Source organism: Ambystoma mexicanum, chromosome 5q (assembly GCF_040938575.1).
Source record: "Ambystoma mexicanum isolate Mex_15411 chromosome 5q, UKY_AmexF1_1, whole genome shotgun sequence".
NCBI classification, from domain to species: domain Eukaryota; kingdom Metazoa; phylum Chordata; class Amphibia; order Caudata; family Ambystomatidae; genus Ambystoma; species Ambystoma mexicanum.
This window is the reverse complement of record NC_090933.1, coordinates 1,006,394,833-1,006,466,921: the sequence shown is the minus strand read 5'-3', so window position 1 is coordinate 1,006,466,921 and position 72,089 is coordinate 1,006,394,833.

Genomic DNA, 72,089 nt, shown 5'->3' with positions numbered 1-72,089 from the left:
TCGGTTCTACATGCTTATCCGTTCTGCGCACTCACATGGTCTATGTAACTCCTCCGCTCTAGGCATTTGTTCGCTTTATCCCCTCGTATGCACCATACCTTCATCTGCTCTATGCATTCATCCACCCGACGCAATCACGTTCTCCTCGCACTCGCTCGCTCCCGGAACTCACCAGCTCTCCACGCACATTTGCGCTCCACGCGCGTCCGCCCTCGACACTCATCCGCTCCCCGCACTCATCCGCTCCCCGCGGTCATCCGCTCCCCGCGGTCATCCGCTCCCTGCACTCATCCGCTCCCCGCACTCATCCGGTCTCCACGCATTCAATAGCAATATGCACCCATCTGCCTTATACAGTCATTCGCTAGTACGCAGTAATCCTGTTCTATCTATTCGTGTGCCCTCTACACTCATCTGCTCTATACTTCATCCGCTCTGTGCACTCATCCGCTCTGTACATTCATTAGCTCTGTACACTCATCCACTCTGCACACTCATCCGCTCTGTAACACTCATCCGCTATCCGCTCCCCGCACTCATCCACTCCCCGGCACTCATCCACTCCCCGGCACTCACCCCCCCCAGCACTCATCCGCTCCCCGTCGCTCATCTGCTCCCCGGCGCTCATCTGCTCCCCGGCGCTCATCCGCTCCCCGGCGCTCATCCGCTCCCCGCGCATTCAACAGCAACATGCACTCATCGGCCTTATAAAGTCATTCGCTAGTAGGCAGTAATCCTGTTCTATCTATTTGTCTGCCCTCTACACTCATCCGCTCTATACCTTCATTTGTTTTTTATACTCATCTGCTCTGTACAGCCATCCCCTCTGTACACTCATCCGCTCTGTACACCCATGCGCTCTGTACATCCATCCGCTCTGTACACCCATCCGCTCTGTACACTCAGGCGCTCTGTACACTCAGGCGCTCTATACAGATATGTACAGATACAGGAGCACCCCAATATCCATATTTAAACAAAATACTGGATGGATTTGTACCAAACTACCACGAGGTACAACTGCATTGCTTCCTGCCCAACCTGTTTTGTATTTTAAGCAAATCCATGGAGCTCTTTGGGTTCTGAGACTGTTTAATGCAAAAGAGGAAAAGCACCCCTTTCTTCAATGCTTTACATCTTTTAAACCGTTAGATGAATTTGTAAACAACTTTAGGGGGATGGTGGTAGGAAACATATTTGGAAAATTTCACACAGATACATCAAAAGAGACAAGCGTTATTAGCAATCTAAGCCGATGGATCTTAGGGTTCACCCTTATCTTAGGGTGACAAACATTGCTGTAAAAATTATATACAGTTATGGTGAACCCTAAGATCCATCCACTTTGCAAAAATAATATTGCTAATAACTTTTAACTCCTATAGTATTTGTGCACTTGTAGTTCCAGAGAGAGAGAGAATTTTTTAAAAAGCATTTAAATTAAATATACCATTACTCACATACTTTTGTATGACTTCTTTCTCGAAGATGTCCATAATTATTTATATACATATGTATAATGATGGGAGAATTGTGTGCATACCGTGATATTTCCTGCGTGTCCCGTGTCCACCCTGAAACACAAGAGAAGGTACTAATGCTGGAATAAGATCAAACATTGTTTGTTGGTAATATTCAGGGTTGTGAGTGACAGAAATAACCTCTTGTGGACTGTGCAACACACTGCCTCCTTGTTCCTTGTGCAGCTAGCATCACATGGGGTAAAATGTATTACAAAAGTATCTCCAAAGATGGTTTGTGACGGTACTGATTGGCATGCTGATTCAAATCTCTATATCTAGATATTAGAATCAATCAATGGGATTGGTTTCTCACATTTATCCACAGATATTGGCAGATACTTAAGTCCAAATTTAAAACATCTCTCACAACATAGAAATAGTAACTATTCTTGTGCCAGGTACTTATTTAACATATTCTGAAATATGATAATATCAGAGCATGGGAGGTTTGATCCAAAGAAAGTGATCACATTTTCTGTCCCTATGTTTCAATAATTTAATTTTGAAATAGCACCTCCAACCATGTTAATCCAGCATCTGAGTGCTGCCCAACAGATGATATTATTTTACCCCAATCCCATTGGGCTCAATTTATCAACAGCAGTAATATGAAAGGTTAAATCTGTCCTGGTGGGATTCAAGCCAGTGACTGCACATTTTAAACAGATTTCAAAGACGAGTGCTTAATTGACTGAGCTTTATTCCCAGCTTACATAATAAATCAAAGTTTGTGAATATAATATGGAGGCTTCTAAGAAGTGTTTTTAGCAGCAGAATGAGACTAGGATTTGGATATACATATCAATGACCTTTGTTCTTTGAATACAGTTGCTCACGTATATCTATTACCCCAATGTTCTTTGTGAAGTGGTTTTAGGAGGTTTCTCATAAACCCATTTTTTTCACATGTGTCCATTCCCAAATGGACCTTTCTGGAAAAAAAGATGTCCTTTGTAATAAACTGACAATTGTCTTATTTTGACCGCTTAATTTAGTACATTTAAATGCTTGCTTCCTAATTCAGTCCTTTTGGCTATTGCTTCAGACTTACCTGCTACTCTATTTATCATTAAGAGTCATTGAATATATGCATTATTGATGTTTATAAAGCACTAAGTACCAAATACCTCAGAAAGAATCAAAGAGGGGAAGATGAAAAGTAAATAATGAGAGCTCTTATCATAGTTAGAGGTCTACACTGAAAGAGGATGAATGTCATTTTGTGAGCTGAGTATATTGAGTTCCTTCCAAAAGATAGAAGAGTCTTGCTTATACGAAGTAGCTATCAATTTAGTAAGGCTGTAGGTGACATCGATGAGAGCTGTTTCTGTGCTTCGTCCTGGACGTAAACCTGTCTGGCAATCTCCAGGCTAGTTTAACTGCGCTAAATGCTTTCTTAACTGAAGGGAGGCAATCTTGTTCATCATTTCCACAAGAAATTAATAGTTGAAGATAGGTCTGTAGCTCGCACAGTCAGTAGGAACTAAACTGTTTTTTTAGAAGGTTATACCAAGTCAAGGGTACTTTTTTTTATTAGCCTTAGAAAAATGATAAACTGTCATTCTTTCCTTATCTGGACCTGTATGTATGTATGTAGGTCATTAATATAGTGTGTACCTATTTTAGGGAGTGGAGCATAGTGGAGTAGGATCATCTTGTCAGTCTATGGCACTCATTGGTTGGTTAAGTGTTCCTTGAAGAATAGGATTTTTAGATTTATCCAGGAATGCAGGAGAGAGGGAGCCAGACTTATGTTAGCAAGAAAGTTGTTCCAGACTGTGGTAGCATTGCACGAGAATTCTTCTTATCTGGTCTTCTCATTCCTACACCTCTTGTATTCCAGTCTGCTGATATCTTGGCTTCTGGTTTAACATTGACACCCTGAGAGGGGGATCTTTGTAGCGAAGTATAATGTTGTTTTGGAGGTTATAGCTTTGTAAGTGATGTAGGCTGTCTTGCAGATGATGCAGGCTTCAGGGTAGACCAGTGTAGTTCCTTTAGAGTGGGGTAAATGTGGCTGAATTTCTTCAGTCCTGCAATGAGTCAAGCAGCAGCATGCTGGACGGCTTTCTGGAGCCAGAATAGCGGTTGGGACATGGGTGGGGTGGGGCATGGCAACCATCCAGGTTGGTGAGCACTAGGGCCTGGAATTTGTAGCTGATGTCTGAAGCAGAGATGAAGGAGCTGATTTAATGTGAGCAATGCGGGATACATGACACACCCTTAATGTGACAGATTAGGTTCTTTGTAGATGTGTTTTTTACACTTGACTCCTTTCCTGAATATGACCTACCGTGGTCTGTGGGCCTTGATAGTTGGATTTTTCCATTGTGTTTGTGATTGCCAGCCATATTCTACAGGAAAACAGGCAGTGTAACATTCATTGTGGGATGTCCAACCTGCAAATGAACAATCATGTACTCATAAGCATGAACGTTGCTGCCAACCTACAGTAGTCAGATTCTTCACCCCGCATGTAAGCCGTATTAAGGATACTGCTGAACGTCTCCTCCCAGTAAGTCACTTTAGTGGTCTCCTTGTGGTGGAGTGCCAAGAGATCACAGACCATGGCCTTAAGATAAATTCACTGTTTCTTGATCTCCTCTGTGTTAGGGAGAATTCTCCAGAACGGCTAATTTCCTTTACCTGTTGAGTGCCTCAGCAGCTTTGCTGGATTTCTAGGATACATTTTTTCACCTGGTCAGAGTGTGAGCCTTTTTCCCACTCATACATTTGTTTTGCTGTGTGTTTTACATTTTTGTTTTTTGTGTTCATAGACTCTGGAGTCTCCCCTACTCCAAAGGCATCATCTTTTTACTGTGTGTCACACAGCACCTTTAGTGCAGTGACACAGGGTTGTCTTTTTCAGACTTCCCACTCTAAACTCCATTTTATGGGACTGACTACTGTCTCCCAGAACATGTAAAGTTGCCATTGACCTTATTAGTCTTTTTATATTCACAGACCGAGTACAAACTATCTTACATAGAGTACTGGAAAGGGTTAATAGTTATCCCTTTTTGTCTGTTTCTCAGGGAACGTTATTTCGTTCCCCTTTCTTTAAGATTTGGCTGGTGGCAGTGGAATCTACCCTATTTTTCTATGTAAATAGCCTTGGTACTGTTTTAGGCTAAGTTAGTAGCCTCAAACTTAAATCCGCTGGACCCCTTTTATTTTATTTTGGTTCCAGCTGGGTTTATTCACCAGTTCTTTTTGTAAAGGTCATTTACTCTGCGCGCCAAACCAGGTTTGGTTCCTTTGTTCGCAGTCCTTTGGTGGGCTTCAGCACAGAAGCCCTCCTTAGGCTTCTGAATGTCTGAGGGGGACAGGATGTGAGGGAGGGGTTTGCGACTCCCTGCACAGGGTCTCCTTGGAAACCCATGTCGCACTCTGTATGATTGGCTGTGGTGACTGTCCCACCAGGAAACCAACCGTGCTGTGTGATTAACAGCCAGGCTGTGTGAATGGGGGAAAACTGCATAAAAACCAGGTCTCTGGGACTGAAAGGCAGAGTCGCCACTGGATCGAGAGAACCGAAGAGAAGCTGAAGGAAGAGGACCACTACCATGACTGAACCTCCAGGTGAAGCCCTGCTGCGGTTCCGAATCGTCAAACTTCGACGACAGAGAAGATCTGCAATGAATCTTCTTCTCTTGTCTTCTTCCCTTGAGCTGGTGGGACCAACCAGTCCACCAAACTCCAAGCCAGGCCTCCTTCCTCAGGTCGAATTTTCTGTGCACAGCTACAGTGAACCGGATAGCCAGGAGGACCGGACCCTGCTTGGGTTTTAAAGAGCGCACCTTTTATTTGTTGCTTTGCCCTGCTGCTGGTTTCTTCCCTGGGCAGTGCAGGACCCTCCATTCTTCCTTCTTCGTGTCAGTCCGACAGTCGCTTCAGGAACCGTGAGCCTGCAGGATCTGCCAGGAACTTCTGCCACAGCTACAACGTTTCATCCGACCGCGGTGAAAGTGTCTAAAATCTTTTGCCAATTCGAGGGCTTGTCCTTCTCTACTCTTTCAAGTAACTTTTCTTCTGACCAACTTCGTTTCGAACTTTTGGCAAAGACTTAACCGCAAACTACTCTGAACTGTGTGATCCTCTGCAAAGACCCTGAACCACAGACATTGGCCCAGGCCTATTGATTTGAATCCTCATTGTAGTAAGCCTTTTCTAGATTGCCCTGCCTACTCACTTGTTGGTGCTGCTTAATTGTGAATAACCTTGTCTTTCCCTCCCTTTTTAAATTACTGGAGTGCCATTTTGCTCACACTTCGTTTTGAGCTTAACTTGTCCAGCATTCATTGAGTGTGGTGTAGTGTATTAAGATTGTGATTTTCTACTTCTTTACTTTAGTGAGCTGTTTTACAAATGAGGTGTACATAAATGTATATTCTTTTACTCAGAAACCTTGAGTCAGTATTTGCTTGAACCATAGTAACTGCTGTCCTTTGTGTAACTTCTGATACTGCTCACTTTCCTCTTGAGATAAGTCTGGCTGCTCAGCCATCGCTACCACTTTACTGTGTAGTACAGGCTTGTACCAAAGGTGAATTTGTACTGTCACTTGTAGTCTTAATTGTGTGTGGTGTTCCCAAAGGGTACTGCATATGATTCTGCCTAACACTCTGCACCCCTTGGCACCGTCCCAACTGCCACCACCTTTTCATGCAGCCATATTCAGATGGCAGACTTCCTCTGGTGTGTGCTTTTCCACCTTGTGCCACAAATACCTCTAGCACATGAGCCACATCTTCCTAAGTCACTACAGTGAGCTCTCATTCAGTAAACTTTGGCTTCCTCAGCCCAATTTCTGAGATTTTGGATTTGGTCTTGTCCCCTGACATGTTTGCTGTGGATTTCTCCCATAGATGGCATCAGAAAATGGGTGGTTATTCAATGGATTCTATTTTTAAAGATGTTTGCTGCTCAGCTTCCCGTTTCCAATGGAGGAATACCAAGGGTTAATGTTGAAAGTTCTTGGAGGAATTACCACTCAGTAATTCCTCCATGTACAGCTAGTGGTAACGGTAAATCTTCCAATTGATACTTATTCCTCAAGAAGTAATTAAAGTTACTGCCAGGCCGATTGTTGCATGCCCATGGGCCTGTAAAACAATGGTAATTCCATTGGACACTTAGGTGGGTGGTAACAATAATTACATTTGGAAGAATTAACACCATAATTACTGATAATATTGTAATTAAGTCCTATGTAACAATTTGCAGTCATTTGTACATTCCAAGTATCTAAGTAGATTGGGGGGAAGGGTACAAAATCCTGGGACCAAAGACAAGTAAAGTGTGGCAATAATAGCGAAAGTGCACAAGAGATTCTGGGAGAACAAAACAGGGAGAGGCAATTGGAGAATAGAAAAGATATTATGAAGCAATACGTTTGTCATGCATCTATAGATTTTATGTGTGAAATTACTAGTAAATAGGAGGACATAAGATGCCTGGCGATCAGGACACAAAAATCTTTATAAAAAGGTCTGTAGTTTTTACCTGATAAACAGGTAGTTTTCCACATCTCCAGGTGCCATGGGTAAATCTTTCACAGCGCTGGCAGCTCTACTGGCACCGTTAACCCCCTACCGCCTTCCTCGTAATGAGGCCTATAGGCTTGACCGTGCAGTGGCATAATGAGCCCCCACCAGGGGTATCCAGACCTTATTCTCCTGGAGGAATGGAAATTAGAGCGGGCAAGGAAAAGACGATGGGAACGTGTGAAGTAGATCTTTCACTTTGACAAAGTCGAATCAAGATACAAATCATGTTGTGTGCACTATTTAAATAGGTGTCTCTCCACATTATGCCCCTCCGTGGCCTCACTCGACCTCCATCCCCCACTGGCACCTACCAGCATTCGAGCGCTGCATCTACCATCCAGCAACCCGCTCCCACCACCGACCACAACACTAGGTTTTGATCAGGGTGGCCGCCACAGGACTGCATCGCCAAGCCTCCCCTGCTGGAATGTTCCAGAAAGCTGCTTCTGCCTCCCAGTATTGCCGTTGGCCGCATCATCGACGTAAAACCAGCTTCCCAGTGGCCACATTGTTGCTGTGACCCCACCAACTACCCCAGCCCCGACATGAGGCTCTCCCCTTTCTGCCCCTCAGTGGCCTCACTCGATCTCCATCCCCCACTGGCACCTGCCAGCACATGGGTACTGCATCTTCCATCCAATAGCCCGCAACCACCACCGACAGCAACCTTGTGAGCTTTGAGCAGGGCGGCCACCACAACAATCCATCTCCCTGCCTCCCCTGCTCTATCACACCAGACTGCTGCTCCTGACTCCCAGCACCGCCATTGGCCGCATCATAGCTGGAACCCCAGCACCACCATTGGCTACATTGTCACCGGCAAACCCAGCTCCCTGTTGGCTGCATTGTTGCTCTGACCCCCCCCCCCAACTACAACCAGCCCTGTGGTGAGGCTCTCCCCATTCTACCCCTCTGTGACCTCGCTCAACCTCCATCCCCCGCTGGCACTGCACATAGAGCAACCCACTCCCACCACTGACTGCAACACAATTAGTTTGAGCAGGGGAGCCGCCATAGGACTCCATAGGACCCCATCTCCCAGTCTCACCTGCACTGTCACTCCAGACTGATGCTTCTGCCTTCCAGCACCGCCAGGGTCGCATTATTGCTGGAAACCCAGATCCCCATTGGCGGCTCCCCATCACTCCTACCATTTTACCTCCTACCTTTGGGGCAACCCTAGCCCTGGGGTGTTCCAGCAAAGGTCCAACATCTAAGGGACATTATTCCAGTCTTCCTGCAGCCTCTTTGCTTACGAGCTATTGCTATACTGTACCCTCCAACTGTTCTATAGGTTATACCTGCACCTCTCCCCTAACCCTACCATCACCATGTTCTGCTCTTCCTACCCATTCCTCTGCTTCCTACATCTCTCCTCTGCCCATTACCAGTTTACCTCCCTCCGGATTCCCATCACCACATTTGCTCGACATCACCCCCTCCTCTCTCTCCTCTGCTCTCCCTATCCACCACTCATCTCCTCCCTAATCCCAAGTACCCTCCCCTTCCCCATCTACCGGCATCATCTCTTCACCTCCCAATCTCAACATCTCTATGCTTCTATGTCTCACTCTCTTTCTATTCCTCTCTGATATGCTCAATGTGTCTGCAACAAAACCTCCTTTAGCGCTGATTTCCTTCGTTCTCAATCCCACTCTCTTGACCTTATTACCCATCATTGAAACCTGGATCTCTCCCTCTGACTGCTACACTTTCTGCCCTTCATGACGCTGCATACACCGTCACCAATTCTCCTCGCCTTACTGGTAGGGTGGTGGCATAGGACTTTTCTCTTCCTACAAACTACCCATCTCCACCACTCCTCCATTGTCTGCTGTCTCTCCCTCTCTTGAATTCACATTATCCACTACCCCTATGGAATTCATGTTATCTCCCTTTTTTGGCCACCTGGCCCACCTGGTCTATTCTTTGATCACATCTCCTAGCTAATTGATTCCCTCTGCCTAACCACCACCTCAAACATTGGTGACTTCAACCTATCCTCTCTCTCCACTACTCTGTCCATGAAATTCAGCCTTGGCCTCTCCAGCCATGCACTAGTGTCTCCCCACAGCTTTCCTGCACTAGTGGCAACTCCCTCAACCTTATTCTCATCTCCTCCCAACTCTCTGCCTCCAATATCTCTGACCACTATCGTCTTTGCCTCTGTCTTCACTACCACCTTCTCCTCTCTCTCCCAACCCACTGTTATGATTACCAAGCACAGGTTTCCCTCCTCCAAACTCTCATCATACCTATCCGGCCTACAACACTCTCTCTCCTCTTTTAAGGACACCGACCACTGACAAAGCCTTCAATCATTTTAACGTGGCCCTCCATGCTCCCTTCTCCTCTCACTTCCCTCTATCAACAATTACTCCTAAAGCCTCCCTTCCTCGTCCTTGCATTACACCTTTCATTTGCATCTTGAAAACAACAATGAGAAAAACCCCTTACACTTGGCAAAAGACTAGCATGACATTTGATCTCCAACTCTATCTCATCTCTCTCCAAAGCTTCACCTCTACTCTCATCACGGTCAAACTTGATTTCATCCCAATCTGCTCAACCTAAGCTGCCCCAGAGATCGCTAACATCTATTCTCTCTCCTCCCAAGCCCTGCTTCATCCTATCTACTCTATTTGCTACTGATCTTGCGACCTACTTTGCCTAGACAATTTCCACCATTCAAACTACCTAACTACGTATCTGGCCTCCTCCCCCACATGTACTTATCTTCTACTCCCCTACCCTCCTCTCCCGCCATCATGTTGTTCTTCACCCCCACAAATGCAGAAGAAATTCCTACCCTCCTCTTCAGGTCTAATCCATCCTGCATCTCCATCTGGTCAAAATCATAGCACCAAATGTTACTCCACTATTTCCTTCCCTCTACAACACCTCTCTAAACCATGCCAGGTTTCCAGACTCGTACAAGTCTGCAACTGTCATCCACATCCTTAAGAAACCTGACCTTGATCCCAACTACTCTCAGATTGGAGAAGATTTCTCTGGTATTCAAATTCGCTTTTTTTGATTCTGTCATTAAAGGTCTCTTTTTTAGCCTGAATGATTTGTTTTTTGTAGCTGTTAGTGAGCCCAGTGAGAAGGTCTTTGTTATGGGGAGAGGGGTTTTTTCTCCAACAGGCTTCTGCATGTCGTTTCTCTTTGCGTAAGGCTTTTAGGGCTGGGGTGAACCAGGTGTTCAGATGGGCAATAGGTTTTGATTTAGTGGGTTTCAGCGGCGCAATGGCGTCGATCGCCGAGTTGATGGTGTTGTTGTACAGGTCGACTAGATCGTTAGGGTAAGAGGACTGGCTAGAGTGATTAGTGATGGGTTGGAACAGGGGGAGAAGATTAGTGAGTGTTATATTTTTTTTGCAGCGGGTGAGGGCCGGTGCAGTATGAGGGTGCGCGTACAGCCCTAAATGCGTAATCGTAGCTTCAGGAGGAAGGGTTCGGAACACGGTAGTGTACTCACAGATTTTTTGCCAGTGATATTGGTCGACGGGCCGGAGCATGGTTATGTGAGTCCATCATGGCAGCGGGCAGGGACCTTGCAGCAAACTTCAGGGAGCAGGATCAAGGGAGCAGGCCACGCTGCGCCTCCCATGCGCCGAACAGGGCGCTAAACAGGGCCTTTGTATGGCCTTCGGGCTGGCCACCGGCGACTGCACCTGCCGGCGGATGTTTTCGGATCAAAACGAGGTTCAGCCTCGTTGTGGTGCCGCTCAGCGCCCGGCATGAGCAAGTCAGGCACAGTATGGGGACAGCGTCAGGCAGGCCCTACTCGTCGAGGCAGCAACTTGCCTTGCAGCACGCTCGGTGCACGGATCCTCTTCTGGGCTGGGGGGGCTCCTGCCCTCAACCCTCTATGAGGATGGCTGAAGTGGGGGACCTGCGGCGCAAACAGGGCCTTTGTATGGCCTTCGGGCTGGCCGCCTGCGACTCCGCCTGCCGGCGGATGTTTTCGGATCAAAACGAGGTTCAGCCTCGTTGTGGTGCCGCTCAGCACCCGGCATGAGCCTTACCCTTGCACTATGGGCCTCATTATGACCCAGACGCTAAGTGTTTAACGGCGCCGTAAAAGGCTGCAGCGCCATTAAACACTTAGCGCCTAATTACGAGGTCCCTTTGCGGGACCCGACCTTAACGGCTGGTTTTACCAGCCGTTAAAGTAGGGTGCCGCAAAGGGACCTTGGTGCTAAGTATGGTGCCGCAATTTGCGGCACCGTACTTAGCGCCTTCCCCATTCCCATTGAGCCCTATGGGGCAAAAATGGGAATGGGGAAGGGCCCATGGTGAATGGGGAATTACCGCCCCGCCAACCTTGGAATGAGGCGGTAATTCCGCCATTCATCATGGCGGACCCCGGCATGGACCATGGTGCTAATAGCACCATGGTTTAGCGCCGGGGTCGTAATGAGGCCCTGGGCCTCATTACGACTCAGGCGGTAAGGGTTTTACGGCGGCGTAAACAGCGCCGACCCTTACCGCCTGAGTACGAGGTCCCTTAGCGCCATGGCGGACTTAACACCTGCTTTTAGCAGGTGTTAAAATCCATGGCGCTAAGGGACCATGGAGTTAATTACGCCACCGTAATTTACGGTGGCGTAATTAACGCCTTCCCCACTCCCATTATGCCCTATGGGGCAAAAATGGGAATGGGGAAGGGTAAATGGGGATTGGGGACTTACCGCCCCGCCAAGGTCGGAATGGGGTGGTAAGTCCGCCAACCACCATGGCGTAAACGTAGTTTACGCCATGGTGGTAAAGTCACGGCCCAGGGGGTAACTTACCGCCTGGGTCGTAATGAGGCCCCCTATGTGTCCAATGGTCACAAGGCAAAGTAACCAAAGCAGTCAACAAATGCACACACCAATGTAACAATGTAGCTCTGTTCTGACAGGCAGCACTCATGTATTCCATTGCTTGGACCACACACATCTCTTTCAATGCACCTCAACCTTGAAAAGCTTTGCCATCTAATTCTCTGAAAACATATCTTTTCTACTTGTCCTGTATGTTACCTACAGCATCTGTACATTTTGACACTGAGAGCACACACAAACACAGCTCTAACAACGCACGCTGCTCGTCATACAGTGTTCCCCTTCCTGATATCCCACGCATGCTGAAAGGAGTCTATGCCAGATACATTTGTATAATGTTTTCAAATAGACAAACAAAAATGACAACTAAAGAGTTGTGTGTGATTACTCCCTGCAACTTAAAGCGTGTCATTACGATTCAGCGCTTTTCCTTTGAAGCAGGTCAGATTTCAGAAATGCTCTTCTGAAACTTCGGAAAACCTAATGAAAACATCGGCCGTTTTCAAACAAAAGCAAGATGCATCACGTCTAGTAAAATCTGCAAGTACTGAAACTGGCAGGCCACTTCAGAGTGACCCTTCCTGCCCTTGATTGATCTGCTGGGTGTGCCTCCTTGGCAGCAGACAAACTCAAATTGTCATGGTTACCAGGCAGAGAGGTGCGAATGGTAGCTGGTCAAGTTCTACATGACAAAGGCTTTGAGCTTTGCGCGTATCACGGCCCCATCACCCACCCTCAGCTTCTCCTGATTCTGCAAGCCAGAAAGCGCCATGAATGAACTTCATGAAAAGGATGTAAAACGATTGCGATGTACGGCATGAGTTTAAAAACAATGATTTAATTAAAAGTCAAGTACAGTATTTAAAGTATTCAAAACAAAACCACATTTCACATAACATATATTATGGTACGCAAAAGAAATTGATCTTTTTGCTTCTTTTCAGAGATAATCATCTCCCAGCAGCAGCATTAAAGTTGTAATCCAATCCAGTGGTGAAATGATAAATAAATAACTAGGCATAAACATCATGAGTTGGGGGTAGCCCTTAAATGCTGCAGTAATGCTATTACCGCTGCATTTAAGGGTCCGCCCAAACATGAGTCTGGCAGCTTTTACCCCCAGCTATAAGCTGGGGGTAAATGCGCCCAAAAAATTCCTATTTCAGGCACATTTAGCGCTGCGCTATTTGCGCGGAAAATTGGGAATTACAGTTACCGCCCAACCCGTGATCCGGGAGTATTACAGACAGAGGGTTGGGCGGTAACACAAATACAGTTGGGCGGTATTCCATTTGGGATACCGCCCAGCTCGTGATGAGGCCCACACTCTGAATTTGCAATCCCACACTTCACATGTTCCTTAAGAAAGGCATGTTTTTTTTTAAACGAAAGCCATAGCTCTCAAGCTTTTTAGTATCCTTGGCAGGTGAAAACACTTATGATATGACATTTATAACGCTTACACACAAGTGTTTTTGGTGCCTGAGAGTCCATTGAAGTGGCTTGGCAGGTAAGTGAACTGATTGAATGGTGGGTGACACCCGTCAAAAGCATGTGAGTTGAAAGCTATGTTAAAACATACCTTGCAACAGCATGTTTGTTTAGTAAGTGGCAGTCTGAAATACACATACCCAGCCCATTTGCGTGTGTGACTTCCCGCGCACCCCAGTAATACACGTACCCAGCCCATTCACGTGTGAAACTTCCCGCACACCCCTGAAATACACGTACCCAGCCCATTCGCGTGTGAAACTTCCCGCGCACCCCAGTAATACACGTACCCAGGCCATTCACGTGTAAAACTTCCTGCGCACCCCTGAAATAACCATACCCAGCCCATTCGCGTGTGAAACTTCCCGCGCACCCCTGAAATACACGTACCCAGCCCATTCGCGTGTGAAACTTCACGCGCACCCCTGAAATACACCTACCCCACTCGCCCATGGCCTAACGCGTGTGAAACTTCACGCGAACCCCAGGAATACACGTACCCCACTCGCCCCGGCCCTTTCGCGAGTAAAACTTCACGCAAACCCCAGGAATACACGTACCCCATTCGCCCAGGCCCTTTTCACGTGTAAAACTTCCCGCGCACCCCTGAAATACACGTACCCAGCCCATTTGCGTGTGTGACTTCCCGCGCACCCCATTAATACACGTACCCAGCCCATTTGCGTGTGAAACTTCCCGCACACCCCTGAAATACACGTACCCAGCCCATTCGCGTGTGAAACTTCACGCGCACCCCTGAAATACACGTACCCCATTCGCCCATGGCCTATCGCGTGTGAAACTTCATGCGAACCCCAGGAATACACGTACCCCACTCGCCCAGGCCCTTTCGCGTGTGTAACTTCCTGCGCACCCCTGAAATACACGTACCCAGCCCATTCGCGTGTGAAACTTCCCGCGCACCCCTGAAATACACGTACCCAGGCCATTCGCGTGTGAAACTTCCCGCACACCCCTGAAATACACGTACCCATCCCATTCGCGTGTGAAACTTCCCGCCCACCCCTGTAATACACGTACCCAGGCCATTCGCGTGTGAACTTCCTGCGCACCCCTGAAATACATGTACCCAGCCCATTCGCGTGTGAAACTTCCCGCACACCCCTGAAATACACGTACCCAGCCCATTCGCATGTGAAACTTCCCGCGCACCCCAGTAATACACGTACCCAGGCCATTTGCGTGTGTAACTTCCCGCGCACCCCTGAAATACATGTACCCAGCCCATTCGCGTGTGAGACTTCCCGCGCACCCCTGAAATACACGTACCCAGCCCATTCGCCTGTGAGACTTCCCGCGCACCCCTGAAATACACGTACCCCACTCGCCCATGGCCTATCGCGTGTGAAACTTCACGCGAACCCCAGGAATACACGTACCCCACTCGCCCAGGCCCTTTCGCGTGTGTAACTTCCCGCGCACCCCTGAAATACACATACCCAGCCCATTCGCGTGTGAAACTTCCCGCGCACCCCTGAAATACACGTACCCAGGCCATTCGCGTGTGAAACTTCCCGCCCACCCCTGAAATACACGTACCCAGCCCATTCGCGTGTGAAACTTCCTGCGCACCCCTGTAATACACGTACCGAGGCCATTCGCGTGTAGAACTTCCCGGCGCACCCCTGAAATACACGTACCCAGCCCATTCACGTGTGAAACTTTACGCGCACCCCTGAAATACACGTACTCCACTCGCCCATGGCCAATCGCGTGTGAAACTTCACGCGAACCCCAGGAATACATGTACCCCACTCGCCCAGGCCCTTTCGAGTGTGTAACTTGCCGCGCACCCCTGAAATACACATATCCAGCCCATTCGCGTGTGAAACTTCCCGCGCACCCCTGAAAAACACGTACCCAGACCATTCGCGTGTGAAACTTCCCGCGCCCCCCTGAAATACATGTACCCAGCCCATTCGCGTGTGAAACTTCCCGCACACCCCTGTAATACACGTACCCAGGCCATTCGCGTGTAGAACTTCCCGCGCACCCATGAAATACACGTACCCAGCCCATTCGCGTGTGAAACTTCCCGCGCACCCCTGAAATACACGTACCCAGCCCATTCGCGTGTGAAACTTCCCGCACACCCCAGGAGACAGATGGGATGTGAAGTGGGACAGACATGCTGTGGGTATTGTTTGGATTTTTATCCACATAATGACCACCTATACCCATGCTAGTTCGTATCACCATTCTCACCTACTACATTACCCTCCCCATCTAAAACACTCTTCACACAGGATCTCATTCCAATAGCTTTGTGATTTTATGGCGAAGCCTATGTTATTATTTAGCCAACTTTTGTAAGGTAAAAGCATATTGGCAAATGAAAATCAGCTCATGATATCATTAAAAATGTCTTAAACTAGTGTGCCTTCATAATCAATATGTGTGTCCTTGCATCTGTTCCTTACACTGAAGTCCTGTTGATGGCCAGCATTGGTGAAGCCAAACGTTTTGGCTCTTGTATGGGCATTAAATAGACATTTACCAGGCACTGTCATAATAAGTTAAAGGATATTTATACCGCGCACTATCACCACCCGAGTGGTCCTCTGGCACTCTGGAGGATCTAAAAGATAAAAGGGGGTCAGTTGGGGTACGTTAGTAGGACAAAGTTAGGAGAAAGAGCAGGGAGCTTTGATGTGCTGTTGGCAGATTCAGTTCGGTTAACACTGTTCGCTGAGCTTTTTGGTGTGCCATCGCGTCGGTATCCGTTGTGTGCTGTTGTGTAGCTATGTGTGGTTTGTTTGTTGTTGTAGTGAAGTGCGTGTGGGATGCTGTTGTTTAAGAGGTATGGTTGTGTGTAGTTAGAGTTTGCGATGTGTATGCAGAGGGGTGAGGTTTTAGTAGGGTTGGTTATTAGCATTGTTGTCTGAAAAGAGGCACACTCGTTTTGTGTGTCTTCCAAGGTTTAGATAAATGTCTTCCTTACAGTGATCTTGTTTCGGGATGACACAAAGCTGTCCCAAGCCTCTCTGTCCATATGTCATGCTAGTCTGTCTCTACAATTCTATAGCCGTTGTTACTCAGGCCAGCCCCCCCATACCAAATTGCCAACACCACAGAAGCCACATGAAAATGTCTGTAAAATTGCCAACCCTCTCAGACAGAGTTTAAATAAAAGCACCAATATTCAAGGAATTCCGTATCATTCAAATAACCCCTGTGTGGACTTCAAAATCATCAGACATTGACATCATCAGTCATTAGTGTTTTGAAGACACCAATATCATCACCGCTCCCCAGCCCCTAGGTGACTTTGATATCTTCAAACCTCATCCTTATTTTAATAAATTTTGTTTATTTACCTACATGCTGTGGTGGTTATAAAAGCAAATTTCAGCAGCATAGATAAATTATAAAATGTTCAGTAAATTCTGCAGCACTCCATTAATATGCAATCCATTCTTCCATTAACCTACAAACTTTCAAACAGTGCCTTCTCATGCAGTTCCAAACCTATAAGTCCTATAAATTATACATTACACCTCAGGTAGTGCCTCACATTTTCTTTCTTCCACACTCCTTAGACGACAGTATGGTGAAACTGACTACACAACGTTTTCATTCCAATGTGGGCGTAATGTCTGGGGGGGGGGCATTTCCTGCGTTAGTGAATTTCATTATGCTAACACCTCACTGGCCTCTTTCAAAACGCTATACACTGCTCTTTGCAAAACTTCAGTCTCAGCTAACTTCCATCTCTGTAAGTCCCCCCACCATGCCTCAATATTAGGGCCATCGGTCAACTTCCAAGTCATCACAATCCTGCACTTAGCTAGCACACAGATTAGGTATTGCATTATTTTAAGATGTGCTGTTCCTCGCCTGCACAGAAATAAACCCAATAAACGGACCTCCGGGAGCCATGCATGCATGTCTATTCCACCTGTGGTCACCCTATCCGCAATCCCCAACCAATATTCCCTGATTACCGGGCAAGTCCAGAACATATGGAGTATGTCTGCATTTTCTTCTGCACATCAGGGGCAGTGCTGCCTGTCTGCTCCTTTAAACCGGGATATCTTGTGAGGGGTCATGTATGCTCTGTGTGTGACATATAGTTGCTTGAGTTTTAATCTGGCATTTCTTGAAATCTTTTTTATATAAAGCAATATCCCCACCCATTCAGCATCAGAGAATATCCTGTCCAAGTCTGGTTCCCACCTAGTCCGCACCCCAAGATCAGGTGCAAGGTTCTTGTTCAGGAATGGGTCATGAAGTCTAGAAACTATGGGCCGCTGTCTGACATGTCATACATCATCTCCAACACAGTGTCGCCCTTTATACCACTGTGAAATCTAGGCCATCTACTCTCTCAATCTTCTGAGTTAAACTCAAGTGTAAAAGGAATTGGCCCCTGTATATGCCGAACCTTTCAACAAGTACGGCAAACTCAGTCAGCTTTCCCATCTAAAGCAAGCCTTCAAGTGTAGCCACCCCATTGGTCTCCCAGTACTTCCTGATGTCCTGCATACGTTTTGTATACTAATTGACCTTTTCACAATGGACCTCTGGAGAATTGACCTCGGGAGAATTGACCTAATTTAGAAGGTCAATTAGGACATATATGCAGGTGGAATCCCCCCGCAACACCTACACCCAATCCAAAACCCCCTGCAACCCCCCACTCAATCCCCTTATATTATTTATAATCCAAAACCAACCCAATACATATATAAAATAACTAAAATGATATAAAGGTCAATTGTGCAGAAGGTCAATTAGGACCACTATAATTAGGTCAACTGTGCAAAAGGTCAATTGTAAAAGGTCAATTTGGGCAATACCCTGCATACTACTTGGTAGCACAGCAACCAGAGAGAAGTGCAGGGATTATGGGTCTGTCAACCCCCAAGAGTCCCCAGATCCTATGCCACAGCCATTTGGCCAGTGTCAGAATGTGGGGTGCTCGAGTGAGGTAGGTCTTGTGTATCCACAGCATCTCTATCAGATAATATTGCCAAACCGAGGGCTGCAAAAATATTGTCTCATGATGGAACGTCCACCAGCCCACCCGCCTCAAACAGCAGCTGCCCAGCAAGGAAGTACAGTTCAAAATAAGATATTCTGATCCTGCAAGCTACAAAGGGTCTCTGAAGCATGACCAATGCCATTCTGTTTCTACCCACTCTCCATATAAATCCCCTAATTATGGAAAATAATCTGTTAAAGAACCTCCTAGGTACATCATAGGGAACTTTTACAATATCTTCAAATATCATGCTTGTGGGGACTTCTACAACACCACCACACCAAGCCTAGCCAGACTTCAATATTTTCGTACAACTTCACTGTGAAGATAAACCATATTATCACAAACTATGCCTGTAAGGTACTTCAACATTATCAAACACCGGCAACTTAAATATCCTCACACACCATCACTGCATTGACCTTGGTATCGCCATGCACAATCCCTGTGGGAACTTCAATATCATGACACAGCAAACTTGCAGATAATTCATTCGATTTACACATCATTTTTGGGACAACACTCATTATAATCCCAATTCATGCAGTATGTAATTCAGTATCATAACACCCAATTCATGTGAAGCATATAAAGACATTCATATCCCCACAAACTCTGTGGGGACTTTAGAATCATCACACAACAGTACTGTAAAAACATCAACACACACCACTCCTGTGGGGACTTCAACCTTATTACACACCATCCATGTGGGGACTTAAATATCACAGCACACCATCTCTGTGGGGACTAGAATATCAATATACTGAATACTGTAGCATAATTGCATACATTTTACCATACAGTAGCCAGGCTTACTTGGAAAGTTTCTGAGTTGAGGAACAAGTCTAGATGTCACTTTCCAAGTATGATAAAAAAAAAAACTCTTGGCACAGTGGTATGGGTCCTTACTTAATCACAGATAATTTAAGTAATCTGAACTATTGTGTCCGAAAAACAGACTTCCCAACTCTGTGATGTCAACTGGCTTAAAACCTGGTAGAACCCGCAAGTATACCCCCTGATGGTGGCATAAACATTGGTATTAGCGTACTTGATCGTGTCCCAATGGACCTTTTCTGAACTGACCAAATTTGTGTGTTCTAATTCTTTAGGAATTTCAGCCAATTTTAATTAAATATAGATGTGGGGTGGGGTAAGGGAATAGGTTAAGTTGGGGGTGTGTGGGGGGTGGTGGGCGAAGAGGGGTCTCCCACCTGCATTTCGTTCAAACAAAAAAACGAACAAAAACAATTTGGTTAAATTGGAAAAACGTATTTTTTTTTTTAGTCAAATAGACCTAAACCTGAACATTTAGACTTAGATTTCACCACTCGTCTTAGGTAGATTATTTCAAAGAAGCTGAAGTATTACCATGTAAATGACTTAACCACTTCAAAGATGTGTTTGTGGACAAGCTGGGAAGAGTCAGTAAATTCATACAAAATATTGAGACCCCACCCATAGGTCTTTGAATGTTTAACCCACCAGGTTGCTAGAATACAGGCACCCAGACTGAAGTGGAACAGATGCTTGAACACAAGTCATTGAGACTTTGCAGAGTCAGTGGCCATCACCCATTGTCTTAGTCTCTAACCCGGAGGGCCCTGGAGATTATGGATACAGATTTCTGAAAAATCAAAATAATCTCTAAACTCTAAACTAACTTGATGCATAATTGATGCCTTGTCTCAAGGAAATTATCACAAAGACCAGCCACATACATCCCTATACTGGATCTAATATAATGATACTAGCAGGTACCAATTGTGACTGAAAACCATGGGTAGCTGTCTTCGCCACTGTAGGTCAGCTTAGTTCTTTTCACAGCACTGTCCTTTGGGCCACACAGAACCCCAGCGACATTTCAGAGAGTGAAGGATCATATTTTACAGCCTGATCAGACATATTCTGATGCATATGCGTGATATTTCTGTATAGATCACAATCTGGGCTGCACGCAGGCAGAACGGATAAAGTGGGTTGAACGGATGAAGAGTGTAGAATGGACGATAAGTATAGAGCGGATGAAGTTTGTGGTGCTGATGAAGAGTGTGGAGCGGATGAAGAGTGTGGAGCGGATGAAGAGTGTGGAGCGGATGAAGAGTGTGGAGCGGATGAAGAGTGTGGAGCGGATGAAGAGTGCGGAGCGGAGGAAGAGTGCGGAGCGGATGAAGAGTGCGGAGCGGATGAAGAGTGCGGAGCGGATGAAGAGTGTGGAGCGGATGAAGAGTGTGCGGAGCGGATGAAGAGTGTGCGGAGCAGATGAAGTGCGTGGAAAGGATGACGTGTGCGGAAAGGATGACGTGTGCGGAAAGGATGACGTGTGCGGAAAGGATGACGTGTGCGGAAAGGATGACATGTGCGAAAAGGATGAAGTGTATGGAAAGGACAAAGACCGTGCGGAGTGAGTGGAGCGTGCGGAGCGGATGGAGCATGTGGAGTGGATGAAGCGCGTGGAGCGGATGACTTGTGAGGAAAGGACGAAGCGTGTGGAAGGGATGAAGTGTGTGAACGGATGACGCCAATAGAACAGTTGAAATGGGCGGAATGGATGAAGTGGGTGGAACCGATCTAGTGGGTGGAACGGATCTAGTGGGTGGAAAGGATGAGGTGGATGGAACAGATTAAGCTGATGGAACAGATGAAGCAGGTGGAACGGATGATGTGGGTGGAATGGATGAGGTGGATGGAACTGATGAAGTGGATGGAACGGATGAAGCAGGTGGAACGGATGATGTGGGTGGAACGGATGATGTTGATAGAACGGATGAAGTGGGTGGAATGGACGAAGCGGGTGGAACGGACGAAGCGGGTGGAATGGATGAGGTGGATGGAACTTATGAAGTGGATGGAACGGATGAAGCAGGTGGAAAGGAAGATGTGGGTGGAACGGATGATGTTGATAGAATGGATGATGTTGATAGAATGGATGATGTGGGTGGAACTGACGAAGCAGGTGGAACAGACAAAGCGGGTGGAACAGACAAAGCGGGTGGAACGGATGAAGCGGGTGGAACAGAAGAAATGGGTGAAACAGATGAAGTGGATGGGATGGGTGAAGCAGGTGGAACGGATGATGTGGGTGGTTGGGATGATGTTGATAGAACGGATGATGTTGATAGAATGGATGATGTGGGTGGAAAGGATGAAGTGTGTGAACGGATGAAGCGGGTGGAACAGACGAAGCGGGTGGAACGGATGAAGTGGGTGGAACAGATTAAGCTGATGGAACAGATGAAGCAGGTGGAACGGATGATGTGGGTGGAATGGATGAGGTGGATGGAACTGATGAAGTGGATGGAACGGATGAAGCAGGTGGAACGGATGATGTGGGTGGAACGGATGATGTTGATAGAACGGATGAAGTGGGTGGAATGGACGAAGCGGGTGGAACGGATGAAGCGGGTGGAATGGATGAGGTGGATGGAACTTATGAAGTGGATGGAACGGATGAAGCAGGTGGAAAGGAAGATGTGGGTGGAACGGATGATGTTGATAGAATGGATGATGTTGATAGAATGGATGATGTGGGTGGAACTGACGAAGCAGGTGGAACAGACAAAGCGGGTGGAACAGACAAAGCGGGTGGAACGGATGAAGCGGGTGGAACAGAAGAAATGGGTGAAACAGATGAAGTGGATGGGATGGGTGAAGCAGGTGGAACGGATGATGTGGGTGGTTGGGATGATGTTGATAGAACGGATGATGTTGATAGAATGGATGATGTGGGTGGAAAGGATGAAGTGTGTGAACGGATGAAGCGGGTGGAACAGACGAAGCGGGTGGAACGGATGAAGTGGGTGGAACAGATGAAATGGGTGAAACAGATGAAGTGGATGGAACGGGTGGACGGATCATATGGAGTATATGGATCAGATGGAGTATATGGAACAGATGGAGTGCATGAATCAGACCATGCATGCATCAGACAGAGTACATGAAACAGACTGAGTGCATGGAACAGATGGAGTATATGGAACAGACGGAGTACATGAATCAGACCGAGTACATGAAACAGATGGCGATCATGGAAGAGATGACTGCATTCGATAAAGTACATGGAAGAAATGAGTCCATGGAACGGATGGAGTCCATGGAACTGATCGAATGCATGGAGCAGATGGAGCGCATGGAACAAATGGAGTGGATAGAACGGATGGAGCGGATAGAACAGATGGAGTAGATGTTACGGATAGAACTGCTGGAGTGCATACAACGGAGGGAGATCATGGAACAGATGGAATGCATGAAGTGCGTTTAGCGGATGAAGTGTGCCCAATAGCGTCACTGTGTTAAAGTTGAATTCCGAAGTATGCACTAATAGTGTCACTGTAGTAGAAATGAATTTATTAGGTATTCCCAACTTTCACTGAGTGTACCTGGTCGCATACACTTTACTGATTACCACAATATCCCAGTACTATGCTTACTCTCTCCTATACACCAGCATTCAATTAGAACACAGCAGTACTATGACACATTCGGTAAAGCTGTTCTCATACTAACATTACCCATCAAACTACCCATCATCCTTATAAAACAGATAGCTAGCACCCACCGGCTAGCTTAGGCGTCTCCTCAGGCCTAACGCAGCCAGAACTCAGTCTGAATGTCCACACTCCAGACTGAACACATTCAATTGATCTCCTCTGCTCCACACCTACCGTTAAGAAGCAGCTATCATGCAACAACCACACCAGCTGCACACATACCTGGTGCGCCCATGCACTTTACGACTCTATCTCAACTGACTCGAACTGCGGTTCCCGAGGGCGTTCAACCTACCAGCGCCTTGAGATCATAACAATGGTACATAAGGCACTATACAAATGCAAAATAACATAACATAACATAACAATGTAGTCCAATGCACTCTATGATTGGGTCTAAATCTGCCAAACCACCACTCATACTTCGCAAATGTACCTCCATGGTAACAATATCTGAGTAATAGGCATATAATCCACATTTAGTTTCCGCCCCTCTATTTTTGCGCAAATGAATAAGTAAGGCCAGATAAACAAATGACCACATGGTCTTAGTCACTCTTCAAACTATTTGACTTTACGGTAACCATGTGAAGGTAAGTCCTTGACCGCTCACACCAGAGAGAATACTAGGGAAGGAGGGCCCAAATAGATTTTCTAAGGATAACAAGTTTTAATCTCACACCCAGATCCGAGCAACACATAGAACTCTGCTGCTAAGAACGTTCTGCCAAGAGAGGGTACAAGCAGAGTCTTAAGAAGAGACACATTGTCATAGTGATGAAATACATACAGTAAAATCCTGCGCGGCTGGTTGGTGTGCATCTATACAAGATCCGCCTGCCCCATAAGGGATGCCAGGTCATTGGTTTCAGCCCAGTCCGTCCGTCTTCCATCACGTGGCTGCCGTGGAGATCATGTTCTTCTCACTGATGAAGGTCAAAGAATGAATTAACTATGCTCCTAACACAATGCTAATTTATTATTGTACTGTGCACCTGGCAGGCCTTAAGACTGGCACACAGGAGGTTCTGGGGCACTCTAACCTTCACACACACATTTGCCTCACTCCCTTCTGCGCCATCCGGCTCCAAGGTCTCCACCCTCGTTTTGAACTATAAAGTATACCTCCCAGCACCTTGCGATACAAATCATATGATTATAGCTCAAAGACATGCAATATCTGTCCTCTTTGAACATTTCAGGACTTGTTACTTTGGGGTTGGTGGTGAAAGGGCACCTGGTGCTGTGGAATGGAATCTTGGGGGTTAGTTAGTTATATGGGCTATAACTTCAGTTGTAGGACTTTGGTTTCTTTTAGGGCTGCAAAGTTTTCAATCACTTTAAGGCAGATCTGATTCGAGCTGGGCAATGCTTATCTCATTCTGGTCCACCCGCTCTACTAGACTATCTAGGTCTCTCTTATGCTCTCCGATGGATTCCAGCATGTCTTTCCGCAGAACCACCATTTCGGGTTGAAATGTCTCTCTAATCTCCTGTTTCAAGGATTCTAAGGACAGCAGCAGAAAGTCAGAGCTAAGTGGGGTTCCAGCGGATGAGGTTTCCTCTATAGCGTCTTCATCCCCAGTGTGTCTTGGATGTGTGTCAGTGTGTTGGATTTGCATTTGTTTTGAGGCAATCATAAAGGCATGTATATAAAGGCCTGTATGTTTGGTGTCTTTTGTTTTGCGAGCTGGCTTGGACATTGTTGTAGCTTCTTTGTTTTCCAGTCTCCAATGGTGATGCAGCAACTCTGGGTGCAGCAGGTTAGAGTCATAAATCAGTGCAGAGTTGTTAAGCCCAGGTTCATGGGCAGTTGGGTAGAACACTGTTCGGATTTAGGCACTCATTATCCCCAGGGGTTCCTCAAACCCTGCGGGGCATTGCATACTTGCCGTGAATGTAGGCCTGCTGTGCCATGCATGCTATGTGTGCCACCTCAATCAGTGGCGTAACACAAAATGTGGGGGCCCAACTTCGAGCCATGTGAGGGCCCACTCCCCCAACTCAGCAACAAATCACGGGTCGCGTCACACTCTGGGTTGCCTAGATTATCACGCTTGCGCAATACGCACAAATCTGCTGTTGAAGGGGTATGCCACATACTACACTAGGAGAAAGATAAAAATATGTGTTTTAATGCAATATACAGCACACTTTCTGAGAATAACTGTCTAAAAAGCCAGAGTGTTTGCAATGGTTTTGTAGGGTAACACCAATCCAATACATGCAACTCACCAACAGTGCACAGGAACATTAATGCTTTGCTATTAAAAATGCCAAACCACAATGAAAACATGTCCAACTGGCTGCACAATGTAGACTAGTGTAATAACATTACAGTAAAGCATGCCAGGCCACATTTAGACATGCCTAGACTGGTTGCACCAAAATGCCAGTTGAAGCAATCACACTCATCAAGAAGAGAAAACACATTCAAGCCTGCATCTCTGTGGCCTCTAACAACACGGCCAAACTCTTTAAAATCTGTAAGTAACTGGTCAATCTTGTTGCGGTCTTTACCGCTCCTGTTCCCTCCTAGGCCCTCTGTATGGCTCTGTTCTCTCACCGCCCTGCTAAAACTCAGGACATCCAGGGTTACACACTTCCTGAGGCAGAGAGTGGGTGGGGGTAGATCTCTCTCCAATGCAGGTGCTTCCCTCTGGAAAAGCCTCCCTGCCCCAATCAAACTTGAGCCGAACCACGTGAAGATCCGGAAGCAGCTCAAAACGTTCATCTTCTCCTCTGCTTTCTCTCTCTCTCTCCCCTCCTGGCCTACCTGACCTACCTGTCTGCTGTACCGACTTGTTGCTGGGCTACCGTCAGGGTCTCACTATGTCCAGACTGTTTCTTGATCAGTCACCCCTGCACTGCCTCTGGGCCTAACACGCACGCAGGGGCTGTAACTGTAACCCTACAGTCCCTTGTTCTCCTTGCACTACCCAGAGCTGCACTGCCCTGTTTTTCCCTCCATTCTCCCTTGCACTTCCCCGCTCCCTTTCTCCTTTCACTTCTCGTTCTCACACCTGCTCAATCTGAATGACACAAGGCCGAGTAAGATAGTTTGTCTTGTCCTCCCTCTATCTTCCCTCCCGTGTCTTGTTGCGCCTAGAAACACTTGTGTACAGTCGCGTTATTAATGCCTTGTATCTTATCATTTTATCACAGATGCCCAGACAAATATACAATGCCTGAGTGAGAAACGACTTATCTGGCAGCACCCAAATGCCAGTCTAGCCAGGTAATTACACCTAGCAGGACTGCTTTATCAGAAATGCCCAGTTACAAAAAAAGTCATGCCAAACTGAGGAATTACGACACTGGCACAACCAAAATGCCTCTCTAGCCACTAATACCACATATCATGCCTGCTTAGACTGGACATGGACAACCATTATGATTTGTCACACTATCCCGCCCCGCCCACAAACATTCCCTCTCCCTTCCACCCCTTCCCCAACCTCCAAAATCAGATGCTTGGCCCAGAATTACCTCCACGTCCCTCTTCCTTGTCCCAGGGCATACATAGGAGGCTCCTTCACTCATTGGTAAGTACTGGGATGAGGAAGAGTCGGACTAGGAGTAATGAAGATTAAAGGTAGCTAAGTGAAGCATTACCTCCATGTACCTCTACCACATCCCAGCACTTGTGTATGAGGCACACTGCCTCATACACAAATAGTGGGACGAGGAAGAATAGGGCTAGGAGTAACGAATATTACTAATACATAATCAAGACATTAAACACAAGTAGTGGTGCAACACCATTGAGTTGACTGGGATTCAGCACTCCTCCCCCCCGAAATGTTGGGCTATGTTGACTCGACCTGGCTGACCTTCAGAGCAGTTGCCGGACAGAATAGGACAAAGATGTTAAACGGCACCTGGGTTTTGCTGTCAACAAGAGCCTAGGAATTAATAACATAAATCATTTCACTGTTAGTACCTGCATTCAAATGCCAAATTATTTAGCCAATTGAAATCGTGCTGTGGGTTTAGTACTTTTATGCCAGGGGAGTGATTGGAAGGGTAGAGAGGGAACATTTGAGCACTCAATGCTTGCAGCAGTCCATAAGTGGGAACTTTAAACCTTAAAGGAGAGAGTTAACTGCTTGTAACATTGAAGCTGCACTAGAATAGACACATTAAAATGCGTAAAGAAATTGGATTCCCCCACACAAATAAATACGGCCCTCCCCCACCGCCCGTGAACTTAGCGCCTCTCCCAACATTTGAAGGGTTAGCCTCACCGAAATGTAGGTTTTGTTGCACCCCAGAACACAAGCACACACACCATTCGCCATATACACACATGCACACCCAGCCATCTATACATTTAAGTGTGCACCCATTCACCATCCACTCACACAGGCAGCCACCTAAATATTTAAGTGTGCACGCTTTCACCATACACTCACACACACACCCGTCATGGGGTTAAGGGGAGCCCTATTACTTCAAATAGAAATGGTTTCTTTTTGAAGTCCCATTGACTTCAGAAAGAAATTATTTCCTTTAAGGACTGAACCATAACGGAAATTATTTCTTTATGAATGCAGAGTGACTTCAAAAAGATACTGGGGGTCATTATGACCCTGGCGGTAGCCGTGCCGGTAAATACCGCCACGGGAGTCAGGAATTTTCCGGTGCTCGGGAATGGGCAATTACCAGTGCATTACAGCCCCGGCGAACCCAGTAATTGCCCATTCCTAGGTGCAGGAAAATATTACTCCCCATTCGAGTCTCATTGGACTCAATTTAATGGGGAGGCCGGATGCACCGGCACAATTCATGAATGGTGCCGGTGCATCCGTCGAGTTGTGCGCGCCGGTGCGTTCTGACCGCCAGGTCAGACCTGGTGGGCTGAAAGGCACCCGCTTGCAGAACTCTTAGTTTGCCGGTCCAGAAACAACGGAACCGGCAAGCTTACCGGTTCCATTGTTTACAGACCGGCAAACTCATAATGAGGCCCACTGTTTCTTTTTGAAGTCATAGGGCTTCCCCAACCCATGACATGGAGGCCTCCAGCCTAGGGTGTTCCATTGCATGGGGTGGAGGGATCCCTCGGACTTCAAAAAGAAAGTTTCTTTTTGTAGTCACTCTGCCTTCATAAAGACATTTCTGTTACAGAAATAATTTTTTTATGAATGCAAAGTGAAATCAAAAAGAAAAATACATTTTTCTCCAAATGGGGCTACCTCACAGGCCAGTGACCTCAATGTCGTGTGTGCAACGGATCTGCTGATGGAGTGGGGCATTCAGCACTCGGGAGTCTGCATGCATCTGTGCTACCACCGTCCCAGCGGTTCACTCATGGGATGCCTATCCATCAACTGGCACCCCCCAGCCTCAACCAAAGCAGTGGAGGAAGGGAGTTTTAATCTGCATTGTAGGAGTCCATAGGACTCCAAGGGGATTTATCAGATTTATCATGGGCCCGCTGCATATGTTTTGCTTTTTGGAGGTAAAGTTACAACGTCCCATAATATGCAGCTGAGCCCGACGATGAATTTGGTCCAACTGTACACATCGCGTAACCCTTAAATGTGGCAGTAACGCTATTACAGTCACATTTAAGGGTCTGGCAAATCACATGTTTGCCTGCATCTGGGGGTAAATGCGCCGTAAATGTGCTTATTTTCAACGCAATTACAGCGCGGTAATACCGCCGACGGTAGTTGTGCTCAAATTTACCGAATAGGCCCAATGGGGAATTACTGTTCTGCCAAACCTATGATCCAGTGCCGCTAATAACACCGGGGTGGGGATTGCGATAACACTATTAGCCCCGACGGTATCCCGGCGGTAATACCACCGGGATACCACCCAACTCGCAATGAGGCCCAGTGTGTCCTACTTGATCAGTAGTGGTTTACCTCTGTAGCATACGCACAGTTGATAGTTCCGCTGTGTCTCTTAATTCCCTTGTATTATCTAGAGTTGCTTGAAATCAAGGGGCTTGCCATATTCAGCTGCAAGGACATTACTCCTTCATCCACATAATAGGCCTGCAAAACTGAAAATAAACAGCACTAACCCGTTTTAACAAATTGGATTTCCTTTTTTGTGAAGGTGCTAGCACTTTGGTGAAATGTATATTTTAATTTGCCATGCCTGCACTTATGGGGCAGCAGTAGCATTTGTCAGGAAGCAAATACTTAATAATTGTAACGACTTTTGAAGACTCTAAAAAATAAAATTCAAATGTTTAAAAGTTTGCTTGTATAAGAAAATACACACACATATTGTTCGTTTTTAATTGTATGTGTAAGAGAGGAGAGTATAACATATGGCGGGCATTCACTTTTTAAAATTAAACTGCTTTTTTTCACTCAAACTGAAATGAAGAGCCAGGAATCTTCCTGCAAAGCAGCCCCCTCCCCCAGTCCTCTGTTGGTGTGCTGGGCAGCCTCTTCCACATTGCTGTGGAACGCGCATTGTAATGCATCTGGAAAGAGGGCGAGGTGTCAATGCAGCCAATTAGTGATTCTCAATGACAAAGGCCCTGCCTGAATGACTTGGCCTTGCACTTTACACGGCTACAGGATTCACCTTTTGTAACCCCAAAACCACTCAAATCACAGGGAGCTTGACATTTAAACTTTCCCTCTAGTTCTCACAAATGAAAACGTAACTTGGAGCTGGTTTTATTATATGTGTACTTGTTTTGTAGGAGTATTGCCGATTATTGGCTCTGTTTGCAGGCAGAAAAAAGTGAATTCAAAGACAGTTTTTTTTTTTTTACTGTCAATGGGCAAGTTCTGTGTTGTGCTCTTGAATTGCACATGTGGGACTGAGCTACAGGACAGATACTCTCTGTGATGAGGGCCTGCAAGTAGTCAATAGGGCTGCAATACTCAAATGAGCATAAGAAACCTTTTTTTTATTTACTTGTTCATTATTTAAAGGTTTTACTTAAAATAATATTCCTGATCAGCACGCGCTGATTGTAAGTTACACTGCCTGTGAAACAGAAAGCTAAAATGCTGGAGCAGTTACACTTGAAAACATGTCTTACAATTGTGTTCTGTGTGTACAGAACAGCAGTTTATAAATTGCTGCATTCTGGTCAGGTGGTGTTATTTGCATTAGTGCATCTGTCAGACACAGAAGGTCTCAAGCAGGTTGTTTTCTTAACTTTATGTGGCAGTGGCAACAAGAGTAGAAAGAAGAGCAAAGCACGTCCAAATCAAACTAAAAACAAGCATTGGCAAAGCCAACTGCTTTGGCTTTAATATATGCTTTGAACATTGGATCTGCGTGGAATGACTGAAAGAGGGCTGATGAGGGGCAAGGAAAGGAGATGTGGCGAGGGAGAAAGGGTAATGTGGAGTGACTAAAAGGGGCGGTGTGTAGCCAGGAAAAGAGGTTTGAGGATGGAAGGAAATCTGCGTAATTACCACCATGATCTTTTTACCGTTACTGTTACTGCCACTTGGTCCCCTGTGTTTCCCATGGGATTACATGTGGTGGTAGGGTAGTGTAATTCCCCAGTCATGGAGCCCATAGTACACCAGTGGGATTTTTGGCAGATTTAAAATGAATGTAGCTTCTAAAATATCCTCCCGGTGGCATTCATAGCAGCAATTTGAAAGCTGCAGAAACAACCATTTGTGAGTGACTGGAACCAGTTCAAAACATCTTCATTTAACTGGACTTTATATTAGTGCAAGGGGGCTAACTTGGGTGTCCCCACGTAAGGGTGTATTAAATACAGTTGTGGCATTAGGCTTTTGAGGCTATTGTATTGTATGTATGAAAATGCATTTCTGCGGATACAACATTTCTTCTACCTGCTTTTTATTCAACATATGCAACAAAACAAAGCTAAATGACTTTTATAAAACAAAACCTGTAATGAAACGTCATTCCACATATTCCAGGTAATGTTGCCTAATAAACCCAGAAGAAAAGCTTACATTCTATCTCCATATGCATGCTTTGTTTTCAATGAAGACTCCTGTAGCCCACTGGTGATAGACACAATCAGAAGTGGCAATACATTAAAGATCTATGCTTGTAGATGCATTATTTCTCAAAGTTGTTATTGACCGAGCAAAGTGAACTTGTACTACTTATGCATCTTATTAATTTGTCACAACACACTTTATTCTGCACTGAAATTCAGATAAGAAACCATAAGCCAATAAGATGCATTTGAATGACATAAAAAGTTAAATGTTGCATGCTGATCATGTCTTGTTGTGATGAGGGCCATGAATGTGTGAATAGCTTGTGTGTGGAGAGGGTGAGGGCAGGGTGAAACCAATGTCATTTATTTTGCCACCCGTGAACAGCATCCTCCCCTATTCACACTCAAAGCATTTGTTGTTTGCTATAGTAGGTATGGCTGATGAGCCAACACCTAAAACATGAGAATTGGGAAAACATTCTGTAAAGTAGAGCAAAGAAAGGAACACATTCATATTGTTCCAATGGCACAGTCACCGGAATGCAGTGCAATTCTAATGGGTAATATATGTTTAATATAACCAGATCAGTTCTGTCTGATCCTTAAAGGTAATTTTTCACTGTTTAGTGCATGACTCTGTTCTCTTCCACCTTTAGCACGCTGCCTATTTTGTTTTCTGTAAAATAATTAGCTATGCACATGTTTCAATGGACCTGTCCCCTGACCTTGTGAAAAAGAGATATCGTTCAAATTGTGTTAGCAAATATAACAGAAGTATACCTAAATGTGTCTCTGGTTATTCTTACAGATACAGTAGAACATAGCAGAACATCTGGCTTTCCCCCAGATATGTATTACATTGATTTATTTATATGGTTAAATCTTTCATTACTTCATCCCTCTTGCCCCCTCCTTCTTTGCAAATATATCATTGCATATGCTGCCAAAAAGCAAACTGTAAATGCATGGAATGCTGCCATTCTTGCATTGATAAAAAAAGTCTATTAACATTTTTACTTTTAATCCATAAACAAGAGAGGAGCCCTTAACATGCCAGGCCACTTTTCAATGTGAATGCATAACAAAGCAACAAGACTGTGAAGATAAATGGAGGGGTCTCACTGGAAGTCCCCTTAAACCTGAAAGGGGTGAACACCACACTGTACACATGGAGTACAGGCTGTATCAGAATTAAAAGAAATATATTTGGTCTCATTTACTGAGAAACATCCAGTACCATTTCCATAGCACAACTCACTAGCCAGACAAGAAGCAACCTAACCCACTCCTGAGTCGTCGGTCATCCTCAGTGGGCAATCCCTCATCTACTCCCACACCAAAGGCCCTATAAATATCTTAAAACAGATGCACAAAATACTCTGTGCCATGAATATATATTGATATCAGCAGCAGAACACCATTACAGTAGGCCGCCAACCTCTCCCATCTTGTTCTATCAAGTAAGATGGACAATAAAGAACCAAAATAAGTATCAGGCCTGGTTACAACTCCCACATAGCTTAGCTTCACATCCTGTCAATAGCATATATTCTAGATGTAGAATTTGGCATAATCAGGAGATTACTACATGGCATGGGAGCCCAAGTATCAGAGAGGGCATGAACTCTCTCAAGGTAGTCACAAGGTCAACCTTCACCCTCAGGTACTCCATGGACTATCAACCCTTTTTCGCCTGAGTAGCAGTCTTTACAGGGATAGACTTTAGTAGGTCCTCAGCCTTCTCGGCATTCCAGAAGATTTATTCCTTTTCCTTCCACTTAACTTGGAGTTTTGCCGGATTGAGCAATCCTGCCTTGAATCCTTGTGCTAGGAAAGCTTTCTTTATAGAGTTCAGTATCCTTTTTTCTGTCATTGGTGGCAAGTCCGGGAAGAACAGGATTCTATGTTGATGGTATGCCAAGGTTCTCTTTTCCCTCGGAGCCTTTAAACTTATCTCTGTCATTTGCATCCAAAACCATTCTAGTACTGGGACGAGGAAGAGGGGACTAAGAGTAAACACTAACAGGTCATTTCACCACTCTGGTACTGAGACGAGGAGGAGGCCAGATGACTGCTGTGAGGGTCAGAAATGAGTCCATGGAACGGATGGAGTCCATGGAACTGATCGAATGCATGGAGCAGATGGAGCGCATGGAACAAATGGAGTGGATAGAACGGATGGAGCGGATAGAACAGATGGAGTAGATGTTACGGATAGAACTGCTGGAGTGCATCCAACGGAGGGAGATCATGGAACAGATGGAATGCATGAAGTGCGTCTAGCGGATGAAGTGTGCCCAATAGCGTCACTGTGTTAAAGTTGAATTCCGAAGTATGCACTAATAGTGTCACTGTAGTAGAAATGAATTTATTAGGTATTCCCAACTTTCACTGAGTGTACCTGGTCGCATACACTTTACTGATTACCACAATATCCCAGTACTATGCTTACTCTCTCCTATACACCAGCATTCAATTAGAACACAGCAGTACTATGACACATTCGGTAAAGCTGTTCTCATACTAACATTACCCATCAAACTACCCATCATCCTTATAAAACAGATAGCTAGCACCCACCGGCTAGCTTAGGCGTCTCCTCAGGCCTAACGCAGCCAGAACTCAGTCTGAATGTCCACACTCCAGACTGAACACATTCAATTGATCTCCTCTGCTCCACACCTACCGTTAAGAAGCAGCTATCATGCAACAACCACACCAGCTGCACACATACCTGGTGCGCCCATGCACTTTACGACTCTATCTCAACTGACTCGAACTGCGGTTCCCGAGGGCGTTCAACCTACCAGCGCCTTGAGATCATAACAATGGTACATAAGGCACTATACAAATGCAAAATAACATAACATAACATAACAATGTAGTCCAATGCACTCTATGATTGGGTCTAAATCTGCCAAACCACCACTCATACTTCGCAAATGTACCTCCATGGTAACAATATCTTAGTAATAGGCATATAATCCACATTTAGTTTCCGCCCCTCTATTTTTGCGCAAATGAATAAGTAAGGCCAGATAAACAAATGACCACATGAACTTAGTCACTCTTCAAACTATTTGACTTTACGGTAACCATGTGGAGGTAAGTCCTTGACCGCTCACACCAGAGAGAATACTAGGGAAGGAAGGCCCAAATAGATTTTCTAAGGATAACAAGTTTTAATCTCACACCCAGATCCGAGCAACACATAGAACTCTGCTGCTAAGAACGTTCTGCCAAGAGAAGGTACAAGCAGAGTCTTAAGAAGAGACACATTGTCATAGTGATGAAATACATACAGTAAAATCCTGCGCGGCTGGTTGGTGTGCATCTATACAAGATCCGCCTGCCCCATAAGGGATGCCAGGTCATTGGTTTCAGCCCAGTCCGTCCGTCTTCCATCACGTGGCTGCCGTGGAGATCATGTTCTTCTCACTGATGAAGGTCAAAGAATGAATTAACTATGCTCCTAACACAATGCTAATTTATTATTGTACTGTGCACCTGGCAGGCCTTAAGACTGGCACACAGGAGGTTCTGGGGCACTCTAACCTTCACACACACATTTGCCTCACTCCCTTCTGCGCCATCCGGCTCCAAGGTCTCCACCCTCGTTTTGAACTATAAAGTATACCTCCCAGCACCTTGCGATACAAATCATATGATTATAGCTCAAAGACATGCAATATCTTTCCTCTTTGAACATTTCAGGACTTGTTACTTTGGGGTTGGTGGTGAAAGGGCACCTGGTGCTGTGGAATGGAATCTTGGGGGTTAGTTAGTTATATGGGCTATAACTTCCGTTGTAGGGCTTTTGTTTCTTTTAGGGCTGCAAAGTTTTCAATCACTTTAAGGCAGATCTGATTCGAGCTGGGCAATGCTTATCTCATTCTGGTCCACCCGCTCTACTAGACTATCTAGGTCTCTCTTATGCTCTCCGATGGATTCCAGCATGTCTTTCCGCAGAACCACCATTTCGGGTTGAAATGTCTCTCTAATGTCCTGTTTCAAGGATTCTAAGGACAGCAGCAGAAAGTCAGAGGTAAGTGGGGTTCCAGCGGATGAGGTTTCCTCTATAGCGTCTTCATCCCCAGTGTGTCTTGGATGTGTGTCAGTGTGTTGGATTTGCATTTGTTTTGAGGCAATCATAAAGGCATGTATATAAAGGCCTGTATGTTTGGTGTCTTTTGTTTTGCGAGCTGGCTTGGACATTGTTGTAGCTTCTTTGTTTTCCAGTCTCCAATGGTGATGCAGCAACTCTGGGTGCAGCAGGTTAGAGTCATAAATCAGTGCAGAGTTGTTAAGCCCAGGTTTATGGGCAGTTGGGTAGAACACTGTTCGGATTTAGGCACTCATTATCCCCAGGGGTTCCTCAAACCCTGTGGGGCATTGCATACTTGCCGTGAATGTAGGCCTGCTGTGCCATGCATGCTATGTGTGCCACCTCAATCAGTGGCGTAACACAAAATGTGGGGGCCCAACTTCGAGCCATGTGAGGGCCCACTCCCCCAACTCAGCAACAAATCACGGGTCGCGTCACACTCTGGGTTGCCTAGATTATCACGCTTGCGCAATACGCACAAATCTGCTGTTGAAGGGGTATGCCACATACTACACTAGGAGAAAGATAAAAATATGTGTTTTAATGCAATATACAGCACACTTTCTGAGAATAACTGTCTAAAAAGCCAGAGTGTTTGCAATGGTTTTGTAGGGTAACACCAATCCAATACATGCAACTCACCAACAGTGCACAGGAACATTAATGCTTTGCTATTAAAAATGCCAAACCACAATGAAAACATGTCCAACTGGCTGCACAATGTAGACTAGTGTAATAACATTACAGTAAAGCATGCCAGGCCACATTTAGACATGCCTAGACTGGTTGCACCAAAATGCCAGTTGAAGCAATCACACTCATCAAGAAGAGAAAACACATTCAAGCCTGCATCTCTGTGGCCTCTAACAACACGGCCAAACTCTTTAAAATCTGTAAGTAACTGGTCAATCTTGTTGCGGTCTTTACCGCTCCTGTTCCCTCCTAGGCCCTCTGTATGGCTCTGTTCTCTCACCGCCCTGCTAAAACTCAGGACATCCAGGGTTACACACTTCCTGAGGCAGAGAGTGGGTGGGGGTAGATCTCTCTCCAATGCAGGTGCTTCCCTCTGGAAAAGCCTCCCTGCCCCAATCAAACTTGAGCCGAACCACGTGAAGATCCGGAAGCAGCTCAAAACGTTCATCTTCTCCTCTGCTTTCTCTCTCTCTCTCCCCTCCTGGCCTACCTGACCTACCTGTCTGCTGTACCGACTTGTTGCTGGGCTACCGTCAGGGTCTCACTATGTCCAGACTGTTTCTTGATCAGTCACCCCTGCACTGCCTCTGGGCCTAACACGCACGCAGGAGCTGTAACTGTAACCCTACAGTCCCTTGTTCTCCTTGCACTACCCAGAGCTGCACTGCCCTGTTTTTCCCTCCATTCTCCCTTGCACTTCCCCCCTCCCTTTCTCCTTTCACTTCTCGTTCTCACACCTGCTCAATCTGAATGACACAAGGCCGAGTAAGATAGTTTGTCTTGTCCTCCCTCTATCTTCCCTCCCGTGTCTTGTTGCGCCTAGAAACACTTGTGTACAGTCGCGTTATTAATGCCTTGTATCTTATCATTTTATCACAGGTGCCCAGACAAATATACAATGCCTGAGTGAGAAACGACTTATCTGGCAGCACCCAAATGCCAGTCTAGCCAGGTAATTACACCTAGCAGGACTGCTTTATCAGAAATGCCCAGTTACAAAAAAAGTCATGCCAAACTGAGGAATTACGACACTGGCACAACCAAAATGCCTCTCTAGCCACTAATACCACATATCATGCCTGCTTAGACTGGACATGGACATACAAGGAGAGAATGAGGAAGCAGCTTTGCAAGGGTATTGTCCCTAATGAATTTAGAAGGTGGTAGGTGGGTATGGGGAAGAGACCACTGACAAACCCTACTCAGTCTTCCTCCAGGTAACTAAAGCCACTGGCCTAAGGGTCCTGGTAAGATGGACTTCCTGGTCTCCATGCAGGTGTGGCTCAGATAATGAGCAGCATGGAACTGGCCCACCACAAATTATGGAGGATCAAAGCTAGCCCTGTGATAAGACTGAGTGCTTTCTCAGCTGCGGCAAGCCGCTCAGTAAGTAAACCAGGTTTGGATTTAACTGTCAAAGGGAAGCATAGTTTCCCTTTGACAGCTTTCAGTACCCTAGTAGGCATGCCCAATGTGCAAAACTGATAAGTGTTATTGTGTGGCTAGACTGGCCTGCATTGGTGCAGCCCACCTGAACATCTTTTCTTATTGTGGTATGGTATTTTGTGCCAAGCACCAAAGTTAAAGGATCATGATCAGTGTTATTATATGGCTAGATTTCCCTACATTCGTGCAACCAGTCTGCAAATAGAAATGCTGTGGCATGGCATTTCTTAGTGGCATAAGGAGGTAAGCCAACATGAGTGTTCTTAAGTTGACATAATAGCGTACATTGGTGAAAGCAGGCTGGATATAGTCTCTTATTGTGGCATTGCATTTTTTACTGTCACAGCTAACAGGAGTATGTTTTTTATCTGGTAAAACTGGCATATATGTGTTCAGTCTGCATGGACTTGTATGGGCACAGCCAGCATGAAAATTTTTTTAAACTTGCAAATATTGTGCACAATGGCATCATGGAAACGAATTGGAAAATGCTTCTGTTCATTGTTGGTGACTTGCAGTCATTGGAAGTGTTTGTGTGTTACTATACAACATCTATTGCAAACTGAGTGTCTTTTTACCCTATTTGTTACAGAAAGTGTGCTGTAAAATGCACTATTTTAGACTATTATATAAAAAATCTTTTCAGGGAAGGAACTCACACGAGTCCCCCTTTGTTAGTTCATGCTCCATCGCTATACTCAGTCACTCCACCATATTCCAACATACACCTGTCCAATAAAAAATTCTTACAAGCCACCACTGTCCCTAGTGTACCCACTAGCTCAAGGAACAGGGTCAGGACCCAGACTTTTTCACAGTATGAAGAAAACTGTTGACAAGCACCAATCTGAATAGTATTGTATTAGTTTATTACAAAAACATGATCACTGAGGATAGAATCGAAATATTTCATTGCAAAATCTAAAACGTAGATAACGCTGACATTTACTTGCAGCTTTCCCATCCTTTTCTCTTACCTGCGCTCATTTTCTTTCTTCCAGCAGATTAAGGTCTGCATACCTTTGATAGGTTCATGGTATGCCACCCCATGGGCAAGCATAAGTGTTCTACTGTGCATACCACTGTGCTGGCAATTTGGCACAGTAAAAACCATGATAACATAACATAACACATAATGCCAAAACCTTGCATATTACAGTACATACCCATTCTGATGTGCACCCACCCGTGCCATCCAGTGCATCCTTCCCTTCAGTGCTAGGATTCCCAAAGCTCTGTCATTGAGTGGATCCCCCATTTCTATAGTGGGGGGATAGTCTTACCATGCTGAATGGAAGACAGTTGTAGACGGGCTCAGCAATATACGTTTATGACACAACTTTTAACTTTAAAAATGTAACTCACCTCTTACCTGTCTACAGTAGCCCCCACTTGCCTAAGATCTGCCAACCAATTCTAGAAGGGGACAGTTATGTTTTAATAGAATGGACAACTGTTTTGGTCAGAGTGGGCCAGTTTCATTACTACACTAGTCTTAACCAATGTTACTAAGCAAATATGATTTCAAACATGTTAGTTGCAGCATATCTTACCAAAAGGACCACCTTGGTTAATACACAAGCAGTCTGTTCTGGATAGTGATGAATTGTAATGTGTGATTGTGGCTGACTTTTTCATTGGTGCCTGGACTAATTGTATGCCCCAGTTTGAACCTGCCTTGGTGCACCATGGTGGGAAGTGGACTTGAGATAATAATGCAAAGGTTAGGATGGGATTCCCCAAAAACCTATTGGTAAGAAACACAGGGATATGACTTTTAGCAGACAGAAAAGGAAACGCAGACAGCAAAATGCTGGTGTACGGTTTGTTTAGTTGATCTTAAGCTTTTTCCCTTCTCCCAGTACACCAGCGGATTTTTACATTTGTATATACAAAGGGGTAATCACACAATACCATTTACATTATTAACCTACCTAAACAGCTGAATTACTAAAAACAGTACAGAAAAGAGTCCTTTTAAAATATAAACAGTTCTTCCAAAATATAAAAATCCTTAAGGATATATGTAAAAGTCTCCATACAGTGTGCTGTAACTATGTTTAAAACAACATTACTTGGGAGCCAGCTAGGCTAGGGCTGTCACAAGGTATTTTCTGCTGTGCGTATGTCTCTTCCTCTGTGGCTTATGCCAGGTGCAGCCCGGCATTGATGGCAGCCTGGGGGCGGGGGGCCAAACCAATGCTCCACCCAGGCTGCGTCTGCCAGATGCAGCCCCAGGAGTCTCAGAGGCCCGTCTTGGCAGGGAGCAGGCCTTAAATCATTACACAGCGCTCCCCTCTCTACCAGAGAGTGCCACGCCTGACAGAGGAGGGTGAGTGGGGGGCAATGACTGGGGGTGCTCCCCGCTCACAGAGCCATGTGGAGCCAGGCCACGGCAGTGACAGGAGTGCCAGGAGGCAGTGGTGGGTTCTGGCACTCCCCTAACTGTCTGGGGAGAATCACCCTTTCAGGTCGGGCCCGCAGAGGTGAAAAAGAACTATCAAAGGTGCAGGGAGGAGTGCTGCTCAACCCTCCTCAGTGAAGGTTGAGACCAACTGTCCCCAAGGCGCTCTGCTCACGCCGCACACCTTTTCCTTTTTTAAAGAATCCCTGTGTGGCATCACATGTGGATGTCTTTTACTCTAATTTGTTGCATGCTTCCCCCCCATTAAAATATCCTCAACCTTGAGGATAGTCTTGACCTGAATTATGAATCTATCTAGCTAACAACTAGCTCCACACACCCTCCACTCTGCATCCAACCTGAGACTGGGTGATCTGCTCCTCACTGTTTCCTCCCCTGATAGTTTGGAGTTCCCTTTCCCACCCTCCCCCTCCGAATACCCTAACAATAATAATAATAATAATAATAATAATAATAATATAAAAATAATTGAGCCATGATTTATATCTACAGTCCACCTGCCACAGTACCCCTGAACGCGTAGACGCCTGCACTAAAGAAGGAAGAATGGAAACCTGAGGATCAGGCAATGGGAAACTCACATTGGACCCCTGGTGAATCCGAAGTTAGTTTCATGACAGTCCTGCTCTCCCTGGTGGCAGGACAAAGATCAGCCGGGGCCTCATCTAGGGTTTGTCCATGGCCTGGCGATCAACCCTGTACCAACTCAGGGTCCCTATATTCCAGTGGAGGAATGGGTAAGGGATCCCTACTGCATCCAACTTAGCAGGAGCGCAATGTGATCAGGAATAGTCTCAAATGAACACTCTCAGATTCAGGTTCACGTCCTCTCCTCTCACTGCTGGTGTCAGCTAAAACTCATCCTGGACTTGGAGCAGATGGTTCCGGTGCAAGGTCTTGATGTTTCTTGGCTGTCCTCCTAACCACAGTCAGTAGACAGGCAGCACTCCCAATTGATGCTCAATGATGAATGGTTGAGACTCCCACGTGTGACTCATCTTCTTCTGTCCACTCTTTCCCAGGCTGTGGATCAACACACAATCACTAGGCAGAACACTTGCATCAATGTGCAAGATGAAAGGCAACTGAGGATCCGTGTAGCCCAGAATTGGTTTGAGGATTCGAGGAGCTCAAGTAGTGAGGGGCCGCTTCTCCTTGAATGCCTCCTGGCATTAGTCGGTCCACCTATCATCAAAGGGCTCATGTGGATTGTGTAAATGGTCTGCAGAGTTGATGGTAATCCTGCAGCTCATCTGGTTAGGCAGGTATCCTTTGATGAGGACAACAAGTGGTCGTGCGATGTTGGCAAATCCCACAGCAACTCTACATAGCAGTTAAAGAATTCAAGGAAACTCTGTGACTCCTTCAAGTTCTGAGGTCTTGACCAGGTGAGGAGGGCTTCCGTCTTTGAGGGATCTACAGGAATGCTGTCTACAGCGATAATGTTTCCGCTGCATTTGATGCTTGTCCAGCAACACTGGCATTTGTTCACACTGACCTTTAGCCTTTGCTCCCTTAGGCGATCAACACCTTCATGAGCCCCTTGTTGTGTTCCTCCAGGGTCCTTCTGAACAAAATAAAATCATTCATGTAAACCATTACCTTCAGGTGGTTCATGTGACTGACAGTCTTTTACATGAGGTGTTTCCTGAGGAATTTGCACAATCCAAGCAAGCAGGAGAATGCTGTTTTCTCAACATCCACCGGATGCATTGGGATTTGGTAGTACCCACTCCGCAGGTCCATGACCAAAATCGGTTTTCCCATCCTGATGTCCACCTAGAACGTCACATAGGACTACCATTTTAATACCAATATAGCTCAACATACGAAATATTTTCCATAGCCTTTACTGATGGAACTAATGACAAATGTTGCCAGTACTTGTAACATAACCATATGTGTTTATAGCTTGCTTGCCACTTCTTTGATATATGAAAATACATGCAAATATCAATCTAATATTGCAGCCGCGTTGAGCATAGAACTGGTATTTACTGCTTACTGTTATTTCTACGCCTTCCCACAATTGCTGATTCTTGTGCATGTGAATGTATACTTGCATGATCAATATTTAGGGAGTCTACTTTACTCAATTCTCATTAGGACACCCAATATCCAGCCATATGTATTGAGTGATCTTAGCCTTGGTCTCCACTTGCTAGGATTCTTTGCCAAGAAGGACCCTTTTTGGAATATTGACTTCTTTGCGCCTAATGGTTGCATTCACCATACTATAGCCAACCTCTTGATACCTATCCACCATGATCCTGATTGATCCTGATTGAGCCCTGCTTTTTGCCTACTGTACTGCTGTAATCCTGGGCGAGCCCCACATTTGCCTTTTGTATTACTGTATCCCTGGGAGAGCCCTGCATTTCCTTATTGCACTATTGTATTCCTTGGTATTCCTTGGTGAGCCCCGCATTTGCCCATTGCATTGCTGTATTCCATAGGGTGCCTCGGACTGAGCCACTGTATTATTGTACTGTTTGGTGGGCCCCACATTTGCTTACTGTACTGCTGTATTCCTGGGTGAGCCCCACATTTGCCTATTGTATTATTGTACTAATGGGCGAACCCAGCATTCACCGAGTGTATTGCTATATGCCTGGGAGAGCCCCACAGCTGCCTATTGTATTATTGTATTCCCTAGTGAGCCTCGCATTTTGAGCCCTACATTCCTGTATTCGATGGTGAGCCCCCCATTCGTCCATTGCATTGCTGTATTCTATAGTTGCTTCGCATCGAGACACTGCATTGTGATACTCTATTGTGTGCCCAGCATCTACCTATTGTATTGCTGTATTCTATGACTATTTCTAAAGGTTTTATACTGCCATTTGAACCGTGCCCCTGATTGTGGGACAGCTCTACTGGCACAGTAGCATACCAGATAGCATGTCATACACATCTGCTTCTGTATCGTTTTGAATTACACCTCAAATGCTGCGCTACTGCTTCTGCAAACTTTACTGAGCTGTATCTCACCTGCGTACTGTATACCCCATGTTATCACCCCATGGGGAACATCCCCCCCCTTATATCTCCCAACCACAACATGCATGTTGCCTGCCTCCTCCTAGCCACCTTACTGTTCAGTCTAGCTCAGGCTCGCCACCACCTCACGCTGACCCATCATTCGACCTCAGAGCTTCCCAAAGTCACAACCATTATGACCCTGCCCCCTTCACTAGGGATCAAACCTTAGAAATTCCTACCTTCCCTTAACACCAGCTCATGTCACCTCAACATCAGACCCACAACATTCTTACCTGAACTGTCCAAAACCCCCAAAGCCTCTAAGGTCAACACCAAACCGGATACAGTAGCAACCCTAACTCCAGCACAATGAATTAATCTATATGCCAGGAAATGCACTCCTAACCAACCTTGCTCTACTATGGTCAGAAATGACAGGCTCTGCTAGACTTAACAATAACATTGCCCAACAGTCTAACCTGCAAGACAAACCTTACACTCCTAACTTGATACATTTCACAACCTCAAAGACACCCAAGAAAAATAGAGAGTCTCTAGAAAAAATTTGAAACAACCCCCCCGCCCATGACTATCCCCCAGCTAAAAGGAGGTCTAATCAATACCATGCCACAGGCATAGTCTATCTAATCACCACAGGTGACCTAGACTTCCTAGCTGTATCCAAGTCCTGGCTACTTGAAACAGCAGGCCCCTCCCTCGTGTTGGCCGTACCAGTCAACTTCACCATTGTGAGAGTCTCGTTGCAAAGGGGGTGGCATCGCCTTTATCACCAAATCTAGCCTACGGCTCAGAGCAACCCCCTCGCCCACTCTTAAGTCCTCTGAACTACTTACAGTTAAACTTCCCACGTCCAAGACTAGCACCCTTACGATTCACTTAATATACAGACCCACTGGCCCTATTGGTACCTTCGAAAAAGACGTCATGACATTACTTTCAGACAACATCAAGCCCTCATCCCGAATCTTGCTGCTAGGTGATTTCAATTTGGGTTCTTCATGACCCTAACCATACATGAACCAAGGCACTACACAACGTCTTAACTGAACTGGGCCTTACTCAAAGAGTCAATCAACCTACTCACGAGAAAGATAGAACTCTTGACTGGGTAGCGGACATCAATACATAGACCCCCATATCATCTATCCTACCCTTAACTTGGACAGATCACCTTCTCATCTCCTTCACCACTCAGACCAAACTGATAGTGCCTCCCCTCCCTACAAGGAGCAAACAAAATATAACTACCGACAGGCTCTTGCCTCTCCTACTACCAACCTTGAACACCGCTTCAGAATCAGCAGACCCAGCCGAACTAGTTGAAATGTACAACGCCACCATGACCTCTGCGCTAGACGCCATCGCGCCTCTCAAACTGCGTAAAGGCAAACCCAAAGCCCCTCTCAACACCTGGTTCACCCCACAGTTACAAATCATGCACGCAGAAAAAAGAAAACTCGAAGTTTATGGAGAAACCTCCCATGAAAAGAAAATAAACTCCATTTAACCGAATCAGCAAGTAAATACAAAGCTGAAATCCTTTCAGCTAAAAGAGAAACTTACAACAACCGGATCAGCAAAGCCAGTTCCAACACCAAGGAAATCTTAACGATCCTAAGGGAACTGGAATCCCTCATAACCCCTGAAGATCCCTGTATCAAGGATAAAATATGGTGCAGAGACATACAAAATGCTCTGTAAAAAAAAGACACCCTCCGAAAAAAGATTGTAGCCATAAGTCTCAATTTTGCCAAACCTGACTCAGACCCAGAACCGGCAAAACCCCAAGTGAAATGCACTCCTGAATTCAAATTCTCACAAGTTACAATCATAGAGGTAGAAAAAACCATCACATCTCTCAAGCCTTCCAGATGCCAAGGTGACTTCTGCCCCCCCTCAAATAATTAAAGAAGCTGCCAGAGACCTTGCCCCATTTATCTCAAAATCAATAGATGCTTCATTTCGTACCTTCAAATTCCCAACCAACCTGAAGGACGTCTGGGTCATACCCTTGCTAAAGAAAGCCTCCCTACATCCAACCATCCCCACAAATTACAAGCCAATTACCACGGTCCCATTCCTCATTAAAATTTTAGATAAGGCGGCCTACCTTCAGATCCAGCACTTTCTGAAAACAAATAACCTCCTAGGACTCAGAAAATCAGGCTTCAGACCACTTCATGGTACTGAAACCGCCCTGATCAACCTAAAAATGCAAATTGACTTACTCAAGGACAAAAGGCAATATGCCCTGCTCCTCCTACTTGATGGCCGCCTTCGACTTGGTGGACCACACTATTGTCTGCAAGCACCTTTCCACTGTGGCTAACGTCTCGCACAAAGCCACTGATTGGATCCAACCCTTCCTTAACAGGTCGATGAGGGTCTTCTCTCAGGCAGCTGCCGCTGACACCTCCCCGATCACATGCAGTGTGCCTCAGAGATCTTGTGTGTCCCCCATGTATAATATATTCACTAAACCGCTATTCGACAAACTGGACCGTCTACGGATCATCTACACCAACAATGCAGATGATACCCAGATACTACTCCCCCTATCAGGCGACTACGACCGAGATCTAGCCTTCCTAAACAACACCTACCAAGTCATGGATGGCGGTCCATGGATTATGCCTGAATGATGAAAAGACAGAAATCCTAATCCTAGGTGCTCCAGCCCAACTCAATAAACTCGATGCACAATACTCTGCATTTATTATTGATGGCATCACCATCAAAGTGGCTAAAGAGACTAAAACCCTAGGCTTCTACTTCATCCACCACAGCGTACAATTGAAAGCCTATACATGCCTGCAAACCTTACTTATCCACTAAGAGCAGCAGCACCCTAGCGATAGCCCTAATTATGTCGAAACTCGACTACTGCAATGCCCTCAATGCCCGATATTCCTCTTCACATCTCGGGTCGGTTTCTCACCTGAGAAGGGTCTCAGGCAGATATAGGGTCCATGTTCCGCTGGTCTCATGATACCCTCATTCAACATATGCTTGAAAGCCTTTGCCATGGAGGAAGAGTTCAGTATGGTGCCTCTATGCTCTGGTGTAGAACTGGTGCATGCTACACCCAGATGAACTAGGGTTGCTTGTTGGTGCAGCTATGATGGCACCTACAGTGGTCACTGCAGGGTGAATGCATGCAGTGTTGGTCAAGGAAGGGCAGGGCAGGGCTTGAGCTAGGCATAGGTGGTGTGGATGGTAGGCTAGCCTTTAACACTGGCCAGATGTTTAATACCCAAAGAGGATAGGACAATATTGAGTCACACCTGTGGATGGTAAGGGGCAATGTCTCAGCATCGACTTTCTTAGGGCCATGGCAGACCAGGATACTGGTCCTTGCTGGGCCAAGGTCTTTACCCAGGCACTTGACCTAGCCTCTGAGGGACTCTAGGGACACCGGCATTTTGAGCACCTGTTGTAGGGGTGTGCTCCATGCAACATCACCTATAATGTATTAATGGTCAGTCTTAAACCTCTCACGCTCAGCCCAGCTAGCTACTGGAACCCGATTTATGAAGATGGTGCCTGTCTATCTGCTGTGGTGGCAAATCACAATTATTAAAAGAATATAATCAAATCCTTTTCCACAAATGTGCACACCTGGTGCCTTCCTGGTTGCCGCTCTTTTTCACCACTTAGCAAGCCCCGCCCACCTGGTGCCTTCCTGCTTGCCGCTCCTTTCCCTACTTAAGGAGCCCTCCAGCCTCTGTTCCTTTGCAGCTGGGGAGCAGGTGCAAGTGGATCTAGGTCACATGCCCTAAGCCCCGCCCACCTGGTGCCTTCCTGGTTGCCGCTCTTTTTCACCACTTAGCAAGCCCTGCCCACCTGGTGCCTTCCTGCTTGCCGCTCTTTTCCCTACTTAAGGAGCCCTCCAGCCTCTTTTCCTTTGCAGCTGGGGAGCAGGTGTAAGTGGATCTAGGTCACCTGCCCTAAGCCCCGCCCACTTGGTGCCTTCCTGGTTGCCGCTCTTTTTCACAACATAGCAAGCCCCGCCCACCTGGTGCCTTCATGCTTGCTGCTCTTTTCCCTACTTAAGGAGCCCTCCAGCCTCTTTTCCTTTGCAGCTGGGGAGCAGGTGTAAGTGGATCTAGGTCACCTGGCCTAAGTCCCGCCCACCTGGTGTTCCTGGTTGCCACTCGTTTTCACCACTTAGCAAGCCCCGCCCACCTGGTGCCTTCCCGCTAGCCACTCTTTCACCACTTAGCAAGCCCCGCCCACCTGGTGCCTTCCTGCTTGCTGCTTTTTTCCCTACTTAAGGAGCCCTCCAGCCTCTTTTCCTTTGTAGCTGGGGAGCAGGTGTAAGTGAACCTAGGTCATCTGCCCTAAGCCCCGCCCACCTGGTGCCTTCCTGCTTGCTGCTTTTTTCCCTACTTAAGGAGCCCTCCAGCCTCTTTTCCTTTGCAGCTGGAGAGCAGGTGTAAGTGGATCTAGGTCACCTGGCCTAAGTCCCGCCCACCTGGTGCCTTCCTGGTTGCCGCTCTTTTTCACCACTTATCAAGCCCCGCCCACCTGATGCCTTCCTGCTTGCCACTCTTTTCCCTACTTAAGGAGCCCTCCAGCCTCTTTTCCTTTGCAGCTGGGGAGCAGGTGTAAGTGGATGTAGGTCACCTGCCCTAAGCCCCGCCCACCTGGTGCCTTCCTGGTTGCCGCTCTTTTTCACCACTTAGCAAGCCCTGCCCACCTGGTGCCTTCCTGCTTGCCGCTCTTTTCCCTACTTAAGGAGCCCTCCAACCTCTTTTCCTTTGTAGCTGGGGAGCAGGTGTAAGTGAACCTAGGTCACCTGCCCTAAGCCCCGCCCACCTGGTGCCTTCCTGCTTGCTGCTTTTTTCCCTACTTAAGGAGCCCTCCAGCCTCTTTTCCTTTGCAGCTGGGGAGCAGGTGTAAGTGGATCTAGGTCACCTGGCCTAAGTCCCGCCCACCTGGTGCCTTTCTGTTTGCCACTCTTTTTCACCACTTATCAAGCCCCGCCCACCTGGTGCCTTCCTGCTTGCCGCTCTTTTCCCTACTTAAGGAGCCCTCCAGCCTCTTTTCCTTTGCAGCTGGGGAGCAGGTGTAAGTGGATCTAGGTCACCTGCCCTAAGCCCCGCCCACCTGGTGCCTTCCTGGTTGCCGCTCTTTTTCACCACTTAGCAAGCCCTGCCCACCTGGTGCCTTCCTGCTTGCCGCTCTTTTCCCTACTTAAGGAGCCCACCAGCCTCTTTTCCTTTTCAGTTGGGGAGCAGGTGTAAGTGGATCTAGGTCACCGGGCCTAAGACCCGCCCACCTGGTGCCTTCCTGGTTGCCGCTCTTTTTCACAATTTAGCAAGCCCCGCCCACCTGGTGCCTTCCTGCTTGCCGCTCTTTTCCCTACTTAAGGAGCCCTCCAGCCTCTTTGCCTTTGCAGCTGGGGAGCAGGTGTAAGTGGATCTAGGTCACCTGGCCTAAGCACCACCCAACTTTTAAGCCCTGCCTCTTCTTTCCTGCTCTTAACTCTTGGATCAAGGGCATCTCTCGCCCTGGCGTCCAAAGTGAAGGGCAGTCAAAGAAAAGGTCAGTTCCTGTTTGGACCTGTTCGGTCAAGGGGGATCCAGGGTCCGACCCCCTGCTAAGACAGCAGGTAAGCATGCACCAACATGTGTTTACACCCTCTGTCCCCATTTGCCATCCCCACCCTCTCTGGTCCCCCCGTGTTGTTCCCTTGTGCCCCCCCTTCCTGCACACAGGAGTCTGTCCTGATACATTCTAGTTTCACCATCACCGTCTTGTGGCCAATGCTGGATTTACTTTTATGGCCTTCATTGATTCATGGTGTGTCACCCTTTCTCAGCTCTCATGCTGGACTTACTTTGCATCTTGTACTCATGGTGCCCCTGAATCATGCTGTTCCGTTCTTCAACTTGTATCCTGGCTTGCAACATTATGTGTTACTACTGACTTCTGCAATTGTATTCGCTCTCCCCTCTTGCTTCTCCACTCTTTTTGACTGCTTACTCTCTGTTCTCTCCTCCCCTCCCCTCTCCCTTTTCCTATCTCCTCCCCTCATCCCCTTACTTTCTTCTATGCACTTACTCTATCAGAATTGTCCCTGGACCTAGTATGATAGCAAACTCGCCTATCGCTCTCCCATCCCCTTACTGTCCCACCCCCTCCAGCACTATCTGAAACGTTGTTAGGCCTAGTATGATAGTCGCTTGTTTTGTTCCTCCCCTCCCTTCTGCACCCCTCTCCCTCACCTTTTGTTTTCCTCCGACTCTACCAGAAATGCTGTCAGGCCTAGTACGGTAGTCGCCTGTCTGTTTCCCTTTCCTTCCCACTCCCCCCTCCCTTCCTTATTTATGTCTTAGCACTATCTGAAATGTTGTCAGGCCGAGTACGATAGTTAATTTCACATCCTTACTTTTCATGGCCTGCAAGAATGTCGTCGTATTTTCCCTTGTTCACTCCCTTGCCTTGAAGCGCTTTGAAACACATTGTGTATAGGCACTATATAAATAAACTATCATATCATATCAAAAGAAAAATTTAAACTTACACTAGAAATATGTACACTAACCCAGAGAAGAGAAAGAGTAGGTATGCCTAGGTTGGTAGGTAGGGTAGGATAGGTATAGGCACACGAGAGGTGAGCTCTGCAGTGCCTCCAAGAAATGTAAGGGGGGTGATCTTGCCGTGATCCACCCATGCATCCGCATAAGATTTGGTGGTGAAGGTCATGATGGCTAACTTCCAAACCACATTTTCCCCCTTTTGTCTCCTGACAGGGGGAGCAAGGGACTGGATGCTTAGGGGCACAAGATATTAACTACGGGCATCCTTGCCCTGAACGCACTAAATGCACCCTGCACCTTGGCCAAGTTATCTTTTGAATTTTGGGCCGTGGTCTCTGAAGCAACAACAAATCTCCTAAATGGAGTTGAGGGGCAGCTTCAACATGCCGGTAAATAAGGACAATCGTGAATTTCATGTTAAATAAATGGGCACAGTGAAGTAGGTGAAATGTGGCAGACGTTTGGCAGAAATGTAAAGGATTCACCTCCAGCTATGAACTGGAGCTAAATCTGCTGACTTTCTACCCGTTTTCAGTGAAATTACTGAGGCAGAATTACTGCTGCCAAAAATGCCCCATAGAGTCCAATGTGAAAAAAGGGGAACATACTCCGCCACCACCACGTATAATCCAGCGGTAAATCTTCCAGACCAAGTGAAAGTAACCGAAAGTCCAGTGGATTTACAGACAGAATACCGCCCAACTCGTAATGACCCCCATTGTCAGGTGAGATTTTATTCGATTTCTGATTTGGTCATGTACTAAGCAGAGTTTGATGTAACGTTACCATTACATGAGTTCAAATTAACATAAAACACACTCAGGCCTATGAATACTTTCTTAAATTATTACAACATCTTCACAAAACCTCTCTTTTACTTCCTTGAAGCATTATATATCTGTAAGGCATGTAATGTGAAAGAGCCCACATGAAAACTTTAATATCATTATACATCTTCATTAAGGAGACTTCAACATCATCACACACTATCCATGTGAGGACTTCAATATCATCACATATCAACCCTGTGGGGACCTCACCATCAGCACACACCATCCATGTGAGGACTTCAATATCATCACATATCATCCCTGTGGGGACCTCACCATCAGCACACACCATCCATGTGAGGACTTAAATATCATCACATATCAACCCTGTGGGGACCTCAACATCAGCACACGCCATCCAGTTGAGGACTTCAATATCATCATATATCAACCCTGTGGGGACCTCAACATCAGCACACACCATCCATGTGAGGACTTCAATATCATCACATATCATCCCTGTGGGGACCTCACCATCAGCACACACCATCCACGTGAGGACTTAAATATCATCACATATAAACCCTGTCGGGACCTCAACAACACACACCATCCATGTGAGGACTTAAATATCATCACATATCAACTCTGTGGGGACCTCAACATCAGCCCACACCATCCATGTGAGGACTTAAATATCATCACAGATCATCCTTGTGGGGACCTCACCATCAACACACACCATCCATGTGAGGACTTAAATATCATCACCTATCAACCCTGTGGGGACCTCAACATTAGCACACACCATCCATTTGAGGACTTAAATATGATCACATATCAACCCTGTGGGGACCTCAACATCAGCACACGCCATCCAGTTGGAGGATTCAATATCATTGCATTCCATCTCTATGGGACCTTGAGCATATTTACACACTATTCTTATGGGGCCTAATATGCCATGACACACCATCCCTGTGAGGACCTCTTTGTCATCAAACAACATCCCAGTGGGGACCTGAACATGACCACGCACCATCCTTTTGGTGGACACAGTACCATCATATCAGCTCTATGGGGAGTTCAGCATCATTACATACTATTCGTATTCACATACCTTTGTATGGCCAATTGGGTGCATCTGTGGCTTCATTTGCATCACCTGAATGCATTTTCCTTCGCCTTTTGCGTATTTTTGGTTAAATCGGCCACTATTTTTGGCAGTGTTTCGTTCAGTATTTTAACCTGAAGATAGGATGGAATTAGCATTTTTATTTCCAGCTCTAATTTCACTGGAGGATTTAGCCCCGGGGGAATTATCACTGGTTTTCATTGCTTATTCCTCCAGTGCTAATTTCTTCAGGGTTAATTGCACCAGAGGAATTAGCGTCCATTTTCAATAACCCGTATATCAGCAGATTGATCAAAGTGGCGGAAATTCCACTACTGCCACTTTGACTCTTAGAGATGAACTTGTAATGAAACCAAATTAGTATCAATTAAACATTAACCCTGTGAATTGTTTGTATAATCAGATAAATTGTGATGCCAATATTCAATTAATTCACATATCAGACTATAGACAAGATGACATCAGTGCACATAATGCCTTGTCTTCACAGTGTGGAATTCAATATCATCACACACCACCCCTATGGGGACTTCAACAAAATCACAGAAAAATAAGGAAGTAAAGTAAGTCACATTGTGATTGGTTTGTTACAAAGTAGCCAATGCTTAAAATTAATCTGGAAGTGTGTTGTGCAATGAGGGAAGACTTATGTTGCGTATCAATTATATTCAATTCTGTAAACATACAAAATACACAAAAAATAGCTTAATTTCGTTATTTTACATTTAAACGCAGAGTTCAGGCCATTTAAAACATAATTGTATTTGTGTATAAATGGTTCCCATGAATCTGCTGTCTGCTGCCTAAGCATGTAGGGCATCTGATTTATCAAGTGTGTTTAAATTCCTGTCCGTGTGTTGATGACTGCAATACCACACCCAGCCTGCGGGGGCAGAGCTGAGTAAAAAATCAACACACCAAAATAAACACAGGTCCCCACAAAGCCATTTTTTTAAAAGTTCTAAAAATTGGCACAGATGTCTTTTAAGTTGTTTTAAGTCATTTGGAAGGCATTACCATGTGGGGACTTGGGTTTAGGTCCCCACAGTGAAATCAAGTCCCCACAGCGTGTGCATGTTTACACACCCAAGTCCCCACAAGGATAGTAACACAAACTCACACACACACACACACACACACACACACACACACACACACACACTTGGCTTGCACTGATAAATTGGCAAATGCACTACTGCACTTAATATAAGCCTCCCCTTTAGACCTTGTTTATTAAAAATAATTCATATAAGCATGAATGACACCAACTCCCATTTGTTTTCATAGGTATTCATTATATTAAATTGCATATACATGTCATCAAGTCTTACCATGGTTATTTACAGCAGCCTCCGGAATACATAAAAAGAAAACAAAGCAGAACAAGCAGGTCTATTTACAGTGTGGATTAATTTTCCCACATTCTGACATTGACAAAAATAACATGAAGTGATTTTCTAGCCTTTCCACACTATGATAAAATTGTAACCAGACATATGACGTTCAAAAGATCCTCACTTGGCACAAAGCTTACCAAAATTAGCCCTGCTTTGAAGTTCTTAGCACGACCTTGCTCCACTCACAAAGGCAGGACCCTTCAGTGCGGAATGCTTCTGTAAAACATGTGTGTGTGGGGAGCGCCGGCAAGATATCTTCTCAAGCCAGCACTCTGTAACCATTTGGAACTCCATCTGTTTTCACAGCCCAGCCTACACTAACTTCTCACCGCAAGTTTTTCCATTAGCAAAACTCAGAGCCTTCCCACTTTATTTTCATAGCATGTCTGCAGACACTTTCTTCCAATCAGGTTAAAAAGAAGGTTTTCTATGCCACTCTTAATTTCCAGAACAATGAAGCCCTTGCTCTCTGAGCAACTGTTTCAGTGTACTTCCTGCTGTGCATATGTTCCCTCTGCTCTCCACAAGCTAACACAGAAGAGAAGAGAAAAAAATATGCCAGTGTGCATTTAAAAACGAATTACAGCAGTGAAACCAAAACATGTATTTTCACCTAATTTTTCACATGAGACTACATTATAATGTTATGGAGGTTAGAATTAGTATTTTTCAATGTTAATTGAGTTATTCAGTTTATGATTGGTGTAGTTTTCCATGTATGAGGTATCAAAAAAAATGGTGCACTTCATTGTTTGGCCTGGCAGCACTAAGCTGCTATGCATGCATTTCATCATCTGCAGTTTCAAGTTGGGCTTGGCTGTGTTATAAATTCTGTACTTCCACTAAGGTTATATTATACTGGCTAAATAAAAATGCTATACTGCTGCTGGCAACATACCACTACATGCTGGCAATAAAATGCCATTGCATTTGCAATTAAAAAATGCCATTACATTTTGGTAAAATTATATGTTTTTACATATTCCCTCCTTTTCCGACAATTCTGGCTACCCAAATCGACAATTGGAGGAAAGCCAAATTGTTATTCTTTCTTTTCAACATATAAATCATAATTGAAATAATAGCAACTTAATAAAATGAACATTGACATATTTCATAATAAACCACTGCTTAATCACAATAGCAGTAACATCTCCCAAATGGGTCCAGGAGTCCTCATACACATGTGCATATGTATGTATAGTTTTGTTTTTTTAAACGAAGTGTCCGCCATCAACATTTTATATATACTAACAAAACAATAAAATGAAATAAATAAATAAAATAAATGACTAATATAATTAGCTAAAACAGCTAATTAAAATAACAAACATGTAATTTCCCACCACAGAATTTTCAGTTCCATAGAATAATACTATGCTTCATCAGGAACGCTATAGAATAAAGTTCAATTCACTATTGTTCTTTTAAAAATGTTCATCATTTTTATCATTGACATGCACCTCCACGATGTTCTAATCATCAACTTTTCATTATGTGGTTCATTTGGTGAAATCCATTTTGGCACCCTTTTATTCTTTTCCAGAGAAGTCATCTCTTTGGGCGTCCTGGTTACTTTGTCTTCACCTCCATATTTCGGTCCGGAGGCATTATTTGAGCTTCATCCCGTGGGCTCCAGGACTCTGTCATCTCTTGTGTCCTCCGGTCCTGCGACCTCTGACCTCAAAAAATATATTAGTTGTTCTAAATCAAATAGAAAAGAGACAAATTAAGTACATAGCACAATACCAATTTCACCCTTACTACCATTAAATAAAAATAGTCCGAAACATTCTGCTTCCTTCCTGAAACTAAGCACATGTTAAAGAGAAAACAAACATGCATAAGCCACCATTATACATCAAAATATTTCAACATTGTAGCCCCTTATGTCAATGTTTATCACGCATGGTATTTTCATCAACATTTATCTCTATAATAAGGACCACAATTATGTTCTATTTCTATGATGTGGGATACTATGAATACAGCCACTGTGTCTTCCCTTTCATGTCTTCAGGGCACTTAAGCTGTTTCTACTTGCTCAAGTCTCCTTACTTCATGGTTGGGATGACGGGGCTTGATTTGGTTAACATGAACAAATTGCTCTGTTACCGTTTCACCCTCTGTCTTTAATATTTTGTAAACTACTGCAGACACCTTATCCGCAATTTTAAATGGCCCTTGCCAGGCTGCAAAAAATTTAGAATTTTAATGTTTACCTTTTCCAAAACCAAATGTATATACCTGACCCCCCACATTATACTCTTTCATAGACGTCTTTCTACCATAATATGACTTTGTACTGTCAACAACCCTTTCCAAATTTCGCTGCACAAAAGCAAATGCATATTGTACATGCTTCCTCAGTTCTTCCACATATTCATAGACTATAGATGCACTCACAAGTGTTTGTTCATGTGTCCTGTATAATAAATGTTGTGGCAGTACCATTTTCCTTCCTGTTAACACCTCATGAGATCTGATACCTGTTGCTTTGGCAGGAGTCGATCTGATTGCCAACAAAACCAGGGGTAATCGTAAATCCCAGCTGGAACCTGCCTCGGCTACAAATGTCTTTAATATTTCCACAACAGATCTGTTGCAACGTACAATATTTCCAGAAGAGGCAGGTCGGTATGCAATATGCAGTTTTCTTTTAACCCCCAGTATCTGCCACACTTTACTCATTAAAGCGCTTGTAAAATGACTTCCTGTGTCTGACTCTATTCTTTGTGGTAACCCAAATCTTGAAAATATATGATTTACCAGTAATGTTCCTGCGGTTTGCGCACTACAATCTGGTGCAGGAATACAATCTATCCATTTTGACATCAAACGAACCACGCTCAAAATATAACTGTTCCCCCTACTCGACCTTTTTACAGGCCCTACATAGTCTATTTGCAAATCTGACCAGGGAAGGGTTAAGCATCTTTTCATCAGTGGAGCTCTATGCATTGGTGAAGTAGGTTTAAACTGGGCACATACTAGTCACGCCCTAGTATATAATTCTACATCTTGGGACATTTGTGGCCAGTAAGCATCATTTTTCAGTATCTCTAAATGTTTTGTGAACCTCTGTGTCCTGCAGTTATTGCATCATGTGCATGGTGTAGCATTAGCCCCCTGAATGAAAGAGGTACCACCAACTGTATTTGTCCTGTTATGTATTCCCTGATCATGAGTCCATCCTGTAGTCTAATTCATTTGTTATTCTTTAATAATACTCTCAACTCCCTTTTTCCTGTACAATCATTCTCAGTTAAAGGATTTTGTTTGGGATCCATCAAATGATTATAATAGCTCCCCAATATTGGATCATCTTTTTGTGCTTTAATCGGATCTTGATCTAGTGTATCATAACTCCATTGTACTACTGGTTGTTCTGCATCTTTTGGAGCCTGAAACCGTGTAAATGCATATATCTGTATTTCACCAATTAGGTGGTCAATGGGTAGCAGCTCTCCCATCACAGCCTCAATTTTGGCTAAATGATCTGAATTTTCCTCCAATATATTGTTAAATCATTCTCTGACACTAATTTCTCTATAGCCTGTATCATTTTTCCATGTTTGAGGGGATTTTTATTATATGTAAGCATTCCTCTTGTTTTCCAGCCAGATAGATACTCTACAAAGCTATTTCGTGCATAATCAGAATCAGTCACCAGGACAATTTCACTGAATTTACTATCAACTGCAGTAGTCATTGCTTTTTAAATGGCTGCCAGTTCCGCTACCTGACTACTCCTAGCCCCAATTTCTCATCCCTGTACTAGGAATGCCTTCACATTTCAATCAGACATTTCCTATTCCTGATACCAATTAGTTATTATTGTCACTTTCAATATGAAAAGCACAACCATCAACATATACAGCTGGTAAATTCTTGCATGTCTTTTCATCAAAGGTTTTGTGTGGTGATTGTTCAAACTCCTGCAAACCAGATTCCACCTCTATTTCATCTGATACACATTCAGCTGCACAGTCATATAAATCAGCTAATCCTTGAGCAATTGGGCTCTTTTTATTTTGCCCATACCTCACTTCTACAGGAAAGCCTTGCAATGCCAATGTCCATGAAGTAATTCTGGACTGTGCTTGGTTGACTGACCTAATCCTTTTACTCTGTAAAAACTGCAATGGTTGATGATTTGTCTCAATGATTACCTTTTCTCCTTGAACAATGGGACGGAAATGCTGCAACGCCCACCCAGTGGTCAAAAGGACCTTTTCACATTCACTGAATTTAATTTCAACTTGAAAAAATGCCTTAATTGCATAAGCAGTGGTTTTGTGGTTCAAATCATGTTTTTGAGATACCACTGCTGACATACAATGTTCAGTGAAACCTATTTCTATAAAGAAATCTCTGCCTCAGATTGCTCCTTCTCCCATTTCCAGGGCGTATTCAGCTTAAATAGTTTAGTTATTGGTTGAGTAATTTCACCATCATTTTCAATAAATGTCCTGTTATATCCCATCATTCCCAATACATTTTTTAAACTTTTAACATTTCTAGGATCTTTCAATTTCTGTACGGCCTCCACCTTTTTCTTTTGTGAATTTAGTCCATGTTCAGTTACTTCATGGCCTAGGAAATTCACCTTTTTCTTGCACCATTGTGGTTTTTGTAAAGATACTTTGGCACCCGTCTTTTGCAATTGGCCAAGTACATGTCTAATTTCATCAAAATGGCTTTTTAAGTTTTAATTTTTTATCAGGACATCATCCACACACACTATAGTTCCCCTTTCCGCTACATCAGGCATAGCCTTTCTCAAAAATATGCCAAATTCGCTCCCACTATTGACGTACCCGAATGGTGTTCTAGCCCATGCGTATAGTGTTTTATCAAATGAAAATGAAAACAAATTCTGAATATCCTCTGCCAGTGGCACACACCAATATCCAGATGTGAGATCTAATGTAGTAAACACATTTCAGCCATGCACCTGAGCAAGGCCTTGATCAATGAATGGCAGTGGCCATCTGGACACTGGCACTCTTTTATTTAACTCTCTCACATCTGCACACAGACACCATTGACCATTTGGCTTTAACACACCCAAAATAGGAGTGTTGAAGGTGCTATGAATGGGCCTAATAATTCCCCTATACTCCAAATTCTTAATTATCTCTGCCCATGACTCTAAACATGCCAGTGGTAATCTATATTGGCGCACATACACTGGATTTCTACCACATCCTTCCGGTAATGTGGCAACATGTAAATTAGTTAGGCCGCAATCATATGCATCTTTGTCAAACACGTCTTTAAATTCCATAAATATTTTCCTCAATTCATTTTTATCCTCTTTGCTATCACATGCATCTGCTAACAAAATCTTCTCTACCATTTTTGAAAATTCTGGGAAATCCTCCAGCGGAGGAATCTCTGTGCTTCCTTCCAACTGTGTAGCTGTGTCTCTCTGTCAAGCTGCTACTTTTAAATATTTTGGCATATCAGCCTCCACTTCAATGTGCTGTTTTTCTATTTCATTTTCATTTAAGTCAAACACTATACAATTCTCTTGGTGACAGTCTCATTTGAATCATAAGGGTACACAGATTGAATTTTAAACATCCCTTTGGGCTGAGAACCCACATATTCTGGCAACACAGCCTGTGCATCTACATATCTCTCAGGGATATTTCCAATCACCATGATATTGAAATCTGCGGTATAATGTGATTTTTGTATGGCCATTCTTAATGAAGAATTCTCTTCTAAATGAATATCCTGACACCCTTTATCATTCACCATCATTTTAACAGACCCTTCCCCAACATCTATCAATGGGGTGTATATATAATCCAGGCCTTGTTGCTTCATGTATTCTTTTAAGCACACAAATGCATCAGAATCTTTCATTTGCTGTCCATTCTTGCACTTTAGTGTTATAGCAACTTGTTTGGTGAATGCAGGAATAGTAATATACTTTTTTCACCTGTAATTCAATTACATATAGGACCAGTTGTGCACAATGATAAACCTTTCTCTTATCTTCAAATTCAGGTGCAGGCCTGCCTAGTTGGAACCATACTTTTTGGTTAAGGAAATCTAATACCATGCACATTCTGTGCATAATATCATTACCTATGTAAAAATCATTTTGTGTTCCACTTACTATCCACACATTGTGGCATATGGTTATTTGTCCTATATTAAACTTTAGCATGCATAATCCTGCAATTCGGTTTTCAAAATCTTGGTTGTCCAAACCAGAGACATATTGGTTTTTAATTCAAAATTTTGGGATTTCCTCCCTTTCCATTATTTTCTGCAGTAATTTCTCATTAATAATGGTCCTTTCCTGTTCAAGCACCAAGGTAGCTTTTATCACTTTAGAATGGTCATTTATACCAATGTGAACCCATGGCTGGTCATCTTCCATGTGTATTTCAACAGGGGTGGTAATGTGTATTTCTGTGTCTGTTTTAGGAATAGTATTCTGTTTGCATGACTTCTCTTTTAAATAGAAACGCAATGTGTGTTCATCTATTTCAGCATGCCATTTCTTCCTGGGATCCAAATAAATCAAGACAGATTGTTTTTCTTTTTCATTTTGCAATTTATCCTGACACATCAAAATGACAGTGACAATAGGCACACAGCTATTTTGTAGGTATACCTCCACTGCATCATTCGATTTAGCAACAGAGTGGCATTCATTTATACTGTTGTTTTGTGATTTTATTTTCTTAGGTCTTAATGTTTTTTTGGTTAAGGACCACAGTACCCCATTTACACCATCTATGAGAGGAAACTATCTTTTCAGGCACTCTGTTCCCATCAAGAATGGAATTTCACAAATAGGTGTGATCAATACTTCCTGTTTCATTCTGTGTTTTCCTATCTTTATGTCAACCTCAGTGACACCCACAAAAGGCACCTCCTCACTGTTAAAATTATGCACTGGGCCTTCACTCTGCCTCACTGTGATCTAGTTCTGTGGAGATCTCCCTTCATTGATACTTTTTACCAACTCTTTGGACATAATTGTGGCCTGTGCGCCTGTGTCAATCATTGCAAGCGTATTGCATTTCTCTTTCACAATAATGGGAGCATAGTATCTGTCTTCAACTTCCTCTAACACACACAAAAAGTGCAAATTCTTAATAATTTCAGGATTCACTTTTCTCAGACCTTTTTCACTTTTGACTAAGCACATTGGTAAATGGAAAGACATTTTTCCCTCGTTTTTGTCAATTTCCGTTTGAGAAACCTTACTCATTTCCCCATATTCAAAGGTCCTTTGGAGTGTGGCCACTGTTTGCCCTTCCATCCGGGGATCATCAGATTTCACACTACAATTCTCCAACTGAATATGCGTAGAAACATTACTTGGTAATTTGTCATTTTCTAATTCTGGGCATTTGTGAATATTGGACATGGAATCAATCTTTTTAACTTCCTCAAAACTCTGTGGCTCAAAGAACACTTCAGATGATTGATTTGTACCCTCATTGTGAGTACTTATTCTTTCTGCCTGTATTTGGTTAGTGTTTTGATTGTCTAGGGAAAGCGTTCTAACATCCCCACTTACTCCCTGTTCAATTGCATCACTCATGCGTGAGTTGTCTTTCTTAAATCTGTCCCCTTGTTCTTTTGGAATTTCATGTTTTCCTTTTTCATTTGTGCAAATCTCCAACGTTTGATTTAACTCCAGGTTAAACCGAACTTCTTTTTTAGATGTATTTGCAATTACTGTCACATGTTCATTTGTCAGTGTTTTTGTTTTTAAATCATTAAGCATCTCAGAGTCATTATGCAAAATCAAATCAGGGCAATCTGTCTTTTTAGCATTGCAGGTATCATTAATATTTAGTCACTTATTATCGGGAACCACCCGGTCATTGCTATGGCCTTCTGCCCCCTCCTTTGATAACTGTTTTTGTGCCGTACATAGTTTTCCTATTTGCTCAGCCAACATTTTCGCTTGGGCCTCGAGACACTGGAATCTTTCCATCTCTCTAGAATTTTCTCTGCGGCCTAGGTCGATATTGGTTGTTTCCCCCTGATTGAATCTATTCTGATATCTCTCAGGAGAATGATTTCTATTGGGGTTGTTTCTGAAATCTTGATTCTTATGTGAAGGGGAGCAGGGTGTGCCTATCCTTTGGTTGTAGTCCCCTGGTGGTGGTGATTCATTGTATTGATGTGGGGCATAATTTATACTCTGCCTCATGTCCTGTCTCTCATTTTGTGAGTATTGTCCCCTATGTTGATTCCCATTTTCAGTAAATCGATCCACATATCGGGGACTGGAAGAAGAAGGCTAAAGCCTTCTTCTCTATTTAAGGTACTGTTCAAATCCCGTCGTTCGTTCCGTCCGACCGCGGTAAAAGTGCTTGAAATCGTTTGCCAAACCGAGGGCTTGTCCTTCTCCATTCTTTAAAGTAACATTTCGTCCGACCAACTTCCTTCTGAACTCTTGGAAAAGACTTAACCGCAAACTACTCTGAAGTGTATGATCCTCTGCAAAGACTTTTGTCCATTGACTTTGGGCCAGGCCTCTTGATTTGATTTCCTCACTGTAGTTACTTTTTTCTAGATTGCACTACTTACTTACTTGTTGGTGCTTCATTTTGAGCTTAACTTGCCCAGAAACTATTGGATGTGGTGTAGTGTATTAAGATTGTGATTTTTCAACTGCTTGATAATAGTGAAATGTTTTATAACTGATTTGTAAATAAATGTGTATTCTTTTACTCAGAAACCATGAGTCAGTGTTTGTTTGAACCATAGTAATTGCTGTCCTTTGTGTAACATTTGATACTGCTCACTTCACTCTTGAGATAAGTCTGGCTGCTCAGCCATCGCTACGACTTTACTGTGTACTACTGGCTTGTACCAAAGGCAAAGTTGTACTGTCACTTGTAGTCTTAATTGTGTGTTGTGTTCCCAAAGAGTACTGCATATGAATCTGCTTAACACTGGTGTACAGCGGTGGGATCAAGTATAGTGATTACACTTAGGGTGCTGCTATTACTTTAGATCATCTAAACACAAGGCTAAACATCACTAAAAAGCAATATTAATCATGTCCGATGTGGAAAGCTACAGTCAGGAGACCGTCCTTATTTACACTGTGGATTATCTGAAAACTCTGTGTCGAGAAAGGAATCTCTCTCTTAAAGGCAACAACTCTGAATTGATTGACAGGTTGTTAGAGAAACAAAGTCTGGAGGGTGGGTCTGAAATACCTAACCCCTCAGCAAATATGGAAAATGATGAGGATGATAATGTGTCTATTATTGATGCTTATATGAGACAGGGGTGTCCCACAATGAAGGACTCACTGCCCCTCCGCCTGCTCAGCAACCTCAACCTTTGTCCACTGGGACCCCTAGAGGTCCTACACTCAGTCCTGAATTCATTGCTCTAGAAAAGGTGAGGCTTGAATTGGAATCTAAATGTTTAAATGCTCAAACTGAACAAACGCATTAAGAACTTAAGCTCAGAGAAATGGAGATGAACCATGCCTTAGAAATGAAAAAGCTGTCTATTTAAAATGCTTCTCTACCACAGTCTTCTAGGTCTTCCGTCTTAAGAGACCCTGTATGCCTAAAGAAATGGTGGGTATGAATGAGGCTAGGCTTAATATTTTGGATTGGTTGGCAATGTTTTAATATAACCATGGGATTCAAGACATTACAGGGAATCCGTTGCTTCCTTGGCTCTTCTCTAGGCTACCCACTGTTGCATCTGATGTTGTGATGGAGTTGCGGGAGGTGGATAGGATGGATTATGAGTGTGTGAAGCTAGCTTTAATTGCCAGATTTGGGAAGGCCCCTTCCCAGTACCTTAAGAGGTTTATGACCCTCAAAAAGCATGATGGTACCCCTTGGACTACCTGGGTATGTGAATGTTTGAAAAACCTAGATGGCTGGGTTACAGAGTAAACACTTATGAACGTATGAGAAATCTTGTTATGTTAGAGTCAATTTATGATGCCTGCTCTCCTGAGCTCGGAGAACACTTGGCTGATTGTAAGGTGATAGATCCAAAGAAGTCAGCTAAGGCTGCATACTTGTGGGTTGCCAACAGGTCTACACACAAGGATTCTGGGGCAACTTAGAAGAAGTATGAGGGAAAGCAGCCAAAGAAAGATAACAAGGAGAATTCAAATACCTCCAATCCAAAAGAGGGCCCCAAACAGCAACATAAGGGTAAACTACAAGGGACAACAAATCAGGCTAGTGCACCATCTGGACCCAAACCAGATGGAGGTCAGAACAATCCCCCATTCATCAAGACATTTGGGAAGTGTTATGTTTGTGGGTCAACTGACCATGTGAAAGGGGATCCCAGAGGCAAGGGTAAACCTTCAGGGGTCCACACTGTCTCCTTAGCCATCTCCCCAGAGGACAAAGTACCTATGACAAGTGGAAACTTTCATCTACTGGCTGATGAACCCATCAGAGTCTCAGCTAATGTTTCTTTAGTGTCCCTGGGCTTGTGGGAACAATAGAATTTAGATGTCTATAATTCCAGCCCAGATAATACTAATGATAATACTAACGAGTAAATGGCCAGGAGACTCCTGCCATCCGAGACACTAGATCCAGCATAACTGTGGTTCATGAATAATTTTTCAAGGTGGAGGATGTTGCTAAGGCACCTAAACGCCTCACCAAGTTAGCTGGAGGCCCTGTGCAAATGCTTGCCCAGTTACCAGCTCTCATCCAGTGTAATGATATGACTGTCAAGATACCCGTTAGTGTACAGAGTGAAGTGCCTGGGAGAGGACTGTTGGGTAATGACCTGAAAACTCTTGGAGTTGTGTCTAGTACCCCCAGGCCTCCCAGTAAAAGGAAACAGGAGCTCACTAGGCCTGCAAGAGAGAGGACCTTGAGAGGCTCTCCAGGGGAGGAGATAGAGGAAGCTATCACCCCCAATCCACAGGAGTTGCTCACTGCTATTTCTGGAAAGAAAGAGGCAAAGGGGAAACCCAAGACCTCCAATAAAAATACAGATAGCACTCCTGTGCTACCAACAAGGACATCCCCAAGATTGTCCAAAGTCACACGTGTGACTCCTCCACATGCTGAATTAGAGTGTGAGGTACAACCCTGAGTGGTTGATCCAGTTTCTGAAGAGTCAGACCTGGAAGAAGACATTGTTTTAGTTGGAGATCTCGACCTTGTTGACCATCCTGAGCTGCTGTCTTTACTGGCAGAAGGTGGACCCAACAGGGCAGACTTCAGAAAAGGACAAAGAGAGTGTCCTACTCTTGAAGGTCTTTGCCTGCAGTCAGCTTCTCAGCTCCATGGGCAAGAGCCTGGGAAGCATATGTTGCACTGGAAAGATGGCCTCTTCTACAGTGAACCAACTGAGTCTACCCCTGGGGACTGCAAAAAGCTTATAGTGCCCCTAGCAAACAGTCTCCAGTTCATACAGTGGACCCATGAGATACCTTTGGCTGGTCATTTGAGTTTCAAAAAGACAGAGGAAAGGCTCTCCTTATACTTCTACTGGCCTAAAATTGGTTCAGAAGTTGACAAATTATGTAGGAGCTGTCACACTTGCCAAACCTCTGGCAAGAGTGGAGCCAAGAAGGTGGCACCCCTGGTGGCTTTCCTAGTGGTAGGAGTTCATTTTGAGAGGGTGGGCATCAACATTGTTGATCCCCTTGACCCTCCCACATCTTCAGGGAACAGGTTTATCCTGGTTGTAGTAGACCATGCTACTAGGTACCCTGAAACCATACCTATGAGGACTGTTATGGCTCAGGCTGTGGCTAAGGCTCTACTTTGTATTTTTACCAGAGTAGGGTTTCCTAAGGAAGTGAAATCCGACAGGGGATCCAATTTTATGACCCACTACATGCAAGCAATGTGGAAAAATGGTGGTGTCACTTACAAGTTCTCTACAGCCTACCATCCATAGACAAATGGACTGGTAGAGAGGTTTAATCATACTATGAAGATCATGATAGGTGCTTTAAAGGAACCCCTTAAAAGAAAGTGGGACCTTCTTCTGCTATGCCTTCTCTTTGCTTATAGAGAAGTCCCTCAGGGGGGAGTTGGTTACAGTCCCTTTGAGCTTCTCTATGGACATCCAGTCAGAGGCCCCTTGGCCCTGATTAAGGAGAGGTTGGAGAGTGCTCCTTCCCCCAAGCCAGTCAGAGTGACTGACTATGTGATAGGACTCAGGAGGAGAATGTCACACATGATGGCAGAAGCTAGTGATAACTTAAAAGCAGGTCAGGCTCTGGTCAAATATTGGCATGACCAGAAGGCCAGCATGGTTGAGTTTACTCAAGACCAGCTTGTAGTTAGGGTGCCAACAAGGCAGAGGGCCTTCCAGGACAAATGGATAGGACCCTTCAAGGTTGTGGGCAAACCTGATGAATTGAACTATTTGGTGGACTTAGGCAGACCTAAGGAGGCTCCAGAGTCTTTCCCACCAACCGTTTAAAGGCATATGTCTCGAGACCAGAAGTGGTAGCTTTGCTTCTAGCTTCAGCTCAAGAGGAGGAGGAGAGTGAACCTCTACCTGACCTCCTCAGAGGCCATCCTTTAGATGAGAACATAGAAGGAGTCAATCACTCTTCTCAACTGATATCTGAACAACAGGAGGAGTGCAAAGTTCTGTTAAACCAGTTTGCCTCCCTGTTTTCACTTTCACCAGGCCTGACCCCTTGGGGCCAGCATGATATTCTCAGAATGTCAGAACATGTGAGATCCCACATCAAAGGAGAGGTCAACAAGATGCTTGATCTCGGAGTTATAGAGGTTATAGAGCCCTCAAACCAGTCCATGGTCTAGTTCAGTTGTTCAGTTGTTCTAGTACCAAAGGCAGAATCCAAGGAGTTGAGATTCTGTGTGGACTGTAGAGCTCTAAATGCAGTCACCAAGACTGATGACCATCCTTTGCCAAGGACAGATGAACTGGTGGGCAAATTTGGTGCAGGCAAGTACCTCAGTGCATTTGATCTGACGTCAGGCTATTGGCAAATAGCCCTGACAGACCACGCCAAGGAGAAACTGCATTCCCAACCCCAGCAGGCCTTTACCAGTTTAGGATATGCCTTTTGGATTAAAGAATACACCTGCTACATTTCAAAGGATGGTCAATCAAGTTCTGAATGGGATGGAGGACTTCTGCATGGCATACTTGTATAACATTGCCTTGTTCAGCCCTACTTGGAAAGAACATGTTGATCACTTAGGATATGTTTTGCAGGCTCTTGAGCAGGCCCACCTGACCATAAAGGCAAGCAAATGTCAAATTGGTCAGAGCAAAGTGGTCTACCTTGGTCATGAAGTAGGAGGAGGTGAATTAAGGCCATTGTCTAGCAAAGTACAAGATGTACAAAACTGGCCACCCCTACTACTCAAACCCAAGTAAGAACCTTCCTAGTTCTCACTGGGTGCTACAGGAATGTCATAGAGAACTATGGGTCCATAGCTTCTCACTTGAATGTGATCTCCTCTCCAAAATTCCGTGAAATGGTTAAATGGAATGATGAGTGCCCTCAAGCCTTTGAAAACCTGAAGAAAGCCCTTTGTCAAGCTCCAATCATAAGAGCTCCTGATTATCACCAACCCTTCGTTGTGCAGACAGATGCATCCAATACAGGTATAGGTGCAGTCCTTAGTCAACTGGATGAGAAAGGTAGGGAGCACCCTATTTGCTTCATCAGTAAGAAACTGAAGGAACCAGAAGCAAGGTGGGCAACCATAGAGCGTGAATGTTTTGCCATTGTGTGGTCTTTGAAGAAGTTTAGACCATATTTGCATTGTTAGACCATATATACGGAATAAATGCAAAATAACCAAATACTAAATGACACGCTAGTCATGAAGTTCGCATTCCAAACAAGTCTGGTTTATTCATAAAGTATCTCAGTCGGCTGATCAGGTCTCAACGCCTCACGACGTGTGTTCCCAGACACTGCGAGAGAGAGAGCGAGCAGCTCTAAAGCAGTCATATATATCTACATAATACATCATCCTTTACAATATAAATCGGCCCGCCCTTATACATGACGAACAAGCTAGGGCTCAGTAATTGACAGCTATGCATGTAACTTCAGTCAGTCTAAACATTAGTATTCTAGCAAAGGCTGCAGGGACAGTTTTCTGTTATGGGGAACACGGTGCACTGGTGCAGGGGAAGATATCATGTTCTAGCAGGGAGACATTCCAACCAACGTTATCTGTTCGCTGCGGCTCATGAGCTAAGGGTCAGACAGTTCTGAGGCAGAGAAAATACCATCCTCTGTGAAGGAGCACCATTAGTTGCATATAATTCACATTTAACTGCCTTTTACAAGAGCCCTCGCAAGACAAACCGGCACCTCGGCTACTGATTAGGCACGGCTCTGTGCAGAGCTTCAGGCCTCCATGAGAGGAAAACAATGTATTTCTGTACGGCTCTACATTCCTGTTTATGTTAGCACTTCAGAGTTCAAGCTGTGGCCCTGCACCGTGTGTGGATTTGAAGCATAGAATATTTTTGCAAAGCGTTACAAAAACAAAAATGGCCGGCATTTACAAAATGGACTCCCAATAGTCACATTCAGGTTTCACGATTTGCAATGTTTGTCACATGATGCGATGTCCTTCTGACCAACATACTATTCATCTCATTCGGGCTATGCAATTTCATTTACGGTATAAAAAACCCTCCTTTTGGCCTTAAATCAAGCATCATTATCCAAACATTGCATCTTCATCAGACCAAGTGTCACTTTCTGAACTACCCATGTCGCTATCACCATCATCATAGACATATTGATTGACATAATCTCTTTGATTATCAAATTTTCATGTATGAGACCACCATTGATCATATGAGGTGTGGGCTTCACATCTTTGTACTAGTTGTCTGTACACATTCACTTGTAATTGTGGACCAAATGGCTGGCAAACATTGTATGCAGCAACAGCAGAATATGAGGATACTGAATATCATAACAAAAATTGCAATTAGTTTCCATCCCCAGGATCATAACAGTTCCCAGAACCATGAAGTTAAGTTTAGATTCCAGCCACCTGTGAGAATATGAATTTCAGAACTTAGGACATGTTATTTCTTAAATGCTTCGAATACTGAGGGGGAGGGGTCACTTACAAATACACAGCACTATGATCCTAATAATTTGCATACACCTCCACAGTTAGCCAAAATAATGTCAAGAACCATTCTGTTTGAAATGCAACTAACCCGATTGCTTTTTGTTCCAGTATCATGTTATAAAGTATGTCAGTGGTTCCATTAATAGTTTTTTTTTCTAACACCCGGGACAGTTTTCTAATATTCCAGGAGTGTATTGCTTGTCCCCAGAAAGGTATAGGATTTTGCTATGTCTTTAAAAATGTGCCCAGCAGTATCATCTCGTCATGGCTGAGATCCTGATTTTTTTGCTATTTCAGAAGTGTTGGCGAGGAATACACCAGGTAATAATATCCCCAAGTAACAGGTACCTTCACAATTTCTAGGTAACCATGGATAAGCTGGATCTCCACACACAAAACAGACAGAACCTTGTATATATAATGGTTTATCTTCGTGCTCAAGTACAGCAGTGTTCATGCATATGGTAAATCTTGCCACCGAGTGGGAACCTTTTTTACGTAAGCAAAATGGAACAGAATGTGGACTATGATTAATAGTATAGGAGGGGGGCATGGCATCCTTGTTACCAACCGGAGCCATTTTGAAAGTAATTAGGGACTGGTAAGGCATAGAGAGTCTATCAATGTGACTGGTCGATACAGAGTTAATTTTCCTTATTTGTAAACACGGAACAGCCCAGCGGTGTTAATAATACCAATCTTTCAACCTCATTTATGTTTGTTCCGTCAAAGTTTCCAGTGACACTATCATTCCATCATCCAAAAAAATAAAGCTCTTAATGATGCATAGCAGGCAGTATTAAGGGGTAGATGATGTATATACCAACCCATTCCTCTTTCCCCATGCTGGGGTAAATGCAAGCACACCCAGCAATTGGATCTATTCAAGATAGCATGGGTCATATTCAATAATAGTGTATTGTTATCATAACCTCTTCTGTGTTTCACATCTCGTGACAGAAGAGTGTAGGAAAGCAAATAGGCTGGGGTACTCATAGTGGGAGCATTGACAGTTGGAAATATGGCGTTCATGGGATGCATAGTTTCCAAGTACCAAAACATTGGGATTAGTACAGATATGATACAGACAGGTATAACGATTAGGAGCAGGCTAGTCTTTGTAGACCAAGTCTTTCTTGGAGCAGATTCAATGTCTGTGTCCAAGGTTCTATCAACGGCAGCATCAGTGCAGGCAGCAGCAGGAGCAAATAAAGGCATGATCTATGCAGCTTATTTCAAGAAATGTTTCTTAGCGTCAGTCGGAAAAGTTCTCCACGGCACCACACACACACGACACTGTCAGCAAAGTTCAAACAAGTTTGGTTGAGCCTGCTTAAGATGGCAGCAAGCTGGTGTTTGCCTCAACAGCTCCAAAAAGTCAGGAGCAAGTATCAATTTTTCATAGTGTCGGTATCTGTTGCCCCGCTTGTTCACGCTAGTTTGCAAAGCCCTTCACTTTCAAAGGTAGCACCGGGAAATCGCGTGTCAGAGCTCTCATCCGATACAGCTCATACACTAGGCCTCCGTTTCCAGGTTCGTCCGTGAGCTAGAATCAAAGGCTGCTGATTACTTACGATTTCATGGACACAGATTGTACCTTAAAGCTCCAGGTACCGTGTGATCGATGAACAATGCACTGTTGTTGTTTTCAGCAGATGTAGAAACAATGCCAACTGGCGATGCAATCAGTGATGATGATTCAGTGGATGAGCAAAGTTGAGGTATACCTGATGTTTCAATTTTTGTTGCAATCTCCCCAGGCCCCTTCTCGGGCTTAAGAAGCAGTTCCTGATGAATTTCGGCAATTTCCTTGTGATCGATCACAGCTGGTTTTCTCTGCACATCAGGATTATCGGTCTCTTTCTCATGTAACAAAGGAAACGGGATTCTTTTTGTATGCGTTGCGTGGATCCAAAGCTTTCAGCCGTTCACTTGGACTGCAGCCTGCATGGCCAGAAGCACCTGATACGGTCCCTTCCAACGCAGTGCAAATGAAGATTTTCTTTCAAAATTTTTCACGAGGGCCCAATCTGGTTGCAGACAATGTCCTGGGCCCGTATATCTGACAGGAAGAGCATCCTGCACCTGCTGATGAATCAAACACAAGGTTTGAGTCAACTGTCTACAATAGTCAGTGAGTAACAGATATTCAACATCCTTCAATTTTTTCTCAGACGTGGCACATTCCAGACATTGGCTGGTCTCCCCATAACTATTTTGTATGGTGAGAGACCAGTCCTTGCCTGCACAGACATGTGAATACACAACAAAGCCAGTGGTAATTCATCGGGCCATTTCAAATTGCTTTTGGCACATATCTTGGCCAACATATTTTTCAAAATACCATTTTGGCGTTCTATCAGACCGGCACTCATCGGGTGTCTAGCTGAATGGAATTGTTTAGCTATTCAGAGCCCTGCACAAATCTGTAATATCACGGTCGCTATCAAATGTGGGCCATTATCTGACCATATGACATGGGGCAGCCCGAAACTGGGAAAATACTGCTTTAACATGGACTTCGCTGTTCACATAGCTGAACAATCTTTCAGGGGGTAGGCCTCCACCCATTTACTAAATGCACAAACCACTACAAGGACATATTTATAGTTGTGACATCTTTTCATTTCTATGAAGTCAAAATGAATGACCTCAAATGGCAGAGAGGGAGGACCAAAACTTCTTACTGGTGTTACTGCCCCTTTTCCGATTTTATTTTGTAAGCAAGTCATGCAATTCTGAACCAATCTCTCTGCAGTTTTCTTAATGTTGCCGTTGTACCATACAGAATCAAGGTGCTGAGTCATCTTTCTCGCACATACATGTGTTGGACTATGGGCCATGGTAACCGTTGCCATAACATATGCATTTGGCAACATCCATCATTATTTTCTTTGTCCACCCAACAACCCTCGGGATCTAATTCTGCTGGACCGTCGGACCACTGTTTTATTTCCTCAGGAGTGGATTCTGCTTGTATCTCTTTAACTTTCTCAATTCTATCCTCTATCATGCAGGACAATCTCTCTGTTGTTTCCACATACATTTTTGTGTGCAAATCAGTGGCAGTTTGTTTCGCGATTCGGTCTGCAAATGTGTGTCCTTTCCTACATTACACGTTACTTTTTTATGTGTGTTGCATTTCATTATTGCTAACCGCTTGGGAAGCGCAAGTGCTGACAACAGTCTCACTATCAAAGTGCTATGTTGAATCTTAGTTCCATGTGACATCAGAAAGCCCCTTTCAGCCCATAATTGACCAAAATTGTGGACAACCCCAAAAGCATATTGGCTATCAGTGTATAAATTCACACTAAGGTTTTCAGAAATTTCACATGCTCTGGTTAATGCTATTATTTCCGTAGCTTCTACTGAGTTATAGGGGATTTGGTTGCACTCTACAATAGTTTTCAGTGTAGTAATGGCATAAGCAGCAGTTGATGTCCCATTCGGCAATTTAAAACAAGAGCGTCACAAAACAGTTCTCCATCTGGCTCTTTCAGGGGTGTATTGGTTAAATGAATTCTTCCTTTTGTCTCTTTTTTTTTATATTGCATTTTATTGAATTTAAACAAAAACACAATCAACGAAAACCAAAAGAAAAACAATATCAAAACATACGCATTCAAGGAACGAATCAGTAAGTGAAGGCACGATAAGAGTCAAATGATCTCCATTTGTCGCCCATTCCATCTACAGTTCAGTCTAGTGTCTTAGGGCATCATGAAGTTACTGGGATTCTCTCTCCACCCATTTGTCCCAAATCTTAGAAGCTTTGGTCGGGCAGCCTCTTGCTTTATAAACTCTGTGCTCTAACATTGCAAGTGTGTCCATATCGTCTGCCCATTGTTCCAGTGTTGGGGACTTTGGGGCTCCCCATTTTTGGGGCCGTGGATAGGAGCAGTCCTTCCCATTTATCAGTACTGTTCTCATCGGGAGAGCCCAACAACAACACCTTCGGGTCCATTGTTACATTGCGGCCTAGCACCCTGGATAGTTCATTGCAGCAATTCCCCCAGAAAGTCTGGATCCGCGGACATTCCCAGAGGATGTGTATGAATGTACCAACCTCTCCCCCACATCGGGGGCAGTTCAGGTTTGGGGCTTGTTTCCAGCCTTGCATCATAGTTCTTGGGTAGTATATTCTGTGGAGGATTTTTAGTATGACCAAGCAGAGTCTGGAGGAGATAGCAATCTCCCTGGGATGCATTAGGATCTGGATCCAGTCTTCTGGGTCTATGGCTCCCACATCGTCCTCCCATTTGGATTTAAGACAAAGAAGTTCCAGAGTAGCAAAGGAGGACATGGCATTGTATAATATAGAAGTGACTCTAGTAGGGATATGTGTTGGGAGCATACTGCGTTCTATGGGTGTGTACTCAGGAATAGCGGGGTCCAACTGGATGTGTGTTCGTAGGGCGTGAGTCAGTTGAGTATGGTGATAGCGTTCGGTTGCTGGAAGGTGGAATTTCTGCTGGAATGCTACAAAGGAGGCGATTTCCCCATCTATCAGGACATCCCCGATCTGTGATTCCAGCCTCCTCCCATTTGGGCCATGGTCTGAGTTTCCCCAATTCAGCACGGTTACTATTGTGCCACACGGGTTGTGCCGTGGTGATCTTGTCTTTCCATCCCACATAGGCGTGGGCCCGTATCCAGACCCTTGAGACATG